The sequence below is a fragment of the Dreissena polymorpha genome, chromosome 8, assembly GCF_020536995.1.
Source record: "Dreissena polymorpha isolate Duluth1 chromosome 8, UMN_Dpol_1.0, whole genome shotgun sequence".
Classification (NCBI taxonomy): Eukaryota; Metazoa; Mollusca; class Bivalvia; order Myida; family Dreissenidae; genus Dreissena; species Dreissena polymorpha.
Window position 1 is genome coordinate 31,048,778 of NC_068362.1, and position 72,089 is coordinate 31,120,866.

Sequence of the window (72,089 nt, forward strand, 5' to 3'; positions counted from 1 at the left end):
TGCGCGAGAATCTTTAATAAGTATTAATTAAAATATAAATTGCTTGATGTTGCGGCTATTAACATCAACACAACAATACATGCGTGAATTGTTTGTGAAACGTTAAAAGTAAAAAGTCTAATCAAAGACATAGTATGAGCGACTGAACCGGCAAATTTTCGCCGATGATTACCACTTGATTACAGATATAAAAAAGCAAATACACGAAAGCATTTTAAACATTTTATTTGTAACAATCAATCTCAACTTCAAACAATCATTTAAACAACAAAAATGTGATAATCGCCTCACATTAATTCATTAAGTAATTTATTTATCCGACAACGGTTAAGCGGGTATTCTCTACGTCTTTGGCTTTTGGAATCGCAGACTCGCACCAGTTAGCAGCAGTGTAATGGCGGACAGTCACGTGACTGACAATATCGCGGCGGTCAATTTATCGATTATGGAACGGTCTATACAGCAGCGGCTCGACTAGAGCCAATCAAAAGACTTGTTGCAGTCTTCAAGCCTCATTTGGTTAAACTCAGCGTTCATCGCTACACTTCAGACTCACACCCAAGATGGTTCGTACTTAACGTGATTCGCGTATGTGTTAACGGATTCGTTTCAGCAATGCGTCTGAGTGGACGCACATATTTCAAAACTACGCGTCTATTTCGATATTTGTGCGTCATAGACGCGGGACGCACACAGGGCTCAACATTAACGGTTGTCCTATTGCCCCTGGCAAGTAAAAGTTTGGGCCGGGCTAGTTATTATGCCCCCCTTCAAAGAAGAGGGGGTATATTGCTTTGCTCATGTCGGTCGGTCGGTCCGTCCGTCCGTCCACCAGGTGGTTTCCGGATGATAACTCAAGAACGCTTGGGGCTAGGATCATGAAACTTCATAGGTACATTGATCATGACTCGCAGATGACCCCTATTGATTTTGAATTTACTAGGTCAAAGGTCAAGGTCACAGGTGAAGGTCACAGTAACTGCAAATAGGCATTTTAAGGATTTAGCATGGTTCAAACAAGGGAAACAACTACCGTTTATGCATGTCCTTTTTATTATAGCATTTGCCTCCCTTTAATTCATTTAAAATCTCATTTTACAGCAGAGATTCCAAATCTGACCTGTAAATGAGCCCCATATTTTCAGCCAGTGCTAGGTTACCTTTTCCCATTTGATCATTCTTAAGTATTGGCATTGTAATGCTGCTGCTACTGCTACTGCTACTTCTACTACTACTACTTCTTCTACTACTACTACTACTACTACTACTACTACTACTACTACTACTACTACTACTACTACTACTACTACTACTACAACTTCTACTACTACTACTATACTACTACTACTACTACTACTACTACTACTTCTACTACTACTACTACTACTACTACTACACTACTACTACTACTACTACTACTACTACTACTACTACTACTACTACTACTACTACTACAACTACTTCTACTACTACTACTACTACTACTACTACTACTTCTACTACTACTACTACTACTACTACTACTACTACTAACTTCTAACTACTAACTACTACTACTACTACTACTACTACTACTACTTATAGTACTAGTTACTACTACTAACTACTAACTACTACTACTACTACTACTACTACTACTACTACTACTACTACTACTACTACTACTACTACTTCTAGTACTACTACTACTACTACTACTACTACTACTACTACTACTACTACTACTACTACTACTACTACTACTACTAGTACTAGTACTACTACTAGTACTAGTACTAGTACTAGTACTACTACTAGTACTACTACTAGTACCACTACCACTACTACTACTACTACTACCACCACCACCACCACCACCACCACCACCACCACCACCACCACCACCACCACCACCACCACCACCACCACCACCACCACCACCACCACCACCACCGTTCACAGTGACAAAAAACGTATAGGGGGGCATGCATGTTTTACAAACAGCCCTTGTTTTATAATCTAGTTGTCCGACAGGGCAAGTCCAAAAAAGAACAAAGCATTTAATTTAGACTTTAATTAGACTTTAATTGCTGTAATTATTTTGTTAAATGTGCATAAATAAAAAGGTTTTGTGGTGTATCATTTTGATCTTCATTACAAAATATGAGGTAAACAGTTAATGTGATATTTCAAGTTTGGGCAAATGGCTTTACGTTAAGTGCAAGTAGATTTTCTAAGTACTTGCCCAGAAGGGCAAGTTTGTTTTTAGGTTAATGTTGAGCCCTGGCACATGTAGATTATTCCCTGTACCACAACAATAAATTTTATAGGTTAATGTTTGATCTGCTACTGTAATACAACCTATCAAAGTGTACCTCATACTTCGTATCAATCTTTTTTTTCTTTTGGTTCTTGGTTCAACTTCACAGTCTAAATTGGTATCAGGTTCCGTGGGAAAAATTCCACAAGGGTACATTACACTAAAACATTTTGTATCTCTCCGTGGTCCATTCAAAAGTAGTGCCTATTTCTAAAGATTTCCTTTTCTCTTCTTAAATAAAAGCCATTTAACAATGTGAGACATGTCTTTTGTGGTTCTTTTTAATAACCTGTATGTGTCTGGAGAGATTGTACGTATCCCTGATTTCTACTAAAAAAAGCACTCTCATCAGTTTTTTGACCATTTGAAATTTGTTTATGGACATGTAATTGACCTTGAAGGAAAAAATAAGGCTCCAGCCTACCCAGTCTGCTATGGCATTCCTATAACAAGTGTTACATGTAAATCAAATTAAAGATATTTGTCAATAACACTTCTTCTGAAGCATAACTTTATGCAACATTGATTGGTTTTCAAATAACTTGGCAGCATGTTAAGGCGGAGTGTGTGCATAAGAACCTTACTACAAAATGTAGGTCACAGTTCAAAGTCAACAGCCATATTAATATTATCAGTCTTTAGTTTTGTATGATGCATAACTTTACTTCAACCAACAATGAAAGACTATGAAATAATTCAGCAGATGTGATCAGCATTATGAGACAGAGTGTCACATGCAACAAAATAGGTTCCTATAGGCCTAAGGTGGAAGTCTCAATTTAAGTTCATAAGGCCTAATTCACACTTTTTCCAGAGCATATATATATCCAGCAGTGCTCCAGCTAGACCCAAATGGAAGGGTGCGCCGTTCTGAGGCCGCTCCCTGTCCATTCCTCGTAAAAAGTATTTTTATGCCCCCGAAGGTGGGCATATAGTGATCGCACTGTCCGTCTGTCTGTCAGTCTGTCTTTCCGTCACACTTTGTGTTTAGGTTTTGAAAAATACTCATTACTTCTATGTCGCTTCAGATATAGCAACTTGATATTTGGCATGCATGTGTATCTCATGGAGATGCACATTTTGAGTGGTGAAAGGTCAAGGTACTCCTTCAAGGTCAAAGGTCGAATATATGGCTTCAAATCGGCGCAGAAGGGGGAATTGTTAAATTTAATTTCATAATGACATAATTACATTTACATATTGTAATTTATTATTTTCTTGTAACACTGTTATTGATTTATTCATTATTGTAGTCATTATTCACAATGTTTAATAATTTGTTTAATAATAAAGGAAATAATATTTTATAACAAATATTATAACATGCAACAGGGAACATACCATATGATACAACCCCTTGCTCAAAAGTGCGCTTTTAAGAAGATGGTGCGCTCTCAAAAGTGCCCTTTTGACTAAATATCCCCCTTGCCTTTCAAATTCTACAATTCCTAGCTGGAGCACTGAATTCTCTCTGAGCCTTACGTTAATTAGTCCCCTCAGTCCATCTGAGCTTTCATAAGATGTCTGCTTATTGTCCCCTACCGGTGAAACGTAACTTTGAAGTAAATAAGTCCGCTCAGTCCATATGAGCTTTCTAAGATGTCTGCTTATTGTGTGATAGCCTTACATTTATTAGGCCGCTCAGTCCATGTGAGCTTTCATATGTCTGATTATTGTGTGATAGCCTTACCTTAATTAGTCCGCTCAGTCCATATGAGCTTTCATAAGATGTCTGCTTATTGTGTGATAGCCTTACGTTAATTAGTCTTCTCAATTCATCTGAGCTTTTATCAGATGTCTGCTTATTGTGTTATAGCCTTACATTAATTAGTCCGCTCAGTCCGTATGAGCTTTTATAAGATGTCTGCTTATTGTGTGATAGCCTTACGTTAATTATATGTCTACTCAATCCATCTGAGCTTTCATAAGATGTCTGCATATTGTGTTATAGTCTTACATAATTAGTCTGCTTACATTGTAATTCATCTTGGCTTTCATAAGATATCTGCTTATTGTGTTATAGCCTTACATTAATTAGTCCGCTCACTCCGCATGAGATGTCTGCAGACTGCTTATTGTGTGCTAGAATTACGTTAATTAGTCTACTCAATCCATCTGAGCTTTTATTAAACATGTCTGCTTATTGTGTGATAGCCTTACGTTAATTCGTCTGCTCAGTTCATCTTACATATACATGTAAAGTAAAAATGTATGCATATTGTGTAGCCTTGTGATAAATCAAATGTTATAAATACTAATCAACTAATCAAAACTTTTAGTTAGAATATTTTCTCTATGTTTAATAATGTGTTATTTATATTTTATAGGTGACACTGAAACAATGGCCTTCTCCTATGACGAAAGTCTACTCTCTTAAAGACAATTGAGTTGTTGCTAACAAAATGGCGAGTTTAGCTGGCGTGTTTAAGGAGAAGGAAAGGACAAACTGGCTAAAGGCATGGCTAGCATTAGATATTGCAAAGCTGGGTTTTGAGAACTTTGTAACAAGCGAGTCTCAGAATTTTCACGACCACATTTACGACCAAGTTAGATCTACTTGCACCAGCTGTACCACAAAAAATGTACGGAAAATTTTTTTCATATGTCCTATGCAGATTTGCAATAAAGTTCGTGAGAAAATTATCACGGAACATCGGTATAATAGTGGGTCTTGGAATAATACAGATGCGCAAAAGTGGCAAACAAACCGGGGGTATTGTGAAATAGCCAAGTTTTATATCCAAACAGATGGATATGCTGCCAAGACATCATTTCAAGAAATAGACTTCAACGGAGTCGTCAGTTATATGCTAAACTGCAAGCGCTTTGAAAGCTTGTTGTCTTTTCCAATAACAACGGGAAACCCCACAACTCACATGCCTGCGTGCCTCCTTTATAAGGTAAGAACTGCAGTGTCTCTGACACAAGCAATGTTTGTTACGTATTTTTACTGCATATGTTCAAATATAAGTATTTCCTATTAATTATACCCCCATTACCATTGGTAATGGGGGCTATGTACATGTAGGAGTCACTTTGTCAGTCGGTTATTCTGTCGGTCTGTCCCGAAAATTTTATTCTATTGTCACCAAACTTGGTCCGAACTTGTATCTAGATGATGTCTTGGTTAAGTTTTAATATGGGTCATGCAGGGTCAAACTAGGTCACTGGGTCACTTAGTGCGTTTTAAACCGAAACTTTGTCATTTATTGTTAGTTTTTAAAATGACGTGGTACATTTGTTCACCATCATGGTACGGTGTGTCATGCGAAAGAAGTATGTCGATATCTCCAAGATCAAGGTCACACTAGTCACTTAGAGTTCAAAGGTCAAATGCTTGTCCAGGCCATAACTTTGTCATTTATTGTGAGATTTTAAAATCATTTGGCAAATTTGTTCACCATCATTGAACAGTGTGTCATGCGAAAGAATTACGTCAATATCTCCAAGATCAAGGTCACATTTTGAGTTCAAAGGTAAAAAATGGCCATAAATGAGCTTGTCTGAGCCATAACTATAAGGTTCATTGTAAGATTTAAAAATTACTCAGTACATTTGTTCACAATCATTGGACCATGTGTCATGCGAAAGAATTAAGTTGATATCTCCAACGTCAAGGTCACACTTTGAGTTTGAAGGTCAGAAAACGCCATAAATGATCTTGTCCAGGCCATAACTATGTCATTCATTGTGAGATTTTAAAATTACTCTGTACATTTGTACACAATCATTGGACGGTGTGTTATGTGAAAGAAGTAACTATGTCATTCATTGTGAGATTTTAAAATTACTCTGTACATTAATTATATTCACAGTCATTGGACGGCGTGTCATGCGAAAGAATTCAAGAGTTCAAAAGTCAAAATGGCCATGAATGAGAATGGCATAATAATTCTTTAAAATCGCCATAAAGTACATTGAACACTACGCGACTAACGATTTTTGCCTAAATCACCAACACACGGTGATCACCGCAAATGCTATAAATAGAATCTCCGTGGTGATTCACCGTGACTTACTGCGTTCACGGTCAATCGGGGTGAAGTACGATTTTCCTACATTACATGTATAATCTTCACAGCGATGTAGCAATATGAGATTATTAGCATTGTTAGCAGATATAAGAGAGTATCCTTTTTTAAATGTCAACATGTATTTTTTTTGTCTTTTTAAATGCCGCGTATAAAACAAACAAAAACGTGTTCGCACATAGCTGTAGGATACCGCAAATGGGGGAGTGATAATTGCGTTTTTGATTATGCAATAAACTGTTTGATTAACAGTTACTTTGAAGCCAATGATTTCAATAGACGCAGAATCCTGCGTTTTGATGCGAGCAAATTAAAAATGACTCGTGTTTGACGCAACCCTTTTTTTCTGCCCTGCGTCATTATGACGCATAGAAAATTTGACCTGTGCGTCAGTCAGTTAACATCTCGAGTTCCATGGTAATAAATCCCGCTGTGCTCCTAATTGAAATTAATGTTTCAGTATTTGAAACTCGGTTTGTTCGAGGGAATACCCCGGGCATTGTTTATCTTATCTCATCTCTTCCAATACACATGTCACCGTCTAAATAGTGCGTGCGCACTAACTGGGTAATTAGCAGCAGTGATTACGTGATAATTGATTGACCATCCGATAATTGCAGGTTTTTTTGCAGACTTTGCAGACGGCACGGTTAAAGAAAGTCGGCAAAAGTAATTAAAGAAAAAACAAAATTGATCAAAGGTCTATTAATTACGTATAATCATTATGTCCAGCTAGTTTTGTCAGTTTGTTAATCCACCGATAATTACGAGTAACACCCATCTTATATAAATTGGAATCACAGTTCATTTTTTATGCTCCCCCCCAAAAAATTGGTGGGGAGCATATAGTCGCCGCTTCGTCTGTCCGTGCGTGTGTCCGTCCGTCTGTGCACAATTTTTGTCCGGACTATTTCTCAGCAACTAGTAACCAGAATTTAATGAAACTTTATGGAAAGCTTTACTACCAAGAGGAGATGTGCATATGATCAGCCAGTTCTGGTCGGATGATTTTTCACAGAGTTATGGCCCTTTGAAATTTTCCATTAACTGTACATATAGTGCAATTCTTGTCCTGGCTATTTTTCAGCAACTAATGACTGGAATTCAATGAAACTTTATGGGAAGCTTCACTACCAAGAGGAGATGTGCATATTATCAGCTGGTTCTGGTCGGATGATTTTTCTTAGAGTTATGGCCCTTTGAAATTTTCCATTGTACGTATAGTGCAATTCTTGTCCGAGCTATTTCTTAGCAACTTTTTACGGGAATTCAATGAAACTTTATGGGAAGCTTCACTACCAACAGGAGATGTGCATATTATCAGCCGGTTATGGTCGGATGATTTTTCCCAGAGTCATGGCCCTTTGAAATTTTCTATAAACTGTACATATATTGCAATTCTTGTCCGGGCTATTTCTCCCCAACTACTGACTGGAATACAATGAAGCTTAATGAACTACCTTGAGGAGATGCGCATGTTACATGTATTAGTGGGTTCTGGTTAGATGATTTATTTAGAGAGTTATGGCCCTTTGAAATTTAAAGTTGCTAAACCATCCATCGTATTATTTTGTCCAAAGTTATGCCCCTCAAGACGTTTCCTTTTATCTGAATATATAGTGCAATATTGTGACAAAAAAAAACTTAAATTTATTATTAATTTTTTTTTTTTAAAGATCATCTCACAAATGACCACCACACCCTCACACTATACCCCCCCCCCACCCCAACCCCCCAAAAATATTTTTTTTTTAAAAGGTTAAAAACACAAATATTTATTTTTATTATTAACCAGGTTTTCCGAAGGAAAAAACTGGTTATTAGATTGGCGAATGCGGGCGGGCTGGCTGGCTGGCGGGCGGAACATGCTTGTCCGGGCCATAACTATGTCGTTCATTGTCAGATTTTAAAATCATTTGGCACATTTGTTCACCACCATTGGACGGTGTGTCGCGCGAAATAATTACGTCGATATCTCCAAGGTCAAGGTCACACTTTGAGTTCAAAGGTCAAAAATGGCCATAAATGAGCTTGTCCGGGCCATAACTATTTTAAAATCATTTGGCACATTTGTTCACCATCATGGGACGGTGTGTCTCACGAAAGAATCACATCAATATCTCCAATGTCAAGGTCGCCACGACTAAAAATAGATTTATTTTGAAACAAACTTACAAAGGGGGTTAATTTTGTTTGTTCATTTCAAAAGTTCAGTTTGAGTAGTCTCCCTTTATCAATTTTTTTTCACAATGAAAACCTGGTTTTGTGACAATTTTTTCCCTTGTTTTATTTTTGAAATACCGTCCAACCATCGCACCCAAGAATCCCCTCCCCCCCCACCCCCTCTAAATTTTTTTCTTTTCTTTTAAGATCATCTCACAAATGACCACCACACCTTCACACTATTATACCCCCCCACCCCATCCCCTCCTCCCAATTTTTTTTTTAAACTGTTAAAAAACAAATATTTATTTTTATTATTTTATTTTTGAAATACCGTCCAACCATCACACCCAAGAATCCCCTCACCCCACCCCCCCCATTTTTTTTCTTTTTATTTCTTTTAAGATCATCTCACAAATGACCACCACACCCTCACACTATTATACCCCCCCCCCCTCCCCCCAACCTATTCCCCCCCCCCCCCCCCAAAATGTTGTTTTTTTGAAACGGTAAAAAAACACAAATATTTATTTTTATTATTTTATTTTTGAAATACCGTCCAACCATCGCACCCAAGAATCCCCTCCCCCCCCCACCCCCCCCCCCCTAAATTTTTTTTCTTTTAAGATCATCTCACAAACCCAAATTTATTTTTTTTGAAACGGTTAAAACACACAAATATTTATTTTTTATTATTTTATTTTTGAAATACCGTCAAACCATCGCACCCAAGAATCCCCTCTCCCCGCCCCATCCCCCCTTCCCCGTTTTTTTTTTGTTGCATTTTTCCGCATTTCTGGAAGATAATGTAATAAATGTCCACACACCCATAATACACCCCTCTTCACTCAACCTCTCCCTCCTTTTTGTTTTATATTGAGAGTCCCTTCACTTTTAAAAAGAAAATAGATGAGCGGTCTGCACCCGCAAGGCGATGCTCTTGTTTTTAGTAGTCACTGCAAATCACGGCGATTGCCCTATCGCAGTGTTTCGCGTTGATTCTACAGCTGATCTTTATCGCAAGATGATCACAGTGAAATCAAGGCGGAATCACCGCGAATCACCCGTAGAGTGTTATCGCGGCTAATCGCGGAGAAACACCGCGATTTGTCACGTTGGCCCAAACGCGGTTCTGTGAGATTTAGGCAAAAATCGTGGGTCGAGTAGTGTAGCTTCTCTTGTATTGTGAAGACAGCATGCAAAATATTCTGTGTGAATGCAGCATGTGGGGTTATATGTGACAAAGCTCTAGTTATACATAAATGTACATACAACAATGATGTGAATATGACAATGGTATTTTTTTCTTGAAATAGTCAAAGGATTTATGGGTATTAATAAAGTTAAATGTAAATTGTATTTAATATTATTTCAGAAACTAGTCTGTACCGTCCAAAATATTTCGGTTTCCTCTGTGCAAATTTGTTTATTCACTTACAAAAGCATGCAGCTTCTTAACAATTGATACATGTATTTTAAGAATTTGCGATTATTTTTCAAAGTGCAATATGTTATAAAATCTTATAACAGTTCTTAGTACTCTAGCAATATATTTACCCAAAATATAAGTTATTTATTTATGTTCATATGATCTACATGTAACACTTCAATTTCAAACAAGCATTAGATTTAAATTGTTTGATATGAATAGTGTACACATGTACATAACTTAGCTTATTTGGAGATTAATTAAAAAGTTTTCTTTTAATCACAAAGACTGAACATTTAGCAAAGCTTATTAATAAAGTGGAGGTTGAAACAGAAGTGTTTTTATTTGCATCACACACTTTATGATATACAATGTATAAACGCTAACACAATTGTTCCTGGGCATGTTTTTTCAATAGGCTTTAATGTCAGATTTAATAATATTGTAATGCATATTGGTCATGTGTTTGTCTACTAGGCTCGTGAAATCCATAAAGCTGTGCGTCACTCTGCTGATATGAAACTGTCTGATAGGGATCTCCAAGACTACTTCAAAACATTGAAAGAGCTGCTGAGGGATCCCGGCAAGATTTTAAGTCTGAGTCTAAGCCATGATAGCCATGCCCAAAATGCTGTAAAGAAATTAGAAAAGGTAGTATGTTAATGTTACATGTATGTCCTGTCAACTTGCACGTTCCCTTGCATAAAAAAGAAGATATTGGTTCAGACATTTTTCTCCATTTGGCTAATCATATGAAACAATAAAGCACCCTCCCCTTATCGTTTTGAGCTTCTATGGGCGTATCACGCTCATGGAGAGCTTTTGTGATCACTTTTTGTCCGTCATTCTCTACAGCATTGTCTTTTGTGCGTCGTCAGCATTTAAACTGTTAAGCCTAGTGGCCACATTGATTGGCCAATTTTGTGAAACCTTGTCAGAAAAGTTAGTAGAGCTGTAACGATTAGGTTCGATGCATCGAAAAAACGGTTCAACGCCGCTGATTCGATTTCGATACCAATACGGCCAATTTCGTTTGGATTCACTGCAATCCCGATAGATCCGCATTTTAAACCTTACTTTTCAAATCCGTCGTCTAAACGTTCTTGTCATTTTTAATACGTCTTGTGATTGGTCAATAGCCAATATTGCATCCTATGAATGAATGAATAACATGCTGAGCATTACATCAGCCGGTAAAATTGCTTCTTCAACCACAACGAAAGACGCGCCGTCAAAATTAAAATCAAAAGTATGGGAACATTTCAGGATTCGCAAAGGTTCTGATGCAAGGGCAACTTGCAAAATGTGTTTTGTGGACGTAAGTTCCCTGTATAGTTTGTTTACTAAACTGTGTGCATTCTGTTAAGAAGTCATCTGGAAGTTGTTTATATACTTGCATGTTGTTGTTTTTTTCTGTTAATCACATGTGATACATTGTGCATTTTATGTTATTTAAGAATAACTCAAAAGGAGGTTTTGTTGAATAAATTTGTTACTTTTAAAACAATGTTGTGTTTTTAAATGTTATTTAAAAAATTAAACACTTAATGTACAACATAATAAATTAATAACAAATACCAAACATATTAATTCATGCTTTGAACATACCAAACATGAAATAATTTGCAAAATAAGCAGCAAATATTTTTATTTGAATCGAATTGAAAATTATCGAATTGGACCATTTGGTATCGAAATGGAATCAAATCGCTTGATGGGTGAATCGTTACAGCTCTAATAGTTAGGGCAGGTTTGAAAAAAAGCTTTTGGGGGGGGGGTGTCAATCTTTCGCATGGTGTATAAATCAACACAAAACTTGCTCACAATATTCATTATCTTCATATCTCGGCTCGAAAGTAATTAAACGCTTCTGGACAACTTAGCTGGCAAGGGATGGGGCTGTTTTATTTCCTTGTTTTATAAAATATTATCACTGTCAAACATTGTTAACACTCTGGCAGTTATATTTTTTCCGAATCATCAGAAACAATGTTGCAGACATTCAATAAGTTCTAGTAATATATATGCAAATTAATAAAAGTTCAAGTCTATCGAAAAGTTTTGTTGCAGAGGGGACTACTTCTAATAATATTGTAGTAAATCTTGCAAACAATCTAAAGTCATGTTTTTTTCTCAACCATCATGAAACGTAAAACCTTCCCTGATAGATAGTTTTATAATATTTTTTATAGAGTTTGTACATGTAAATGGTCTCTAACAGCTGTCAACAATTGCTGTTGTGGTTTGGGCTGTTTTCTGTATATGACAAATTTGAAGTCCCATCAATTCACTGTTACTAATATCGTGAGATTACAGACATATTCGTGCGGTCTTAAAACTGCCTGATGTAAAATAATGGGAATTCAATGTTTCACTCAAAATCTTGGATTTGACGATAAACGTCTGATCTGATAAAACGCCAACGGCATACACAATTTATGCTGGTTGTTAGATGCAAAAAAGCATGTTCATCCCCACTACATTTGCATCTGTAAGTGCCTTTACACCGAGTGGGAGGCATTAAGCCTTACACTTATCCGTAAGTCTTTATATACGAACGAAAGTCTTGCATTTTTATGTCCTTCACCACTATAACGGGGGACATAATTATTGTTTTTGCCCTGTTGGTTGGTTGGTTGGTTTGTGTGTTTGTTTGTGCAAACTTTAACATTTGCAATAACTTTTGCAATATTGAAGATAGCAAATTCATATTTGGCATGCATGTGTATCTCATGGAGCTTTACAATTTGAGTTGTGAAAGGTCAAGGTCATCCTTCAAGGTCAAATATATGGGTCATAATCGCTTATTTAATGTACACTTTTGCAATATTGAAGATAGCAACTTGATACTTGGCATGCATGTGTATCTCATGGAGCCGCACATTTTGAGTGGTGAAAGGTCAAGGTCATCCTTTAAGGTCAAAGGTCAAATATTTCGGGACATAGTGTTTCACAAACACATCGCTTGTTTAATTTGAAATCCTTTTTAAATACTGCATGGATCTCGCTCAAACTTTCACAGATAAAGGTTCTTAATCTGTAAATGATCTGTAAGACAGGAATTTTAGATGCAACTAGCTTTGGCAAAATGTTGGCTCTTTGTCTGTGTTTAGCTACTCTGTGCATGAAGTGGTCAAGGTGAGATATTGTGATCACACTTGTGTCCGTTGAGATGTGCGGTGTGTGTACTCAACATTTAGCTCATTACTACTCAAAACGCCACATTTTTTTCCAATTTTGATGAAACTTTGACAGAGTTTTTTTTTTATCAAAATATAATTTGTCCAAAAAGTAGGTCACCAGGTCAATCGTACAAAAACGTTTGTTACCACTATAAAGGCCAAATATTTGACTAAATATAGATGGAATTATGTATGTTTATTTAGACAATGTCTAGGCAGAGTTCAAATATGGGTCAAGTACATCCACAAACTAGGCCTCTTGGTAAAATCTTACAAAAACCTATATACTGCTCTAAAGGCCATATTAATTGCTCAATCTTAATGAAACTTGGTTGTAACGTTTTTCTTGACAATATCGAGACGATTCAAAATCAGACTTAAATCATTATCATATATGAAGATTTACTAAGCATAACATTTACCTTGCATACTGCCTGATATGAATATTAATATATATATCGCGATCGTGTGGGATAATAAAGGTACAAAGCTTTGTGTGTTCAGGTTCTTCCTTTTACTTCAGATTCAAATATAAACAATGACGTATATAAACAACAACAAATATGGCGTGACGTCAGGGACGTAATACACTTAAGCGCGGCGCGGCAAATAACGTTACGTTACATTCACAACATTCTAGGGGCCGCGAAAAGTGACAATTATTAACAATCAGAGGAGAATATGTATCATTACTTATGATATCCTGAATCATTCGTTAAAATCTTAAGATTGCAGTAACACTAATTTGACCACAAGTATACATGTTGATTTGAAATGAATATCAAATGTTTATCACTCAATTTCTGAATAACAATTTCTTAACAACAATTTAATAAGTGTCTCTCATATTTTAATTACATGTACACTCAACTGTCTATTTCGGTATTTCAATCACAATTGCGCGTTAACCTTTAATACTTAATTGATCTCTATTCAACATCACTAACACAAAGCGTTGTGCGTACAGGTTCTTCCTTTTACTTCAGATTCAAATATAAACAATGACGTATATAAACAACAACAAATATGGCGTGACGTCAGGGACGTATCAACTTAAGCGCGGCGCGGCAAATAACGTTACGTTACATTCACAACAATATACATGTATGAAATATAAAGTACAAAAAGGACATTAAGTGTTATTAAAGATAAAGTAACCACTTCACAATGTTAAGTGCTTTAATATTATTTTCACTGCCAGTGTTATTTTGTGTATAACTATCAAGTTATTTTGATTGATATTATAAATTGCAAAGTAAAATTTGTACCAACAAAGCTCATTAAAAAATCAACAAGAATCGTGTTATTATACCCCACGAAACGTGATATTCTTAGTTGTCTTGAAATATATATAACCGTTACAATTTTCTTTTACAGTTGGAAAAAGACACCTTACTTTTGACTACATCGGAGATGATGTGTCTCCTGGAGGCTGTGGATGCAACTTTGAAGCAACACTTGAAAGTTACTGTCAACACATCAGTGAATGAGCTCAGAGAAAACACAGAATTGTGTATTGAGAAAATCAAAGACTATATGGTTACATGTAAGGAAGAGCTCGCAAAAGAGGCAGAATTGCATAAACAAGATTTTGATAAAAACGCAAAAAAAAGCATGAACTATTATAATGAAGTGACTGTCTTGGGCAAAAGAGACTTTGATGGGAACGCAGTCAAACGCACGCAAGCCTTTGATGACAACTCAGAAAAACGCAAGCAGGAGTATGATGAACACACAGTCACACGCACGCAAGCCTTTGAGGAGAACGCAGAAAAACGCACGCAGGAGTATGATGAACACACAGTCTCACGCAAGCAAGCCTTTGAGGAGAACGCAGAAAAACGCACGCAGGAGTATGATGAACACACAGTCTCACGCACGCAAGCCTTTGATGAGAACGCAGAAAAACGCACGCAGGAGTATGATGAACTCACAGTCTCACGGAAAAAAGACTTTGATGATAATGCAGACAAACGCACGCAGGATTTTGATGAGATCGCAGAAAAACGCTTGAGGGACATTAATGAGCAGCGTGGAAGAAATACTATTTTCATTGAAACTTCCTACAAACAGTCCAGTAAAGGTATAACTAAATTATAAGCATGCAATTATACAATTTGAAACAACTTTTTTAACATATATACTAACTTTTAGAACCACTGTGCTTCAAATAAATGGAATGCCCTTGATCATTTAGATCATATGCATTTAGATCAAATGCTGAGGTACAATCGACACAAGTATACAACATTTGGAATGGATACAAGTAAATAAACGAGAATACTTTTTGTAACACTAGTATGATTACAATGTCCATACATACCCTAAAACCAACATATTAATCCAGCTTAGCTTGTTATTAGAAAACTTACACGATTTAATGTCATTATACAATGGATATTACTTATGCATAAGCGATTCAAAAATCATCATGAACACTTGGTAATTAGCTGCGATTTCGATATTTAGTAGATTGCCACTAATTTCATTGGAAATTAAAATCACATACACTAGTGGTGTGAAGGTTATAAGTACAGACTGCAAGCAATTTTGGGATTCTTTATGTGTTTTTTCCCCATAAAACTTGTGTTATGTAACTTATTACAATCATTATTGGCAATGGGCTGTAAATGTTGCTGAAAATCGGCCAAAATTAAATTCTTTGTTTTGGGCAAGGTCTGAAAACATTTAGTAGGTTAGGCTCTGCGTTTGTTTTTTTCCTCCGCTATTAGTGAAACCAATCTTGAATGTTTATCCTGGTATGATTTCATGATTACCCTGATATTAAAAATCTATTACACAAAAGTTAAATAAGTTATTATACGCCCGTTTTTCAAAACGGGATGTATAATAGTTTCACCCTTAGCGGGCGTTGGCGGCGTCAACAGCAGTGTCCGCTCTCTTACTCAAATAGTTTTCATTGGATCTTCACCAAACTAGGTCAAAAGTTGTATGTAGACAAAATCTAGGTCAAGTTCGAATATGGGTTATGCCGGGTCAAAAACTAGGTCACGGGGTCACTTAGTGTATTTCAAGGATTAAGCATGGTGTCCGCTCTCTAATTGAAGTAGTTTTCATCCGATCTTCACCAAACTTGGTCAGAAGTTGTATCTAGACAATATCTAGGTCAGGTTGTAATATGGGTCATGCTGGGTCAAAAACTAGGTCACGGGGTCACTTTGTGCATCTCAAGGATTAAGCATGGTGTCCGCTCTCTAATTGAAGTACTTTTAATCCGATCTTCACCAAATTTGGCAAGAAGTTGTGTCTAAATGATATCTAGGTCAAGTTCAAATATGGGTCATTCCGGGTCAAAACCTAGGTCCCATGGTCCCTTCGTGCATTTCAAGCATTTCACATGGTGTCCGCTCTCTAATTGAATTATTAGTTTTCATCCAATCTTCACCAAATTTGGTCAGAAGTTGTGTCTAGATGATATCTTGGAAAACTTCAAATATGTGCTGCTTAATTTAAAAAAAATATATATCATTTTGCAACTCAAATGGTTAAGTTATCAAGTTGTTCAAAACCTTCAAACGGGCGTATCTTCTGACAGTTTGACACTCTTGTATTTCCTATGCTTTAAAGAATTTCAAGGAATTCTGAGAGTATTGTCAAAATAGTAGTGAATATCATTACTTTACCTGTTGACCCAGATTTTAACACATATAACCTAGATGTTAGCTTGTCTATTCAACAATAGGTAAGAGTCCTTCTACTCAGCCAAATGTAGGCGTCCGCCTAATGCTCAGATTATAGACTGTTATTGATTGTTCTGGTACTCTTTGGACGATTAGGAGATAGATTATCTGTACTGGTAAGTGATACTCTGTGGTCAGCTCAGGTCACGATTAGACTCCACATAACTGAGTAGTTCTCTGTACATATCTTTGCAGAAGGAAATGGTTTGAGGCTCATATAAATTATTTGTCAGTGATGTTTCAAAATAAATACTGATAACTACTCAGTTGATATGCAACAAGCCATTTTTAGCCCACCTGAGCACAACGTGCTCATGGTAAGCTTTTGTGATCGCCTTTTGTCCGTCATCTGTCGTCCATCGTCCATTATTTGTTCGATGTCAACATTTGCCTTATTAACACTCTAGAGGCCACATTTATTGTCCAATCTTCATAAAATTTGGTCAGAAGATTGGTCTCATTGAAATCTTGGATGAGTTTGAAAATGGTTATGTTTGCTTGAAAAACATGGCTGCCAAGGGGTGGGTCATTTTTATGTCCCCCACTATAGTAGTGGGGGACATATTGTTTTTGCCCTGTCTGTTGGTCTGTTGGTTGGTCTGTTGGTTGGTTGGTTTGCGCCAACTTTTACATTTTGCAATAACTTTTGCTATATTGAATATAGCAGCTTGATATTTGGCATGCATGTGTATCTCATGGAGCTGCACATTTTGAGTGGTGAAAGGTCAAGGTCATCCTTCAAGGTCAGAGGTCAAATATATGTGTCCCGAATCGCTTATTTTATGAATACTTTTGCAATATTGAAGATAGCAACTTGATATTTGGCATGCATGTGTATCTCATGGAGCTGCACATTTTGAGTGGTGAAAGGTCAAGGTCATCCTTCAAGGTCAGAGGTAAAATATATGTGGCCCAAATCGCTTATTTTATGAATACTTTTGCAATATTGAAGATAGCAACTTGATATTTGGCAAGCATGTGTATCTCATGGAGCTGCACATTTTGAGTGGTGAAAGGTTAAGGTGAAGGTCATCCTTCAAGGTCAAATATATGGGTCAAAATTGCTCATGTAATGTAACTTCTGCAATATTGAAGCAAGCAATTTTATATTTGAAATGCATGTGTATCTCATGGAGCTGCATTTTTTGAGTGGTGAAGGGTCAAGGTCAAGGTCGTCCTTCAAGGTCAAACATCATATAGGGGGACATTGTGTTTCACAAACGCATCTTGTTTTTTGTTGCATTTTGTGCATTTGGGTCAACGTTATTGTTCTGAAAAATAGAATCTTGTTTTCCTCTCAATACATTAAAAGAAGATAAAGGTATTGCGCTGGTATTTTGTGTGAATGTAGCTAAGATAAAGATCTTGCTTTTAAGGTTTAATTTAACAATTATTTTTTTAATAATTGAAAAACAATATCTTTGTCACATTTCTTGTTTTAATAAATAAGTGTAACACTTTAGGTTTACGTACATGTATACTAATAAACTACTGCAGATTAAATATGTTTATGTGATCATTTCATTGGATTACTTACAGGACATGTAGATTATACTATCCAAGCGTAGAACAGTAGAGTCTTCGGAAAGTACTTAATATCTAATATGTACTACTTCTCAACATACGCGGTAAATGATACAGAGAAATTAATATCTAATATGTACTACTTCTCAACATACGCTGTAAATAATACAGAGTAATTAATATCTAATATGTACTACTTCTCAACATACGCGGTAAATGATACAGAGAAATTAATATCTAATATGTACTACTTTTCAACATACGCGGTAAATGATACAGAGAAATTAATATCTAATATGTACTACTTCTCAACATACGCGGTAAATGATACAGAGTAATTAATATCTAATATGTACTACTTCTCAACATACGCGGTAAATAATACAGAGTAATTAATATCTAATATGTACTACTTCTCAACATACGCGGTAAATAATACAGAGTAATTAATATCTAATATGCACTACTTCTCAACATACGTGGTAAATGATACAGAGTAATTAATATCTAAGATGTACTACTTCTCAACATACGTTGTAAATAGTACAGAGTAATTAATATCTAATATGTACTACTTCTCAACATACGCGGTAAATGATACAGAGAAATTAATATCTAATGTGTACTACTTCTCAACATACGCTGTAAATAATACAGAGTAATTAATATCTAATATGTACTACTTCTCAACATACGCGGTAAATGATACAGAGAAATTAATATCTAATATGTACTACTTCTCAACATACGCGGTAAATGATACAGAGTAATTAATATCTAATATGTACTACTTCTCAACATACGCGGTAAATAATACAGAGTAATTAATATCTTATATGTACTACTTCTCAACATACGCGGTAAATGATACAGAGTAATTAATATCTAATATGTACTACTTCTCAACATACGCGGTAAATGATACAGAGTAATTAATATCTAATATGTACTACTTTTCAACATACGCGGTAAATGATACAGAGAAATTAATATCTAATATGTATTACTTCTCAACATACGCGGTAAATGATACATAGTAATTAATATCTAATATGTACTACTTCTCAACATACGTGGTAAATGATACACAGTAATTAATATCTAATATGTACTGCTTCTCAACATACGCGGTAAATGATACAGAGAAATTAATATCTAATATGTACTACTTCTCAACATACGCGGTAAATGATACACAGTAATTAATATCTAATATGTACTACTTCTCAACATACGCGGTAAATGATACAGAGTGATAAACATCTGATACGTAAAACATAATATAGCATAAAAAAATGTCTAGGAACAGGCCTTTTTGTGGCCTATCTACGGACTCAATCCCAACCCGATATTGCAAAGAAAATATCCCAATGTGATTTTTTCTCACTTTCCAAAAACAATATCATTTGTTTATATTTTTTAATAGAAACTCTGAAGTTCGTAAAGATTTTTTTAAATTTCATCTTACAAATTATATAAGTTTAAATTATATGGTTTTATTCTCCTAATTGAATTATTATAAAGAGTTAACTTATATTAAAATAGGTTTTTCCCAAATCATTAAACTTTTCGTGCGAAAAAAATTCCTAATCATGAAATTTCATATTACGCAAAATGGCCAGACAAAAACATAATACAATAGTAACGACTTTTGTGAAAATATTGTATAGCATAACTTCCATGACAACTTAGTATGCATTTTATCGCACACATGATGCGCATGTGTATGAACACTGACCCAAATCTCTGTTAAACTAAATCAAAACTATTGTTGTTGCTAAATACCTTTTTTGTTAAGGAATACCTGTTGTTGCCAGTGTGGTTCCGAACCCCAACTTATATATTGTATATATCTACATATTTATCTAAGGTGCATGTTTTATATCGCAACTACAATGGTATTAATCATGTCTAGATCACATTACACATTCCGATTATAAGGATGTGGCTAAACACACTTTATATTAATATACTGTATACAGGCCTGTGCACTGCGCAACATTAGAACAAAACAGATCTATAATAGTTAAACCAGCTTTTGTAAATGTAGTTGTATTTGTATGAGCATGTAAATAGACTGATGGTATTCACTGCGCACTTTACATAGCCCTAATGTAAGCTCACAGGAAAAGGTTTATAACTCTGTTCTTCAATTATGCATAATTATAAACACTTTCAACTGAGAAAATCACGATAAAGTATACAGTGCAAAACCTTTATATCAACGTATTGATGTGTACTTATTATATACAAAATTGTCGAAATTTTGTGCACACAAAGGTAACATTTAAAAAGTTACGTTCACATAATCTGTATAAATTAATATTAAAAAGTGATTACAGTTTTTTTCAAAGTTAGGGCTGCTATAGGGCCCCATTCCTAATGGTTTAGGTTTGCCTGCAAGATTTATATATCTTTGTTGATACTACTGTATACAAACCTGTGCACTGCCCAACATGGGGACATAACACAGCTTTAATGGTTAAACCAGCTTTTATTAAATTTATTAATATTTGTACAAAAATGTCTTACGTATTTAATAATGAATAATAAAATTATGAACAGTCTTCTGTTTTTTTTAATGTATACCAAATATGTTCCCATTTAATTATAACAGAAATGCTTGGAGATTTGACAAAGTATTACAGCAAATGCTTTAACTATTTAATAATGATTAATATAATTATGAACATTCTTACAAATAATGTATACCACATATGTTGCCATTCATGATTTCAGATATGCTTGGAAAGTTGTTGGAGCATTACAGCAAACGTTTCTGTCACGTAAATACCTTTCCATTGGATGACTATGTTCAGGAAAAGTTACGTGATATTTATATGCCACCGAATATACAACTTATGGATAAGGAAAGAGGGTTTTTCAAAAAAACTGGTAAACAGATTTCGACATACCAACATATTTTGTTATCAGATACCAAACCAAATCAACAGATATTTATTCAAGGGGAAACAGGGTCTGGGAAATCTACTTTTCTTGCGAAATTGGTCATGGACTGGTGTAAAATTACATCAGAACAATCATCCGTGACGATGCTGCCAATTGATGGCAAGACTTCCAGTGTCAACTCTAATACACAGATGAGAGACTCTAATGTTTTTGACGATTTAACGTGTCTGAATGGCTTTAAATTTGTCTTCCATGTACAATTAAGGGAATCGGTTGATCAGTTTGATATCGCGAAAATTATAAAAAAGCAGATAGTTGACAGTATATACTCTTCTGAAGAAGATCGCGGAAAGGCATACATACTACTAAATGAGATCATGAAACGTGAACGTTGCTTGGTATTACTTGATGGCCTAGATGAATGGATTGGTACTGGAGAACCTAGAGAGATTGGTACTCGTCACAACCTGCCAAAACTGGCCGACGTACACAGTCATTGTGTTTTGTTGATAACTACTCGACCTTGGAAGATGACAGGAGCGAAAATACTTGACTCGCAGATTGACAAACTGCTGCAACTTGATGGAGTCAAAAACGTGTTTGAGGCAAGCAGAAAAATCCTTGGGTGTAGGAAAGATTGTAAGAAGAGAAAAGATTTAGACAAAAAACAATCCGAATTTGAATTGTATGTACAGAAATATGGCTTGTTAGAGCCTTTGCACTTCCCAATGATGTTGTGTCTGATTGTACAATTGTGGGCAGAAGGAACTGAACTTAAGGGCTCTAAGTGTGAAATGTACAGCTTCTTGCTGGACAGTCTTTTTAAGAAGGCGACCAGTGAACCGAGTGAATTTCAAGAGCCAACTTATCGATGCTTAACAGAGACCCAATATATACAGCCCAATATTGAACACTTGAATAGACTTGCTGAAGCGGCATTTGATTTGTTGTTTTCAGATACACAAAATAAAGCTCTAGTATTTACAACGAAAGAATTGAAGAAATATAATTTAGGTGAACTAGACCAAAACAATGTTGCACTGAAATCCGGTATTTTATCAGCGAAACGTCAGGCACCTACATTAAGAGCACTCCCGTCATTTTCATTTATTCATAAGAGCATTCAGGAATTCCTGGCTGCGTATCATATTGCCCGTATTACCCATCTCAATCTCATTGATGATGTCGTTTCCGGATATCTTGACCGTCACGAGAATGCATATCTTGACGTGTCCCAGGTTTTCATCTTTCTGTGTGGACTAGACATCATGTCAGCGAATAAGCTTTCTGGCATGATGGATGAACGCAATAATGCTCGTGTAAAATCTAGCTTTAATGGAAGTAAGCTTTGTGAGATCATACTACAAGGATACAGAGAAGCCGTTGCCAATGAGCAAACTAACATTGCTCTGACACTAAGTCACATGTCCAACGTTGATACCATAGAATTTAAAAGCATGACAAACGTTGTCAGAGACCTTCACAGCGTCTGGAAAAATAACACACGCAATCTATTGTCATTGGATCTACTCATAGACATAAGCAACTGTAGTAGGCCTTCTGCGTTCAGAGGTGGTTCACCTGCAACAGCTGAGCCTACATCCCATATTGAGTTTGACATGTCATCCTGCCACAGGCTGGAATATTTATATCTAGACGGGGACGACATTTGGCTTAAAGGTAAATATAAAAGACATCTCATTTGTATATCCCGACTCTTCACTAAAGGAGACATACAGATTGTTAGCAAACGATATCTTCTAAACTATGGAAGGTAATATCCGCCAGTCCATTCATGCTGTTAAACTACATTCTCATGTTAACTACTGTCATATGCTTTCTGATGCATGGTCTTTGCATTTTGCCTAGTTACTATTGCTATGCAAACATTTCATCTAAATATCGCATGTTGATAAGTTTATAATTACTGTATATATATATCTTTACTTCGTGTGAGTTATTGACAACTGCAGTTGAACTTTTGGAATTTGTATTAATGCTTATTCTAACTGCGTTCTTTGTTTAATTATGTGCATTTGGCTATGTTGCTACACAATCTAACAAGCTGTTAATATTTTTGTGGATCAATTTTACTGCTTAAGTCGATTGCTACTGCGTTTTTGATTAAGAATTAGTCTTCGGTTTTGCATACACCGCCATTAAAAATAGTTCACAATCCGAAAGGAGAACCAGTATTAAAAACATAATTCCAGCGCTAATTGCATCGTAAATTACTATTGCCGGGAGATCACTCCTAACATCGAAATCAAAATCTCAGGTATCAACCGTGAAACATCGACTATTTCTGGAATCCTTCGTAAAAAGCGAAGATATAGTAAAAAACTAACACGTCGACATAACGCCTTTTGTTTTGCTTGGATTCCCACTATCGACACCTTTTTCCTGTTGTAAACGCTTTGAGAAAAATGATGCAACGCTTTGAGAAAAATGATGCCCAGGTAAGTTCTACTTTTTGTGATTTATTTGCGCTATGCCACATGTTTACATTTGAACAAGAGCATAAAGCGAATTTATCAGTCAAGTATTGTTTTTTTGTCACTTTAAGGTAGCGCACCCTTAATGCGCACATATCCAAATATAATCTAATTTATTATTTTATTAATCAGCATCATTTCATTGAACTACATACAAATTTGTAGGTAGGTTTTCCATGCTTTAAAAAAAATATACCGATTTTTTCAAAACCACCCCACGCTCGGCTTTTGTCCAGTTTATTTTCACCCCTGGGGTATATAAAAGTTCCATAATTTATTCAAATTTCCAAATATGGGCATGCAGTTGGTGTGTACAGATGCAATAAAGGTGTTTAAAGTTTAAAGAAGATGAAATAAGTATTCTTTTACAGACATTTATTTTTTACAATTTTTTTACTATGGAAGAGCGCCATAAAATGTAAGTGATTTCAGCCACGTAAAAGTTATGACGGTAAAAAACAAAGTGTTATAAAATTGAAAAAAGTATCATTTATGTTATTTTTTAAACTTAATTTTATAGAAACACTATATACAGCAACATTACCAAGAAATAGACATATTTACCGTTTTTGAAATAACAATAAAAATGCAACATGTATCATTCGTATTTTCAACAGTAAATTACCCAATTTAGCCAAAACGTTGTTATAATTTAAAAAATTGAAGGATGTGCCTAAAATTTTCAACATATTCAACAATAAACCTAGCTTATATGCTATATTAAATCAAATTACGTTAGAAAAGAAATAAAACGCGTCGCAAAAAGTATGTGATGTCGGCAGGATTCGAACCAGCGCGGGAAGATTCCAAAAGATTTCTAGTCCATCCCCTGAACCACTCAGCCGAGACAACTTCACATTAGTGCCTGCTTTAATTAGATATCCATAGGTAAACAGGCAAAAAAGCTCGTCGATCTTTGAAGAAATCGCGAAATCGTATATTTCAGATGATATTTGGAGCAAAGTCAATATGTATTGTGAAAATAATGTATTCTAAAGGAATTACGTAAACATATATCAAAATTCAAAGTTTGAAAAATAAATGCATCACTCGGAAATAACCGATCATTGAAGATAGGCAATGATCGTAAAATAATTCGCGAGAAATCATTAGGGCTGCGCTACCTTAACATGAACAAAGACTTTGAAGAGATGGGTAAATTAGTCTTGCGTTTGCGTAAGTGTAAATGTCATCAACAATCCGTATGTTTGTTGTGTTATTGCAGGTCCGGCTGTGTCCAATGTTGCTTGCCAATTTTCTAAACATGCGTTCAAGGCGATGCTGATCTTCTAAAATGTTACACCAAGGCCCTAGTGTCGTCCATCCAGCAATCATTCCAATGGTAGATTCAGGACACCCTTTACGACCAAGGTGAGTGCATAACTTGTGTGTTTGTTTTTCAAAGTTTATGAGGTTTTGTCATGACAATGCGGCATTGAGTTAGGATCACCTAAGTAAGCATTCAATATACCACTGCAATATCAGAACATCCGCATCCAGCTATTCTTGTGAAAACAATAATGTTAAAATTCATCTACAGACGAGCCCTTAATCATTTTACGAACGATTCCTCTACTATTAGTGCATCTGATTTTAAATTTTCTTGTAGTGTTTTTGTTTATTTTCCCTTTAATAGTATATTCTACCACATTTTAAACAAGTAATAAAAAATATATACCAGCTTGTTATCTTTGAGATTTTGATCACAAAAAAATGTCTAAAGGAGAAATTTACTTAAGAAGCTGTTGCAAAAATAGGTCTTAAGACATATCAGCGCGGTGCTTCAGATATGCCTCTGCCATCCGTACACTCTTATAAGAAGTCAAAATGTCCCCTTATGAGACCACGAAACCTAACGTGACTTTATGGCAGACAGGTAGGCAGATGCAGTTTTTCTGGTCGCATCTGTTGAAGTTAAATTCTAAGATCCATTCGCGCGACAAGGCTCTTAAACATTATTTTTCAACATTGTAGGACCTTGGTCTTGCTCAAAAAGCAGTGATGGCAGTGAAGTGACCGACACCATATGGGTCTCTTTCTCGTCAGATTTACCGCATCATGACTAATCACGGGTTTTGGTTTGAAAGAGTTCTCGGTTGCTTTTTAATTATTGGTCGATTAGAACAAGCAAAAGACATGATAAATAACACCATTATGTTCTATTATTATTACCTAAATGTATATACTAAAAATCATGTAAATACATGAATTAAAGTTTTTTAGAAACACACTGATGATTCAAGAAATTTAAAAAATGAGTTTAAAATGAATTTGTTTTATAGATATATACAAGAATTTGTACATCTGAGGTAATGATTTAAAAAAAAAACAACATCAACGTTTTCTTAGATATAACTTAAAATATAATTGTTGATATGTACCTGGTGGAATATGTGTATTGTTATAAAAAGCTTTTGTTCAGCCAGAAATGTATTAGATTAAATAATATTTTTATGTAATTTTCACACTGTATAAAGGGTGTTCCAGCAGATAACCAGTAATTAATAAGACTGCATATCACCGGATGTTACATCAGTATGAGTTTGTGTTTATTTTGTATGTACCAATATATGTTGAAGGAATCGAAGAGGTACTGTAATTTTCTATCTTGATGACTAAAAAATGTGCATTTTAAGAAAGAGCTTTACATGACAGTGCCTCGTCAACAGTCAACATTTTGATTTCATGATAGGTTGTGTTTTGAAATAGCATTTAAAATACTTATACCTTTTAAAAGATGCAAATGGGAATGTTGATCATGGTAGTTGGTGTTGAAATCAATATGATTTGGTATGAATAGAATAGTGTGAACTGTATGTGCTTCTTTAGTATGGTATTGTTTATAATAAATACCATTTAAATTTATCATATAGTGTGAATAGCCTTTTAAAGTTTACATGAAATGCCAATTGTGGTGTTGTTTTGGAAAGATGATTGCATCTTATTTTAAATTATGAATAAATCTTTTTTTATTTGAACAATTATGAGATTTTCAATAAATTGCAAACCACTATTGCTGCTCTTCATTGGATATATTTTTTTAATGGTGCATTGCTTAAACATTTGAGTCTGTCTCTGGGAAAATTGGACTCAAGGCATGTGCTCAAAATGTTTTCTCAGATAAGCCTGTACCATCAGCACAGGCTTATCAGGGACGACACTTTCGCCAGAGACTTTTTTACCGAGCAATTCCAATAAGGTAAAATTTCAATGCCAATTTGCCCTGATTAACACTTGACACACATGCATTAAGACCCATTTTCCCAGACCATGGCTCAAATATGTTGTTGCTGTGTGTCTTGTAATGACTGTGGATGAAGCCATCCAGGATGAAATAGAGTGTCATTATAATATAAATACTGAATAACATTTTTAGCTCATCTATTTTTGGAAAAAAAAATAATGAGCTATTGTCATCACCTTGGCGTCGGCGTTGGCGTTGGCGTCGGCGTCCGGTTAAGTTTTGCGTTTAGGTCCACTTTTCTCAGAAAGTATCGATGCTATTGCATTCAAACTTGGTACACTTACTTACAATCATGAGGGGACTGGGAAGGCAAAGTTAGATAACTCTGGCTTGCATTTTGACAGATTAATGTGCCCTTTTTATACTTACAAAATTGAAATTTTTGGTAAGTTTTGCGTTTAGGTCCACTTTTCTCAGAGAAAATCAATGCTATTGCATTCAAACTTGGTACACTTACTTACTATCATGAGGGGACTGGGCAGGCAAAGTTAGATAACTCTGGCGTGCATTTTGACAGAATTATGTGCCCTTTTTATACTTAGAAAATTGAAAATTATGGTTAAGTTTTGTGTTTAGGTCCATTTTATTCCTTAAGTATCAAAGCTATTGCTTTCATACTTGCAACACTTACTAACTATCATAAGGGGACTGTGCAGGCAAAGTAATGTAACTCGGACTGGCATTTTGACAGAATTATGTGCCTTTTTTATACTTAGAAAATTGAAAATTTGGTTAAGTTTTGTGTTTAGGTCCACTTTATTCCTACATTATCAAAGCTATTGCTTTCATACTTGCAACACTTATTAACTATCATAAGGGGACTGTGCAGGAAAAGTTATGTAACTCTGACTGGCATTTGGACGGAATTATGGGCCCTTTATACTTAGAAAATTGAAAATTTGGTTTTGTTTTTTGGTCCACTTTACCCCTAAAGTATCATAGATATTGCTTTCATACTTGGAACACTCGCAAACTATTATAAGGGTACAGTAAAAGGACAAGTTGCATAACTCTGGTTGTCATTTTTACGGAATTATGGCCCTTTTTTGACTTAGTAACTTTGAATATATGGTTAAATTTTGTGTTTCGATCCACTTTACTTCTTAAGTATCAAGGCTATTGCTTTCAAACTTCAAATACTTTCATGATATCATGAGGTTACTGCACCTGGCAAGTTGAATTTTACCTTGACCTTTGATTGACCTTGACTCTCAAGTTCAAATTACCAAATTTTGCTAAAATTGCCATAACTTCTTTATTTATGATTAGATTTGATTGATACTTTGACAAAACTACTCTTACCTGACATACCACAAAAGACTCCACCCAAACCATCCCGTGTGCCCCCCTCCTCCCTCCCCCCCCTTAAGATCATCTCACAAATGACCACCACACCCTCACACTTTACCCCCCCCCCAATTTTTTTTTAAACGGTTAAAAAACACAAATATTTATTTTTTGAACCCCCCTCCCCCCTCCCACCCCCCCTCCCGCGGCCTAATTTTTTTCTTTAAGATCATCTCACAAATTACCACCACACCCTCACACTATACCCCCCCCCCTATTTTTTTTTTAAGATCATCTCACAAATTACCACCACACCCTCACCCTCCCCCCCGATTTTATTTATTTTTCTCATTTTTGGAAGATAATGTAATAAATTCCACACCCCCACACTATACACCCCTCTTCACTCCACCCCTCCTGAGAGTCCCTTCACCTTTAAAAAGATAAAAAATAGATGAGCGGTCTGCACCCGCAAGGCGGTGCTCTTGTTTACAATTGTATTAGGAAATATATGTATTACATGGAATACTGGTTAAATTAATACAAGGATGAAACACACATTACATAAACATCATCTGAAAAAAAAATGATCACTCTGGTCCTGTTGCTAGTGTATCCCACACATACTGCTTATGACTAGACATATGCAACTTTAACATGATCATACAATTGTTTTCAAAACAATCTATACACTGGTGCAATATTAGTTAAAAACCTACATATACATGTGAGATTGCACTACTGTATAATTATATGTAAATACTTGGATGAACAATAAATAAACAGAATTATATTTGTTAATTACATATACTTCATCATGGTTTTATAATTTGTGTAAAATAAATGCATAAAATCACAAAGAAATTAAAACCCGTCATTTTGTTTTTTTACACATCTTAACTTCTTTCATGTTAAATAAGTAATATATATGGAAAACAGTTTGGTATCAAATTATATTGTTGCTAGTGTTTACCTTTTACTTATAAAAGACAAAGAATAAGTGTGGAAAAGCACATAACCTCATTAAATGTTTGAATTCAGGGTCCTGTCTTAACAAATATCTTTAATATGACACATTTTGGTTGTAACTGAGTATTCAGCTTACAATAAATAGGCATTTAGAATCTGTATGATTCTTAAATAAAGGGCATGTTAATATTGAAAGGAAATGAATAAAATTGACCATTGCTCTGGAAAAATGGGGTTTAATGCATGTTCCTGAAGTGTTGTCGCAGATTAACTTGTACGGTCCGCACATGCTTATCAGGGAAGACACTTTCTGGTTTTATGAGATTTTTTCGTTCAAAGAAAGTATTTTGAAAAAAAAAATCCAGTCTAGGCCGAAAATGTTGTCCCATATAAGCATGTGTGGAGCAAATAAGCTAATCTGGGACGACACTTCACACACATGCATAAAGCCAATTTCCCCAGAACACGGCTCAACTTGATTGAATACTTAACCGAGGCTGTTCACTGCGAACAAATTATAACTAATGTCTAAATGTCAGCACATCAATATAGAAAGGCAAGACATTTTTACTAAAAAATTAAACCATTGAAATCTAGCAAGAACATATCTGCTTACCAATCTACAAGATGTGTGAAAAAGATGCTTGTAAAATCATTGCAAGATAAGTAAAATAATGTGAAATAATTCAATTTCTCTAATATTATGTTGAGCTTAAGCATGCCAAATGCTCCAAGGGCAAACAACAAAATTGCTGCATGATTAAATAAACAGTTCAATTTGTTCCAACTAGCGGAATGTTTCTTATTAAGATTGACCTTATTTTTTTCTAAATTTTAATAAAATATCACTTTAGATATCGGATACAGAGTGGCCAAAATTCTAAGCAATTAAACACATAACACACTCTATTATCATTATCGAAACATTTAGACTGGTCCCTGAAGGGTTTTCTTAAGCTGCTTGTAGCTCCAGTTAATCTGATTTACCTTCGTGATGGTGTTTCTCCCTGATAACGTCTAACCCCTTCGACAGGAGGTCATTAGTTGTAACCAGGAACCTGCATTTACAGTAGGGAAGTGAATGCAACACATTTTTCTTTTTAAAGTTAAAATCATTTAATATTTAGCTTGATCTATGCAAGAGGTTAGGCCTCATTAAGAAACGTTAAGTTTATGCAATTGTATAACTGATAACTTATTATAGTTATTAACATTGGATTTAAGGGCAAAAAACAGTTTAATTCTATAACTAATACCAGCAATTACCGGTATAACCTGTGCAGTTTGAACTTGACTCAACTTGATACACATGTTAATTTGTATACAGTACTTATAAACGCCGTGTTGTGGAATCTGATTTTCTGTATTGCAGCGATGTCTTTGCCCAATTGAAAAAAGGACGGGTACACTTGGGAAATAATTTTTAATTCAAAAGTGCTTGAAATATCCTTAACTATGTAACTCATTCCATAAACCTTTTTAGAGTTAGTTGCTAAAAGCATTTTTCCTAATCATTAATTTTGTAGGTAGTTTCAAGAACACATTGAAAGTACAGGAAGGTCTTGTAAACAATAATTAGAAAGTATTCAATAATAAATGACTTCATTAAGTTTGCTCAGTAAAATAAGATGTATATGCATAAATATTATGAAACAATAGAAATCTTTACAGTAAAAAAAGAATTAGTGTGGTATAGACTGTAGTTCCAAAATATCTAGCACAGGCCTCTTTAGTGATGCCTACCTGATTACACCTGGATGTAATAGTCCAGTGCTGACACTGCCACAGTTCCTGTATTTGCATGTGCATGCCTGCTTCTTTTACTGTCGGGTGCAAAATTGCCTTTGCAGCACTTGTGCTACTGACAAAGGTTACTGGTGTAGGTGCAGGTACTGTGTACTCCTGTCACATGTGTTGACATTCAACAAATCTGCTGCCTGCCTTAAAAGAGCAGCTGCTCTTTGCTGTTGGCTCATATCTGCAAATGTATTCATGTACATTATTTTTTTATTTATAAAAACAAGTCACCATTTTGTAGTATAATCATAGATTCGATATATAATAACTGTTACGTAGTCATATATAACACTAACTGATCTAAGTTTATGTACATTTTTCACAGAAATATGATCTTATCTGCGTTGATCATCTAAGTACCATCTTTATGTGAAATCTTTCCCCCCCCCCCATTATACTACATGTACTAACATCTTGATAATGATGTGTTAGTTTGTATGTTTTTTTTGCCTGTGTTTTTAACTTACATTAAGGCAAAGATTGAAATGAAAAAGAGAAACCATTTAATTCCAGAAAACATAATTATTTTTGTTTGTAAATGAGGTAACTGTGCATACTTATTTTACATTGCTTTCCATTTTAATTAGCTCTTTGTATGAATTTCCATGCCGTTTTAGGGATCAACTAGTAAAAACAATATTACGAAGATATGCGACGAAAAAGAATGAAATTAATAGTAAATTCAAACAAGCCAACAGTTAGACGTTTTGATCATCGTAACCCACTTACGTTACAACAATACTGTGGGACGTGTTTACAAATGAAAACAAGATTACGTCCATTAACTTCAAATAGACCTTAATCACAAACCAAATGACAACTCTACGTTCGAAGCAGGGATTACAATCGTATGCAATTTACCTAATAAACAAGTACACTAAACAAGTAACCTTTACCTGAATAAGAACAGTGAAAAATACATTCGAAACGACGCGGAAGAGTAATTCATCTGGTAGATATATAATACAACACCGTTTTAAATATTAACCTTTTGCGAAAACAACCGCAAACGAACGACAACTCTGATTCTCCGTTGTGTATGCATTCAGTATTACTAATGCATTTGTCTTAACACTTTCAGTTCTGGAACCGAATTTTGAAGGCCTTTGCAAACAGTTGGGATCCAGATGAGATGCCACAGAACGTGGCGTCTCATCATGATCCAAACTGTTTGCTGTTCTGATAGTATTCTTTGAAAAAAAAATCGAAGAAAATACTAATTTTAGAAAGTCAGCAGACTTGTAACATTTCAGCAGACGACAAATTTCCCAGCATGCAAAAGGTTAATGCATTCGGCATTCGGTTTACGTCATGTGAGCTGCTGCCTGGTGCTTATTCATTTTGCTTAGTAGAACTTACAAAACATGCCATTTTCTAGCAATACTAACTATTAAAATGATAATATTTCAGCAACAAGAAGATAGCCACATGAACAATTTAACAGATTTAATTCATTTGTCATTTACTCGAGAGAATAGAATACATAATTAACATACATCGACTTAACATTAAAAAGAAGTATGCAAGCAATATTTCACTAACTGATAGAAACAAGCATAAAGACGTAAGGAAGACGCAGTTATTTTGTAACAAATAAAATAAAGCAAAAATCAAATGTAATCAAGCAGTATGCAATTGTCATTTAGCAGTATGCAATTGTCATTTAGCAATATGTTATTGTCATTTGGCAACATGAATGGACTGGCGGATATTATTTCTTTAGAATTCCCTAAACGCTCATTGAGTGACTTTCTTCGAACGTTTTCATAATCTTTTTGGTCGACTGCTGGGTGATAATCATTGCAAAAACATCTTCTCTGCAAGGAAGCGTCCCATAGATTTGATATTTGATATGAAACATTATAGAATGGTCCAATACACAGTTTAATGAAATATTGAGTGTGATTGTGTTCATTATGTTTTATACATACTTTAGTAATAAAATGACATTTAAAGAGAATTTTTGAATCAGCAAGACCAAATTGTGTTATATATGATCTGTAGCACTGTATCGTGCTCATCGGCACGCTTGTAAAGGTCATTTCACTGGGATTGACTAAATGAGCACCTAACTAATCGCATGGGTTACATATCTAATACGTGTTCGTTGTGTCCACTGCTTTCACAAATTAACTAAATCCTTACAGATTTGGAAACATTGCTAGTTTGCAACTTCTTTTTATATTTAATGACATTCAGTGCAATTGTTTACGTACTTTCAATTGTAATATATATTTTGCTGTAAAGAATTACAACGCGAATAATAAATAACTAAGTTTGATCTTAACCGTTATGCATTTAATCATCTTTACAGATTTTGGTATTAAACTATTGTTCAGATTATGCCTATTGAGTAAGAACTGGCCGTCTTCCGAAGGCATATGATTACCATATAACAAACACATGGACATATGGATCATATTGGCCCCTTTGGTTAATATAAGTCTGAGCTATAGACAACAAATATTTATTCGAGGTGAAAAAGCGAAGGTGTCATGTATTACTTCACTTCTGCTAGTTATTGCCTCCATGTATATGTTTTTATATATTAACGTATTATGATGAGGAGGAGGACGAGTATACAGTTTTTCCAGATTGGATATTCTGCACAGTTGTATTAAAAGGAGGACATCGCAACCTGAACTAATGTGAATAATGATGTTTTGATGGGTGAAAGATAGGATCACAGTTTTCATACAAGTTTAAACTAAACTCTTATTATATTCACAGGGCCCACAAAGTGTGTATTGCCATGATCAAAAGCTAGGTCCAGATCTACGGCCCCTGTACTTGTATGTCGAATTGCTCGCCTAATTTATAAAGACGTAATGGACATAGACATATAGACATTTTATACAATACGTGTTACCCGTAGACAATGTTATAACAAGTAAACTCCTTACATAGTCGGACAGATTTCTAGTTTGCAACATTGTTAATATTCAATGATATCCAGTGCAAATGCGAACGAAATTGCAACTATTATATATGTTCTGCGGTCAAGAAATACAAAGCGAATAATACATAACTAAGTTTGATCTTAACCATTATGAATGTAATTATATTTACAGATTCTGACAGTGCTGCTAGATCAGAACAGCCGCACTGGAGATCAAAACACCCGGTCTGGATTGTTCTAGACAGTGCAAATCCAGTACTGCCCTCTATTAAACACATTACATTGTGGGATATCAATTGTTCCTCCACTTGGCTGAACAGTTTGTTCAGTACGCTTCTGACACTGGACCATGAGGTGGAGTGTTCCCTGAACCAATGTCACATATCATCGCGTATAAAGGGCGTCTTCAATAGTTGGATAAATGCGTCAATAACGACGGACGTAAACAAATGTCTGAATCTCGGTATACTTGAGCCAGATGGTGTGTTGAACGCCCAGATTGTAGAGTTGTTTAAGTCAATACAGTTGGAAACCCTTAACATTAAACTGTCTGCATGGACTCGTATCGATCCCAATCTGTGGGATGCTCTGAACAGCCTTACTATGAATCGTGTGACACTGAGTGTAAATAGTGTATGGTATGGTCTGATAGTAAATAATTTCTCAATGTCGCAGGCTTTCCTATCATACAATACGGAAATTATTTGTATGTACCTGAATGCCCAGCCCAATCTGATAGAGGCTATGCATGGTCTGCCTATCAAAAGTCTGAGTCTGTATGGCAGTCGAGAAGGTTTGGACATTAATCACGTGGCATCGCTGCACAAGTTGCTATCTTCGCTCAAACAGCTGAAAAAGCTCAGTGTGCTGAAAAGCAACGACAGTCCCGGTCTTTGGGAGGCTCTACATGGTCTGAATATCAAGAGTTTGAAACTGAATGACACATATGTGCAACATTTATCGTTGTTTGCACAGTTTCTAGCTTCTCTAACACACCTTGAAACGTTAAATATAATAGTGAATTTTGGCAGTCATCTCGGTCTGTGGGATGCCCTCCACGGACTGAATATCAAGAGCCTGACTCTGAATGGTTCCATAGCAGATGCGATGCAAAAGTTGGCAATGAAACCATCGTCTCGGCTATTTCAATCGCTTACACAGCTGGAAACGCTTAGTATTGGATTGTGGAACGCGTCTGACGTTGAGGCTCCCGCTTTTTGTCAGGCCCTCCACGGGCTGAATATCAAGAGGCTGAGTCTGAATGGTTTCAGAAGTTGTAAGTTAGTAGGATTCAAGAGTTGGGATTTCTCGCAGCTATTTCAATCGCTTATACAGCTGGAAACGCTTAGTGTGAGAGTTTGTGCTTACTCGAATTTGTGGGATTATCTGCCGAAGGCTCTGCGTGGTCTGCATATCACGCGTCTGAGTTTAAGTGATATTCAGGAAGGTTTGCAGGTAAAAAATGCTGAGTTGTCACAGTCAATATCCTCGCTCACGCAGCTTAAAACGCTTACATTGCATGTATATGCTTATATCGACCTACAACTACCTCAGTCATTGAAGTATCTCAATTTCTACTGTACCAGAATATCTCCGCCAGAATTACGCGACCTAGTGAAGGCACTGTCTGCGTGTACTCAGGCAGTTGAGAGCAAGCTGGAATTCGGTTGTGCAGAATGCATATATAATGATAGATGGAGTATGTCAACTATATTTCCTCCTGAAGAATATATCCCCGTCCACCTAGAACTGACTGTACAGAGGAATATCACAGTGAAGCGATTCCGAATATTAGACCGGATACGTGCCGATAGATGGTGTGAGTCTGCTGATTCTGCCTGGTCGGTACGTGGCAATGTTGCTGTTGAGAATGATGATTATGATGATGGCACTGTTGATGATGACACTTATAAATCATTCGTTCGACATCTTAATCCAGGAATCAAATATCGAATTTCCATGCGAGTGCAGAGTCATGGAGCTTCAAACTCTTGAATACATATGTCCGTAAGACAATCAAAACATGAATGCATGCGTCTTCAAGACATGATTGTATCAAAAGATGCGTCTGTAAGACATGGTTATTCCAAACATGCATATTTATGTCTAGAACAGTTGTTGCACGTTTGAATTACGACTGTAGTATTTTTTCACTTAATGCTTGTGTGTGAGAAATACGCACAATATGTTCGATGTTCAGATTTTTCAATAAGTAATACATTAACACGAACTTTACGTAGACTTGATCAATAAAAACACAATAACTAAATAGCAGTTATACAATGTGTACTAAAATAACGACAGGTTCAGTCACATTGAGCTGAAAGCGTAATTTGCGCCATGTTTATCGCTGCTTCATAAATGTAACAAGTAGCATGCCAACAAACTCAAGGACACGTTACATAGACTTTATCAATCACAACACAATAACTAAATAGCATTTATACAATGTGTAATTCAATACATTACATGTTTCAAAAGAAAAAAATATTCAGATTTGATTTAGTGCTCATGTAAGCAAACGTTTCTAAATTTATACATTTTCAATTAGTACTTTGCAACATGTGTTGAATAAACTGTGATCAATTCCTTCAATGGAAATGAAACCGCGTGTCCTGTTATAATGTAGCATATTGAAATCAAAGCGCGTGTGGTGTTAGAATTCATCATATTCAGATCAAAGCGCGTTTCGCGTTATATTTCATTATATAATACTTTGTGACATGTTAGAATTCATCATATTGAAATCAAAGCGCGTGTCGCGTTATATTTCATTATATAATACTTTGTGAAATGTTAGAATTCATCATATTGAAATCAAAGCGCGTGTCGCGTTATATTTCATTATATAATACCGTGTGACATGTTAGAATTCATGATATTCAAATCAAAGCGCGTGTCGCGTTATCTTTCATTATATAATACTTTGTGACATGTTAGAATTCATGATATTCAAATCAAAGCGCGTGTCGCGTTATATTTCATTATATAATACTTTGTGACATGTTAGAATTCATCATATTCAAATCAAAGCGCGTGTCGCGTTATATTTTATTATATAATACTTTGTGACACGTTACAATTCATCATATTGAAATCAAACCGCGTGTCGTGTTAAAATTCATCATATAATACTTTGTGTGGTGTAGGAAATTATCATATACTTCTTTGTGACATGTAAGAATTCATCATATACTTTCTTGCTCCATGTTAGAATTCATCATATGCGTCTATGTGGCATGTTAGAATTCATCATATTGAAATCAAACGGCGTGTCGTGTTAGAATTCATCATATGCTACTTGGTGTCGTGTAGGAATACATCATATACTACTATGTGGCATGTTATTATTCATCATATACTACTTTGTGGCATGTTAGAATTCATCATATACTGCTTTGTGGCATGTTAGAATTCATCATATACTTCTTTGTTGCATGTTAGAATTCATCATATACTACTATGTGGCATGTTATAATTCATCATATACTTCTTTGTTGCATGTTAGAATTCATCAAATACTACTTTGTGGCATGTTAGAATTCATCATATACTTCTTTGTTGCATGTTAGAATTCATCATAAACTACTTTGTGGCATGTTAGAATTTGTCATATACTGCTTTGTGGCATGTTAGAATTCATCATATACTACTATGTGGCATGTTAAAATTCATCATATACTACTTTGTTTCATGTAATAATGCAACATATACTACTAGCATTCACCATATCCTACTTTGTCTCATGTTAGAATTCATCATGTACAACATTGTGTTATCGACTCATTGTGCACACTGCGTGTTATGTTTCAACTGTAAGTCTACATATTTCCATAGAAAAGTTATTTTTTGAAAGGGGCATATCGATGGGATATTCTCCTTATACAGGGATCTTTTAAAATGTTGCATGATCCCTCTTTTCTCGCATAAATGTATATACATGTATTTTCGATTTGTTTGGTAAAATCGTCAAATTGAACACATTAACTTGTTCAATATATTCTTCTCATTTAAAGTCAGAAATAAATGAGCACTTTTTTTAGATGTAAACTGCAGTGCAGTACCTGGATCGATAGTGTGCATGATGGTACTGCAATACATTACCTTAATCGATAGTGTGCATGTTGCTACTGCAATACATTACCTTAATCGATAGTGTGCATGTTGGTACATGTACTGCAATACATTACCTTACTTGATAGTGTACATGTTGGTACTGCAATACATTACCTTAATCGATAGTGTGCATGTTGGTACTGCAATCCATTACCTTAATCGATAGTGTGCATGTTGGGACTGCAATACAGTACCTTAATCGATAGTGTGCATGTTTGTTGCAATACATTACCTTAATCGATAGTGTGCATGTTGGTACTACAATACATTACCTTAATCGATAGTGTGCATGTTGGTACTGCAATAAAGTACCTTAATCGATAGTGTTCATGTTGGTACTGCAATACAGTACCTTAATCGATATTGTGCATGTTGGTACTGCAAAACATTACCTTAATATAACTTAATATAATGTGCATGTTGGTACTGCAATATATTACCTAAATCAATAGTGTGCATGTTTGTTGCAATACATTACCTTCATCGAAAGTGTGCAAGTTGGTACTGCAATACATTACCTTAATCGATAGTGTGCATGTTGGTACTGCAATTCATTACCTTAATCGATAGTGTGCATGCAGTCGGTACATTTCTTTCATGACAATTTTACTACTATCGCGTTTTTCTGTGAAATTAGATATTTTCCACGAGACAACTTGTTGATTTATAAAAATAAACATTTTGCAGTGGATGTAAAAAAACACCTTTAAGTACATCAACAATGTAATAAATACTTAGCTTAAAATAACCTTCTTTTTGAAATGAGCCGCGCTCTCTGAAAACTGGATTTAATGCATGCGAATTAAGTGTCGTCCTAGATTAGCCTGCGTAGTCAGCACAGCCTAACCGGTAACGACAAATTTCGCTTTACCTGGAATTTCAATTTTAAATTTAGAAGAGACTTCATTTATTCGAAACAATCCATAACAGCGACAAGATTCGTACCTTATTAGCCAGTGCGGACTTTACAGGCTTATCAGGGCTTATCTGGACAGACACTTTACGCGAATGCATTACGCCCCGTATTCCCACAGCGAGGCTCAAGTATGTGAGTCTTTGACAATAACCTTTACGATTTATCAATGAAATCCACTCGCCTTATGTTAAATGTTGTGAGTCTTTGACAAGAACCTTTAAGATTTATCAATGAATTCCAGTAGTCTTATGTTATATGTTGTGAGTCTTTGACAAGAATCTTTAAGATTTATCAATGAAATCCACTGGCCTTATGTTAAATGTTGTGAGTTTTTGATTAGAACCTTTAAGATTGATCAATGAAATTCACTCGCCTTATGTTAGATGTTGTGAGTCTTTGACAAGAACCTTAAAGATTTATCAATGAAATATGCTCACCTTATTTTAATGCGCCTTATTTTAATGTAGTGAGTCTTTGACAAGAACATTTAAGATGTATCAATGAAATTTACTCGCCTTATTAACCAGGTTTTCCGAAGGAAAAAACTGGTTATTAGATTGGCGAATGCGGGCGGGCTGGCTGGCTGGCGGGCTGGCTGGCTGGCGGGCTGGCGGGCTGGCGGAATAAGCTTGTCCGGGCCATAACTATGTCGTTCATTGTCAGATTTTAAAATCATTTGGCATATTTGTTCACCATCATTGGACGGTGTGTCGCGCGAAATAGTTATGTCGATATCTCCAAGGTCAAGGTCACACTTTGAGTTCAAAGGTCAAAAATGGCCATAAATGAGCTTGTCCGAGCCATAACTATGTTGTTCATCGTCAGATTTTAAAATCATTTGGCACATTTGTTCACCATCATTGGACGGTGTGTCGCGCGAAATAATTACGTCGATATCTCCAAGGTCAAGGTCACACTTTGAGTTCAAAGGTCAAAAATGGCCATAAATGAGCTTGTCCTGGCCATAACTATGTCATTCATTGTGAGATTTTAAAATCATTTGGCACATTTGTTCACCATCATGGGACGGTGTGTCCCACGAAAGAATGACGTCAATATCTCCAATGTCAAGGTCGCCACGACTAAAAATAGATTAAAAAAAAAATACTTACAAAGGGGGTTAATTTTTTTTGGTCATTTCAAAAGTTCAGTTTGAGTTTTCTCCCTTTTTCAGATTTTTTTTTTCACAATGAAAACCTGGTTTTGTGACAATTTTGTCCCTTGTTTTAAATGTTGTGAGTCGTTGACAAGAACATTTAAGATTTATCAATGAAATTCACTTGCCCTATGTTAAATGTTGTGAGTCGTTGACAAGAACATTTAAGATTTATCAATGAAATTCACTTGCCCTATGTTAAATTTCATATAATTTCAACAGCTTTGTTTCAGGTTCAGGTGAAGATTCTTATATTAATTATACTTTATTTTTGATATTGAATTATTGTGAGGCAATTATCAATTATCAGTATCGCTTGTGTGTTTTTATATAAAATTATGTTACGTGCATTTGGGAACTTATGAATTTGTATGATAATTTGGATACAATAAAATCAATTATAAAACTAGTCTAACGGATTTGTCGTTCTATCATATATATACTGATCATGATCATGCTTATTTTTATGACGCTATTTTCTGTTAATGATGCTGAAATGCTGATGTTGATGATGGCAATGATGATGATGATGATGATGTTTATGATGATGATGATGATAATGAATTATGATGATCATGGTGGTGGTGGTGGTGATATTGGTGGTGGTGATGATGATGATGATGATGATGAGGATGATGATGATGATGACGATGACGACGCGATGATGATGATGTTGCTGATGATGATGACGACGATGATGATGATGTTGTTGATGATGATGATGATGCATGAATTTACTCTCCAGATAACATATGTAGTAGCAACCGTTATGAAAACAACTAACAGTTAAATTAAGGAATATTATATATATAGTTTATGCATATATAAATGGAAAATGTACTCTGAATTAATGGTACGCAAACGACAAAAATAACGTGCTTGAAATGAAAAACCGAAGGATATGTAGCTTTGCATATAACAATACTTCATAGTATCGCACGGTACGATACACATGAGTCACAAGAAAATATTGTCTCTAATTTAAGATCTATATTATAGGGAAAATATATATATTAAAGGGACATGTTCACAGATTTTCAAAGTGGCATTAACAAATGTCTTAAAACAACAATTCACATATTCACAAAAGATATGGCAAATAATACTAAACTTGTTCTTCGAACATTCGGTCATTAAAGGGGCCTATTCACAGACTTAGGCATGTATTGAAGTTTGTCATTAAATGCTTTATATTGATAAATGTAAACATTGGACCTAAAATCTGCAGTAAAAAATGAATAAAATTAAAGGAAGGAACAAATTAACCCTCAAATGTGCTCAAACCACTCGTTCGAGCACTGACCACTGGAGAAAAAGTATATCGCTGAGACCACTCGGCCATCCGTGCTCATACAATGAGTGGTGAATTTAATACTATATATAAGCAATGTTCGTAGTATCACAGCATATAACGACAACAACACAACTCTCCAAATTATTCAATTGTTTCGCTTTGCGACGCTTTATAATATTCAGGTTTTTAAATCATCAAAAAATGCATAAAATGGATATTTTAGAGCATGGTCATTGCTCAGTATTACTGTTTCCTTACAAATATCATAACTACAACGAAAATTTGCGACTTATGTTGTCAATTTACCGAAAAGTGAAAAGACCCATTTAAATTATTCGCATGATGTAGTATTGATGTAGTATTTTTAACACAGTTGATGTGAAATTATAACATGTTTTCTGAATTTAAATTATCTAAATCAAACTGTATTCTCGTAAATGCACATGTATGTTAATAGGTAAATAGTTCTTAATGATATTTTAAATTTAATAAAAATACTATTAAGGGGTGTAACGCTTATAATAAATTATCACGAAACATTGATTGGTTACTTCCCTTGAATAATCGTCATGTACATGAACACTCCTTTATGTCATGGTTTCGTGACGTTTAACAATTGTAAACATATAGCATAATAGATTGATGTTGGAACAAAGTACTTGTATATGACGACACATGACAGTCATTCTTAACATAAGGTGACTTCATGGACGTATCATGTTAATAGCTTATATTCATTCATCAACAAAGTGTGTGCATCCGTTTATTACTTTATAATCATTTATTCATGATGTGTGGTATAGATGTACAACGTATCTCAAATTATAAAACAACATGCTTCACCGTTTTCAGTTTGTAATAAATTGTCACGAAATATTACTGGTTTACTTCGATTGAGTTACCGCCGTCTACATAAATAGTTCTTTATTAAATAATTTCGTGATGTTGTTACGTTATGCGCTTGAAGACCTAAAATAATAGATGGCAGTATCGCTTGATAAGTTTATTACAGCCTCTGGTGGTTTGACTCTTGATAGCTCATCCATAAATGTTTTGTGTAATTGGTTCCCGACGAGTGTAATATTAACAGCTCATCCATAAATGTTTTGTGCAATTGGTTCCCGACGAGTGTAATATTATCACCGGCCTCCTCAGCGCACGTAATTACATAATTACAGTCGGCAAACTAGTCTTGGCAATCATTTACCCCCTCCCCCGCCACACACAACTTTGTCCCTTCCTCCCGGCCCGTCAGCGACCACATCTACATACAATTTATCTAAAATACCTCGTTGCCTAATAAATAATATGTAAGTGCCAGGCGGGACGGTGAGCGCGATAAGTAACGAGTAAATAAACACAACGCTCCGTTAACGTATAGACCAAAGGGCGACGTAATCCTTTTAAAAAATACAGATTACCGACTGTGCACTCCACGCTGATACATTTTACAATAATGATAAATGACATTTAACATGGCTGCGAAATCAAAAATGCATAAATGTGTATAATTACCAAAATTGCCGGAAAAGGAAGCACATTGATTAGATCGACATTTGCAATGACGTCTTGAAAATAATAATTGTAATCATGTGTATCACTCAGCAAATGGTTTGAATGGGCTTTCATTTCAAATTATTGCTGCAAAAACAGTGATTCATAATGTCCCTGTCAGGATCTAATAAGTGTAATGTTTCACTAAACAATCAGCATATCGGTAGTAGAAATGTTCACATTCGAATGTTCAAATATAAAATCTGTGTTTATTGATTCTGTCTTAGTCTGTATTACTGTGTCGTTAAGCTTGCCAAGCTTTTCTAACCGCTAGGTCACGATATTAAGTTGTCGGAAGGATCTTCTTCCAGTCGAGATATTAATTATAGTCACCCCGGGACGCCTTGTTAGTTAAACATGGAAAGTGCTTTTTATGAACCAATATGTCTTGAAGGTTGCAGTCTCTTCTGAATGCTGCTAACGGGCGTTCAGGAAATACGTTTTTCATATGATCTGAAATCTGGAGTGTTGGCAGGTGTTTCCGGAGGATATGGCCGACATTTGGTAGCGCTCTGGAGAAAGTGATAACGAGTGGTACCCTGGAAGTACTTTTTGAAGGCACCTTCGTATGCAGCAGATTTTCTCGATTCTTGCTATCAACTTTCTTCAGCTCTGTCTCGACGAATCGGCAATTGTATCCTCGCTTCTGTAGTTGCTCTTTTATCTCATCTCTGTGTTTATTGTAGTCCGTCTCTTCCTAACATATTCATTTCAGCCTCACACCTAAGCCGTACGGAATGGCCTTCTCCGTAGACTCGGTATGCGACGAGTCCATGTGCAGGTAGAGGTGCCTATCTGTTGGTTTGGTATATAGGTCTGAAACCAACCTTTCTTTTCGAATAGACGTCATGGTGTCTAGAAATTCGAGCTGCTCTGTGGTGTAGCGGAGCTCTAGGTGTATTCGTGGATGGATTTCATTTGCAACCGCATGTAATGTCTTTAGTGCCTCCAAACCATGTGTCCACAAGCCCCAAACATCATCAACAAACCGGAAGTAAGCTATTGGATGTTTATTTGATTTTGAAAATAACTCTGTCTCCCAGGCTCCCATGTAGGTCGATGCGTTATTCATTCCTAAGTGCGATCCTGTAGCAGTTCCTTCATTTTGCATGTAGTGGTCTCCATTGAATGAAATGGTGTTGTTATTAGAACAGTGTCCATCATTGTGATCATGTCGTTGGTTGGTACTTCCGGTTGCACTCGCCGATTGAGAGCTTCAATTACTGCAGCACGGGCTTCTTCTCTTGGTACGCTGGGGTAAAGAGCCTTTACATCCAAACAAAATATGATGGTACCGTCTGGTAACGGCTGCTGTATCTGTGTTATTTTGTTTAGGAAGTCGGTTATGTATCTCACATACGACAGAAGTGACGTCACATAATCGCGCAATTCATTCTCCTCTATTTCCGCCATCTTCTCTGTCGGGTATTGCGGCCGTTTACAATAGTGCGGAGAGGCATCCCAGGTTTATGAAGTTTCGGGTTGCCCTGAAGCTTACCGGAAGTTTCACCGCCGTTGGTGAGATACCTTTTAAGGTCACTGTCGATCGACCCCTTCTTGTATAGGGTATCGGCCACTTTCTTCACTTTGTTTTCCACAATCCGTGTTTTATCATCCGTCACCGCGACGTATGTCTCACTGTCCGACATTTCACACTTCAGCTTCTTGACATAGTCTTCCCTGTCCATTATCACTATCCCCGACCCCTTGTCGGCAGGGCGAATTACTAAGTCATCGTCGTGGAGTACTTACAGACTTGTCAGCGTGGGAACGCCATATGCGCTTAAAAGAATATTTCTCTTCAGTTGACGCTTAACATAGAACCAGGGAAGATAAGCATCAATACAAAAAGAAGACCTCGACGTGGACTCCATAGGCTGGCCGCGACAAATGGCTGGACACATATATACAAGCGGTCAAAGACGACATCATTTGCGGATTAAAACGAAAATTCAAATATAATCTAAGAAAATCGGAAGAACAGGCAATCAAAGAATTACTCCACGACGATGACATAGTAATTCGCCCTGCCGACAAGGGGTCGGGGATAGTGATAATAGACAGGGAAGACTATGTCAAGAAGCTGAAGTGTGAAATGTCGGACAGTGAGACATACGTCGCGGTGACGGATGATAAAACATGGATTGTGGAAAACAAAGTGAAGAAAGTGACCGATACCCTATGCAAAAAGGGGTCGATCGACAGTGACCTTAAAAGGTATCTCACCAGCGGCGGTGGAACTTCCGGTAAGCTTCAGGGCAACCCGAAGTTTCATAAACCTGGGATGCCTCTCCGCACTATTGTAAACGGCCGCAATCACCCGACAGAGAAGATGGCGGAAATAGTGGAGAATGAATTGCGCGATCATATGACGTCACTCCCGTCGTATGTGAGAGACACATTCGACTTCCTAAACAAAATAACACAGATACAGCAGCCGTAACCAGACGGCACCATCATATTTTGTTTGGATGTAAAGGCTCTTTACCCCAGCGAACCAAGAGAAGAAGCCCGTGCTGCAGTAATTGAAGCTCTCAATCGGCGAGTGCAACCGGAAGTACCAACCAACGACATGATCACAATGATGGACACTGTTCTAATAACAACACCATTTCATTCAATGGAGACCACTACATGCAAAATGAAGGAACTGCTATAGGATCGCACTTAGAATTAGTATACGCATCGACCTACATGGGAGCCTGGGAGACAGAGTTATTTTCAAAATCAAATAAACATCCAAAAGCCTACTTCCGGTTTGTTGATGATGTTTGGGGCTTGTGGACACATGGTTTGGAGGCACTAAAGACATTCCATGCGGTTGCAAATGAAATCCATCCACGAATACAGCTAGAGCTCCGCTACACCACAGAGCAGCTCGAATTCCTAGACACCATGACGTCTATTCGAAAAGGAAGGCTGGTTTCAGACCTATATACCAAACCAACAGATCGGCACCTCTACCTGCACATGGACTCGTCGCATACCGAGTCTACGAAGAAGGCCATTCCCTACGGCTTAGGTGTGAGGCTGAAATGAATATGTTCGGAAGAGACGGACTACAAAAAACACACAGATGAGATAAAAGAGCAACTACAGAAGCGAGGATACAATGGCCGATTCGTCGAGACAGAGCTGAAGACAGTTGATAGCAAGAAGCGAGAAAATCTGCTGCATACGAAAGTGCTTTCAAAAAGTACTTCCAGGGTACCGCTCGTTATCACTTTCTCCAGAGTGCTACCAAATGTCGGCCATATCCTCCGGAAACACCTGCCAACACTCCACATTTTAGATCATATGAAAAAAGGTATTTCCTGAACACCCGTTAGCAGCATTAAGAAGAGACTGCAACTTTCAAGACATATTGGTTCATAAAAAGCACAACCGGATGTTTTTCCGAGTTCCCAACAGGAGCGGACCTTGTGGGGCACAGAGGTGCGCAATCTGTCCATACATGATGGAGGCTGAAAAGTTCAGCGACACCACCGGCAAAAGGTACAGTGTGCGGAACGAGGTCACCCGCAAATCCACCAATGTAGTCTACGCTGTACACTGCGAACGGTGTAAGACCTTCGTATACGTAGGAGAAACGGGAGATACCATGTACCAGCGACATTTTCTATAACCTGTCCCGGATACGGACTCGACACAACGACCCGGTAGCCGAGCACTTCTACACAAACGGCCACAGCGTCGCAGACTTCCGGGTCATGGGACTCGAAAAATAAATTGGAACCGACTAGTACCGGAAGACCATCAAACAACTTTGGAAGTGCAAACTGAGGACATTTAAATCATATGGACTAAACACAAAATACTAAAATTGGCGCGAAATGTAACGTGCGATAATATAACGTCACTTCCGCTAAAGATGATATGCTTATTCACAAATAAACGCCGCTGAAGAAGACCGAGAGGTCGAAAGCTACGTCAAATTTAATAAAAGCGTTTTATTTTATATAAACGGCTAAAAGCGACTTTATTATATATATATATATATATATATATATATATATATATATATATATATATATATATATATATATATATATATATATATATATATATATATAGCGTCAGAAACAATGTTGATTGCAAATCATCCAATGTTGTGTACGCGGTCAACTGTCGTCGCTGTCGCAGGTTCGTGTATGTGGGAGAGACCGGCGGAACTCTGTACCAGCGACATCTATTGAATCTGTCGCGTATTCCCACACAGCACAGTGACCCGGTAGCTGAACATTTCTACACCGACGGACATTCCATGGATGATTTCCAAATAATGGGACTCGAAAAACTCAGCGGGTCGGACGAGTACAGCAAAACCATGGAACAATTGTGGAAGTCAAAACTAAGGACATACCGACCATATGGCATCAACGTGCAAGAATAAAGGTTAATAAAAGGGCGCGTAAACAACGTTGACGCCGGAAAAGCATGACGTCATTTCCGTTCATAACAAAACATTTGAAAATAAATGATGGCCGCTGATGAAGACCGTGAGATCAAAAGCTTCGGCAAAACATAATACAGCGTTTTTGTTTAAATACAACAAGGCTAATAGAGACTTTGTTATATATATATATATATATATATATATATATATATATATATATATATATATATATATATATATATATATATATATATATATATATATATATATATATATATATATATATATATATATATATTTTATATATATCAGAAACAACTATTGGGATTTGATAGTACATGTATATTCACTATAATTGTTTGGATACAGCCATTAATTCCTTCAATATAATAATTAAGATTTAAAAAAAAATATATAATGCAAGGCTGCCAGGAATATTTGACTTAAAAGGTTTTAAATCTTAATAATAACTTTTCCTTAATTGGGAAATTTTCCTAAGAATTTTTTCCTGAAGAAAATAGTATATTATCAATTATTTTACTGACCATACGGTCCTATTGTGTATTAATGTTGGTGTGATTGAACATTCATTACAATGGATTTTCATTAAGACTTTATTTTTATCTTCCGATATCTCCTAAAAGGCAGTGACCGTTACGGAATGTGTTCTCTTTACTCTTCATAATTTATTGAGTGTTTTTTATTTCGTTTGTGTAATTTTAAGGGCTCTAAAACTCTCAATTTCAAATGGTAATTTATATAGACAATATATGTCTCTACTGGCCACGGATGCCTCCACATTTTATATTAATAATAGCTATACTAATAAAACTGCAACAAATTAGTCAAAATACTCGGTAGAACAAGTTTTCATTCTGGTTAATATGTTTGTAAACGCTCAATATTGTATCAGCAACATTTTTCAGTTACATATACTCGACGCATAAAAATCGACATGAGACGCTATATTATATGTGCCCCGAAACTTGAGTATAGACGCCAAAAACATCAAATTTGAGTGGATAGTTACAGAATTATGATCATTAATAGGTTTTTGGCGGCCATCTTGAAAAAATAATTTTCAGGAGGTCCGATTTCGGTATACTTTTGATATGTTATAAAGTACGTGCTACCCTACCATGATCAGTGAAAACACCTTTTGTAGCAATTTTTGGGGGTCAAAGTGTATCTTAACCTGACTAATTAGTATGTTCCGTTCCTTCTTGGTTCATTTTAGCTCAACGGAGCACTTTATAGATTGTGTATTGTCAGTGCCTGTCAGCCTTTATTCTCGTCGTCAGTTAATTATGAAAACACTTAACGGAAACCGATTTTTAAATGATATGTGTGTGTTTAAATGAAATACACTTGAGCGCGCTCTGGGCTAAGGGTTTTAAAATGCAAGCGTAAAGTGTCGCCCCAGATAAGCCTGTGCAGTCCATATAGGCTTTTCAGGCACAAAATGTTCCGCTTTTATATATTTTATCGTTTAAAGGAAGTCTCTTTTGTGCGGAAATCTAAATTAGGCGGACATGTTTTGTAATGAATAGAGTGTGCGGACTGCACAATATAATCTGGTACGACAATTTACGAAAATGCATTAAGCCCTTTTTTCCCAGAATGAGGCTCAATTACTTTGTTGCGCTACCAGCGTTTTTATCAGCAGTTTACCAAAATACTCCAAATTTGAATTGCCGGACAAGCATGGCTCATTAAGTTGCGCATTATTTAAATATTGTGTTCATTTGGAAACTGTTGTCAGCAACCACACTGATAACTTGGAAGTGAATGAGATGTCAATTGGGCAGGAACAGCGATTGTTAATTGGTTGCGACATGACATCTCCTGGTGAATGCAATTATAAGCAGTAAATATTCTTTGAGATGAAACAATTTTAAACATAGTATAAACTTAAGAAAGTAAATGACCGTTTCCGACAGAACATTATTCGCGTTAATAAATACGCAACATTACGCTAGTCAACTGTTCCATGTGTGTATATCAGTCGAGTGGCTTGTGTGATGATGTATCTCACAAGAGGCGAATGCTCGAGTGTGATACGACTAGCGCAAGCCACGAGACTGAAACAAACACTTGTAACAACTGACTTGCGTAATATTCCTTTTATTACATACAACTTTAAATGTTTTATGTTAAAAATGAGTTTAAGCGTTCGTAATTAACCAAGAATTATCTTATAATTTTCGGCATTTAAAATGACGTCATTAAAAGTAGTCCGACTGGTAGGGTTATACGGAATTGGAAAACTAGCGAGTAGCATAATACGGGAATTATTTATGTGCAGATGTATTTTACCGATTGATACAACTTGTATTTTTGGGAACACAAAGGAGGTATATAATAAAATATTTTATTAAGCATTTTATTGCGCAGGTGTTATTTACATGGTAGCAGTTATCGGTGATAAATTACTTATTGACTGGTAAATAGCTGTTGGAAACATTTTGTAATAAACTATCAACATTTTCACTTTTTTGGTTTCAAGAAAAAGTACAGTAAAATGAAACTTATAGTCAACGTCACAGAACCCATGATTGATGAAAATACGTCATTATTTTTACGTTATGACGTTTAACATTATTCTTGGAACTATCTAGTTAAACACATTTAATCTAATACAATGGAAGAAAAGTATTACAAAAAATAGAAGTTGTGATCATAGAAAATATTAAATATCTCATCGGGTATTCGTTGGAAATTTACTATGCGCGAGATTTCGCAATTGTTGTCGCCTCGTTATCGAGTGAATGCACCTGTTATGAGCTTAATATTTTGTAATGATTTAACGATCCATTTTTCAACACTGAGAACTGTTATAAATTCTGAATTAAGACGAAAAAAAGCAGCTCGCCACCTATTTTTAAATTATATTTAGCAGTTTTGCAACAGAATATTTCGCGTGCTATCGTCGTTGTCGTTCTCAAACCTCGTAGCTACAAAATGCCAACTTTTCAGGAGAGAGAAAAACCCGTCACATTTTTATAACGATGTTTTAGAAATTGAAATTGTGTACAAATACCAAACAAATGAAGCTGCAAAATTACGGTATAAGCCGTAGACGCGTAAGTCATACTGATAAGGTATACTGATATTCAGAAATGGTAGCTACGATATTTTGTCACCACAATTTTGTCATTTTCATGAGGTACGACAATTCGTCCTGATAGGAAACGAAATGACGTACCTTAAGGTGAAATGACGTCGCTACGACTTTTCGCTCTAAAAAAAGGCCAACAATCAAGCTACAACATTTTGTCACGTGGATTTTTCAAGGGCTCTGATTGGCGTATAGCTACGAGATATAGCAAAAAACACGCGCCAGACTCCATATATTCGGAAAAGACGAAAAAAAGGAGAAAACTTTGGAGCTACGAGGTTTGAGAACGACAGCGAAGCTATGTTAAGAAGGCTTGGTGATAAGCTAATTGCTATATACAAATCAAACTCTAATTCAAATATGTCCCACATTTTGTTCTTTCGGATACACATTAAATGCTTAATGAACCCAAACGACCAAATATGAAAATAAAATCCAAACCAATAATAGCGTTTGCCACTTTATGTCAGTGAGTCAACTTACGTAATTTTTTAACAAAATGATATTGTATAACTTGCGTGGTACATAATTATATAAATAAATAGAAATATTAGTTTTATACAGTCTGGTCCTAATCGCGGATATTAATTATAAATAGTATAACAGTCTGTCAGTGTGACGAAATTACGTGGGTCATCTTTATGTAATATGTGTACGAGTAATTTTGCGATGTGGTATCTTTCAAACGTTGGGTCTCCTAAAGTATCTCCCGCGGCCACGTGCCGCGTTGTTTCTGTTGATATGAGTCACATCCGGATATGGTACGGTCCGGTCCGTCCCCGACAGGTCGGTGTCATCGTCCTTTGAGTGCGTTGGTAACCAACGTCAGCCGCAGACAGGTCTTGCTATGCGCGGTTAAACATTGGCGAATGTCTCCTGACCCGATTATAAACTGGGAATACCGGTGCTAGTTGAGGTATTTTTCATAGCAAGTGTTGATGAAGATTTCTTAGCATGTGTAAATGAAGATTTTGTAGCATGTGTTGGTGAATTCGTCGTAGCATGTGTGAATGACGTTGTCGTTGCAGTTGTTGGTGGTGGTGCGGACATTGTTGATGTTTGTTCGGTCATTGTTGATGGTGGTGCGGTCATTGTTGACGGCGTTTATGACAACGATAATGTGGCCGGTGCTGTTTGTAACGGTTGAAGATAATACACTTCATCTTCCGTCTGGATGGGTAAATCATCGGGCGATTCCGGCTCCGAGGTCACGGTATCCGTTATCAAGCTATAGAACGCAGATGTTTCCAAGTCTTCCAGAGGCCGGTAGTGATATTTTTGTTCTTGCTGAGGCGGTGTCGACGCTGGAGCCGCCATTGAAGGTGACGTCATCGATTGGGGGCGGGATCCGCCTTGTTATGATCCCAGCAGCGGTGAATGACACTTACATCCGCCTTTGATATTCCCCACTGCATTTCACTGAGAGAACAACCAACGGCAACATAACCGATAAAACATCCGAATATGAGGCCGCATCCAAATAATACACTGATCCACAGGCAATGGCACCCAGTCCTTCCTATACAAGATATCGGCCGATCACGTGCCATCAACACAGATTAATCCAACCACACGACCGGCGGTGCGCAGCGGATTTTCGTTAAGTGCGGCCTTATCGCCATACACGGTTTGACAAACTCCACATAGACTTCCTGACTGGTGGCTCTGTATTGTGCACAATAAGATTGATCCATGTTTGTATCTGAGATAAACCCGGTCCCATATGCCCTAATTTTCTTTCGGGGGTCAATGACTTTTGTACCCAATGAATCCATGTTTATTCCAAAGGCCTGAGTACTCATACAAAAGCTCACTGAACTGAGTCCACACAATTCAGTACAAGTCACGTAGCGTTTATCTATACAATTCACTGTAAGCGTTTATCAATACAATTCAGAGTAAGCGTTTATTAATGCGATTCACTGTCATCGTTTACCAACACAATTCACTGTAAGCGTTTATCAACATAATTCACTGTAAGCGTTTATTAATGCAATTCACTGTAAGCGTTTATCAATACAATTCACGTTAAGCGTTTATCAATACAATTTACTGTAAGCGATTGTTGAAGGCTATTATTTATATGGGGTTGTTAACTCAGCCAGGTGTGTCGCCTATGGTTACCTTTTAACCGCTGGTCGACCCTGGTGTTGGGAGCTCGGGTTACAAATAGTACACTGACTTTAAAATGTTAACCAGTTTACATTTCAAAAGTGTCCGTTGACCCACAAACCTTTAATGGCGTTGCATTAAAAAAAGCAATTTGCAAGCTCTGCATAAATGGACGTTATACATTGTAATGTAATTTACACTGAGTTTTGTTTCGATACTTCTAAATTGGAGTCGTGAAAGTATGAGATCATTAAAATGCTCTTAAGGCTTGTCGAAAGCCTTGATCGTAGATTGTATAAATATTTAATATCATATTTCATATTTCACGATACTTTTCGCGCATATAGGCGATTAATAATTGGTAATTTGGTGTTGGAAACAGCTCGAAATAAACTATGAAAATGTTTATTTTGCAGAATAATTACTGTTCCAGAATGAGTACAGAACATTGTACATGAAACTAATGTAGTCGGACTCAGGCTGTAGGAAAATTCGTCATCATATTTACGACATTACCTTTATTCATCCGCGGAACTCTCTAGTAAAACACCTTAAGATATAATAAAATGATAGTAAAGCATTACAGAAAATAAAATAAGTTATTCTAGAAAATAAGTTATTTCTCATTGGCTATATGACTATACATAACTATGCTAATGATTTCCTAGTTGTGCGCGCCTAGTTAGCGCGCGTATGTACATGTTTGGAACCTGTTATGTTGTGATTATGCGACATTGCCACTTTAATAAAGAGTACATATGAAAATTATAAATAAAGAAGACCAAATCTGCTGACCACAAAAATATTGAAACTTTATTTTAAAATGTGTCAACATAAATGTTTCGCGTGCCATCATAGAAGTTTTGGTGAGTAGATAATGGGATACCATGAAATAGAACTAAACTTCCAATATTTCCACTTTGTTTTATTTCGATTACTCATACTGTTACAGTCTCCCTACTTGTATTTACATTTCTTTTTAAATATTTAATAAACATAACGAACACACATGAACAAAAATCAATCTTGATTTTTACGTATGTCTTTATGTGTCAATTAGTTTAATTTATTCTCATTTAACGAATGTCTTATTTATAATGTATAACTACATTGAACTTATAAAATAAAATACAAATGTTTTTTTGGATATGGATTAGTCATATGCGCGAAAATTAGTTGTTAATAGTGTAACAGTTCGCTAGTGTAACAGTTCGCTAGTGAAACATTTCGCTATTGTAACAGTTCGCTAGTGTAATAGTTCCCTAGTGTAACAGTTCGCTAGTGAAACAGTTATCTAGGGTAAAAGTTTGCTAGTGTAACATTTCACTAGTGTAACAGTTCGCTAATGTAACAGTTCGCTAGTGCAACAGTTCGCTAGCGTAACAGTTCGCTAGTGTAACATTTCGCTATTGTAACAGTTCGCTAGTGTATCAGTTTCCTAGTGTAACAATTCGATAGTGAAACAATTTTCTAGTGTAACAGTTCGCTATTGAAACAGTTCGCTAGTGTAACAATTCGCTAGTGTAACAGTTCGCTAGTGAAATAATTTTCTAGTGTTACAGTTCGCTAGTGTAACAGTTTGCTAGTGTAACAGTTCGCTAGTGTAACAGTTTGCTAGTGTTACAGTTCGCTAGTGTAACAGTTCACTAGTGTAACAGTTCGCTAGTGTAACAGTTCGCTAGCGTAACAGTTCGCTAGTGTAACATTTTGCTTGTGTAACAGTTCGCTAGTGTAACAGTTCGCTAGTGTTACTCTTCGCTAGTGTAACAGTTTGCTAGTGTAACAGTTCGCTAGTGTAACAGTTCGCTAGTGTAACATTTCGCTTGTGTAACAGTTCGCTAGTGTTACAGTTCGCTAGCGTAACAGTTCGCTAGTGTAACAATTTGCTAGTGTAACAGTTTGCTAGTGTAACAGTTTGCTAATGTTACAGTTTGCTAGTGTAACAGTTCGCTAGTGTAACAGTTTGCTAGTGTTACAGTTCGCTAGTGTAACAGTTCGCTAGTGTAACAGTTCGCTATTGTTAGCGGAACAGTTCGCTAGTGTAACAGTTTGCTAGTGTGAACAAATTGCGAAGGTTAATGTAATATGAGCCTTGCTCTGGAAAAAACAGGCTTAATGCATTTGCGTAAAGTGTCATTTAAAATTAGTCTGTACAGTCCAGACATTCTTATCAAGGACGAGACATTCCGTTTTTATTGTATTTGTCGTTATCAGGAAGTATTCTCTTAGTGAAAATCAAGTTATGGCGGAATGTTTCGTCCCTGAAAAGCCTATGTGGACCTCACAGGCGTTTCTGGGGCGACACTTTACGCACATGCTTTAAACCCCGTTTTCCCCAGAGCGTTTCTCGTAAACTAGGCATATTTCAAACGTATACATTTTACTCCTGATGTCAGATTGTTTGTTAATTTCGTCAATGGAACACTCAAGAAAATATATTATCTTTGATCACTCGTGAAATAACAAACGATCTTACACTGACATGAACAAATATCCTCTATATTTTTGCCCGGTAAACATGTACATTCAATATAATATTACGCATTTTTTGTATGACGATGTTTGCGTTTTTCTCCTAAAGTTTCCCCCACGGTCACATCCGGATGTGATAAGGTCATTTTGACGGCGGGAAGCCGGCATCAGAGTCCATTGAGTCGGCGGTAGTCAGACGTTTGTACGCGCTGTTAAACGTAGTATATGTCGATTTAGTTGTTGTACCATGCGTAAATGAAGATGTCGTAGGTTGTGTTGATGAAGTTGTCGTTTGTGGTGTTGATGGCGCTGTCGTTACATGTGTTTATGAAGTTATCGCAGCTTTTGTTGATGAAGTTGCCGTAGCATTGCTTGATTGTGGTGTGGTCATTGTTAACGGCGTTGTCGACAACGGTGTTGTTGCCAATGGTGATTGTAATGGTTGTTCGACATTTACGGTCTTTGTTGGTAAATCGTTGGACGATTGCAGCTACGATTACACGATTACACGGCATCCGTTATCAAAATAAAGAAAACAGATGTTTTCAAATTTTCCAGAGGCCGGAAGTAATATTTCTGTTCGTTCTCACGCGGCGTCGAGGCAGTGACAGCCTGTGTTGGTGACGTCATCGATTATGCGGTGGGGTCCGACTTGTTATAATCCCATGAGTGATGCATGTCACTAACATGCGACTTTGACATTCCCCACAGTATTTCAATGGCAGGATAGGCAATAAGGACATAACCGACAAAAGATCCGAATAGGAGGCCGGATCCGAATATCACACTGATCCACAAACGCGGGCATCCAGTCCGTCCTATAAGAGATCGCGGCTGATCACGTGGCGTCAACATCGATAAGGCGGATGGTGCGCCGCGGATATTCGTTGGCTGGGTCCTCATACACGGGTTGACAAACTCTACCTAGACTCCCTGACTGATTGCTCTGTATTGTGAGCAATCGATCCGATCCTTCACAATCTGTATTGTGATTGATTCATCGTCGGAACCTCGTCTGAGGTAGACCGAGTTCCATATATACAAACTTTTGTCTGGTGGCCCTTGACTGTTGTACCCTGTGAGTCCGTTTTGATTCCAACCCCATCCAAGTCTCCAATGCTCCTGTATTCCTCCATAGAAAGATGTCTCATACTACAGCTCAAGGCAACGAGTACATCCGGTTTACCAATCAGTCACTGCAAATGTTTATCAACACAATTCATTGTAAGGGTTATCAAAGCCATTCATCATAATAATTTACCCAAACAAAATTGTTTTAAAATAATATGTTCTACATTTTACAGCTATCCGTTGACCCAACAGCCTTGAATGTGAAAACTCAATTTGCATGGTTTGCATAAATGTACGTTCATAAATGTTGTGCAAATTGCCATCATTTTTGTTTTGCTTCTTCCAAAATTAGCTCATGGTAATATGAGAACTTTCAAAAAATGCAAAACACTTTCAATAAAAAACGTGTGATATTGATGACTTCCAAATGTTCACATTGATGAAAGCCTATACCGTAGAGTGTATGCATATTTAATAATTGAACATTTCAACGTTTTAAAAAGCATAGGAATATATCATGAAGTGTAACACTGCACTGCAGGAAAATACTGTATGGATTGCATACAGCGCTGGACTGCATGGACGATTTGAAGGCCTATACAATAAAGTGTAACGCTTAAAAGCAGGGAACTTTTGAAGGCCTATGAAATTGAGTTTTACGCTGGACTCCGGGGAAATTAAGTATATATGCATAGTTACCAAGGTGATATTCCACTGTTTAGCCTTCTTAAAATCTTCTATTAAGACCCCAAAATACGGGCTCTATACAGTAAGCGGACACGATAGTTCATCAATAAGGTATAGCTTCAATAAGCCATAGGCTGTCATGATAATTAACAAAACGAAACAAGCTTGTTATTCACGTTAGTTTATTAACTACCTGAACACAAAGAATGATATTATGTTGCCGCATGTGGTTGATAGTAGTGGGCACAACCGGCTTTGGTTTATTGAAAAATAACTATGTTGATAACATGTATTGCAGATAATTAGTGAATATGTGAACTAAAATCACAAAATATTCGATATAGCTAAGTGGATAATGTGATTGGCAGAAATATTCTACTATATGTATCCATATATGCCATCAAACATAGCATTTCTTAAAAAAATCCCTTCCACTTACATCAGGTCAACGTAAAATAGTATAACTACTGAAAATAACATCATCTTATTCGTTATTTTATTTTCTTATTGCATAATAATGATGCAGTTATTATCAGATAATGTGAAAATCAAAATAATGTTCGAATGCTCTGTTTTTATCAGCCAACTCTTTCTTTGCATGTTTGATAAATCTATCAAATTATATGAGCTCCGCTCTGGGAAACGGGGCTAAATGCAAGAAAATAACTACACGTCCCGCCTTAACTGTTTTTTTTTCGATTAAAAATGACGTCCTTTAAACGAAACATAAATAAACAGAGGAAAGAAGTCAACGCGAACTAAACAAGCTAATCTGGGACGCCACTTTACGCACATGCATTAAGCCCCGTTTACAAGAGCGGGGCTCATATGTCGTAAGAGTGTTTATATTGTCAAACATTATTGACGAATTTACGACCCTTCGAATGAATAACGTACCTAATACTATGTCATATACCCGATATATTTGAGTAACGTACAAATAACCTTAAGGGGTGTTACTGCAGTTTTGCTGATTTTTTTCAATCTAATAGATTTTGTTCAAAATTTATATTCAAGTACTATATACAAATACTAAATGAAAAATGAAATAAAAACATAGGGTCACCGGCCTTTTTTTTATTTTATTCACCATTATATAACATGCACTTTTTCATTAAAAATGATAAATCTCTAATTGCGTAAAAACGATTAATAACCTATGAAATTGGCAAAATGTAGATATTATATAAGCTAAGATACATCATATGCCATTTGATTGAACCACACACTACCAAAAAAATGGAGAACACAAGTTAAGTTTTTAGATGTTTAATTTTTATAATTTTTATGTCACCCAAATAAACGTCAATTTTTTTACTATTTTAACCACAAAAATAAAATTTAAAAAAGTTCTGTCAAACAACTTTCTGCGAAACTGCTCAAATACTTTCATCTACGTATTGTTATCATAAAACAAAAATAAAAAAAGGTGGTCACAGCACTTAAACAGAGATTTTTTTGTTTAACAAATCCTACCGTCAAAGTCTAATTTCATAAAATATAGCAATTTGGCTAAATCCAAGTACTGGTACATAGATTGCTAGAAATATGCAGAAACCTTAGACATTGTTTATAATCTTAACTGGGATATCAACAGCTTACCAAAAACAACAATAATAATATAATGTTAAATCACCAACAAAGCGGTATCAACTTGACCTTAATCATCAATAACTTACAAATACTTGTAATCAGATTTCGGCATGTTTTGAAGTTAGTGATAAATGCTTTTAATTGATAAATGTAAACAATAAAATCTAAAGAGCTCCAGTATTAAACAATAATTAAATTAAAGAAAGAAAAAAAAGTAAAAAAAAAAAGTTAGCCGAACCTGGGATCGAACCACCGACCTTTGTGTTATGAACACACTCTGTAATATGTGATGATTCTGATAACAAAAATATTGGGTTGTGATTATAGCGAAGCCGTGTTGCTATAAATATATCCTCGGTAAAATAAACTGCCGCAACACCCCTTAACCTAATGTTTTACGTCGAACAGCAAGCGATAGTCAACCACATTGATTTTAAGGAGACGAACATTTTAATTGCTGACATTGCTACAATACTGAAATTTACCTGATATATTTAGGCCATGTACATAACATAAGTATGCGTTATAAACTAAGTGGATTTTTCTTTCAAGCGGACGAAATGTATATGTCCATCCACTGTAACGCTCACTATATATTTAACGGTAGGTGGGGCTATAATATTGTCCAACAAAATGATACAGTTTTAAACAACGAACATGTTAATAACTTGACTTTAATTTGGAACGTTGGAGCGTTCTCACACACCCAAACAAACGCATGCGCACGCACACGCACGCCAGTCTCGTGATAGTGCAAGACTTAACAGGTTAATCATGAACAATACTTGTCGCACATGCACCAAGCCCAGGTTTCCCGGAAAGGTGTTCAATTAATATACTGCGAATCAAACGAGCAACAGCTGTGACATTTAACATACGTGTTTTGTTTTTAACATAAATATGCTTTGATTCAAATGTAAACAAAACTGTGCCATGTACAGTTGCTATTCAAAACTCGATGGATATCGCTTTTATCATTTGTGTTGGTTTTTCTTCAAGCAGGCAAATACCTTTGGTATCAATGTTAAAACACAGTTGTTTCAAATTGGACTTTGAAAAAAAATTCAATTTACTCACCCTATGTTAGTTCGTGCCAAAATAGCGAACACTGCTCCAATGGTATTACACTGCTCACAAGGTTTAGGGTTTCCAGGGGTGAGCTAGTGCAGTTATTAGTGTCAACGTTATAAGTTCATGAGCCACAACGATTGTGATAAGAGATCGACGGTCACGTGAATAATAATCATTAAATTTGAATGACCAGCGACGCTTTGCTGGTGCATCCGTAACTTCACGGAATAATATAAACGTACGTATAAATATTAAGTACTAAACATTTATATATATCGTATTTGCATTGTTTTTGTTAAATAAATACCATTTTGATTCAGTAACTATACCAGATTAATACATGAAAAGCGTTTCGTCTTGTTAGATTGCCTAAATTTATATTAGACGTTTTCTAATTTATAGTCGGCATCTGTACATAAAGGATTAAGAAATGAATATTTCGCAGAATGTTTGTTTGAATAATAGCAATACTCATGCCGGTTTTCTAATAAGAGCAAAACAGATCACTCATGTTATATTATTACACAACATGGATACCATATTATTGTGGTGATCTACAGTTAATTGGTAATAAAGAATTTTGGTTAGAAACGGATATTTTTTAAAGTTTTAGGACAAATAATCATGCATATGTTTATTTTTTTTAAGTTGAATAAACACTTTATCTGAAAAGGCCATTATTTTGTATTCAATTTATGTTTTCTTTGAGGAGTGATTAAAGTTTATTTTTCAAAATGTAAACATAATCATGGAAAGTACGCACCACTTTGGGAACGAAAGGAACGTAGCCAAAATATGCTTTAGTGAATGTTAATACTTGATGAGATAAATGTTTTGTTTATTTATGTGATATTTTAGAATATTTTGTCTACTTTGGATTGTACAGGATGTGCTTACCTGAATAACGGACAGGTAATGGCCCATGTTCTCAAGACAGGTTTTTATTTTCAAACTAAATATTGACTTAAGTGTAGTTGTATAATATTAAATAGTTATTGCCAAAATAGTTGCTAGCTGTGTAATTACAATATAACATTTTATCATTAAGATGTTTGAAACACTTCACCATATTTGAAGGTAATTATCAGATACTTTATTTAAAATATTAAAAAACTCAATTAGTCATCACTTTTTATATTTAAATTAACTATAATGAGTACCTCGAAACTGACGTTTAAATGTGTTATTAATTACTCACATAATGAATGATGTGTGTATTTTGATCTAAGAATGAAATTGTGTGCATGTATGACTATAGTAAGCTAGCTAAAGGTACGTATTGAAAACGTGTCATATTTGACTTGGAACCTTTAATTAATTTAAATAGTATATAAGTCTAATAAAGGGTTGCTTTGTGGATGATTGATATGTTTACCTTTATTTCCCTATAGTGTTCACAAAGTGATGTATGCAATATTGAACAGTCTTATGATGCCGAATCATGGATTATGTATCTAGTCATCCCATTTATCATCTTATATTTATTTCTTAGAGTAAATTAATTGCACACTATTCAAATCTTTTTAGAGCAAGATGGGTAGGCTCCGTTAAAACGCAAAAGGTAGCGAGAGCCAAGCTCTAGCTGAGTCAAAAGTAAACCAAACACAAACATTGCCACAGTCGTACTTAATAGGGTGTATAATTGCTTAACTGAAGTGTTGTATGAGTTGCAAATATAGAATAATATCAGTTAACCATACATTTTTGTTTCAGATTATGAACACAAACAGTTTGATTGCGCAACTCCCTATGTAAACCTTTTATTTATATTCAGGTTATGGGATACTTACTAACGTTCAATATGTTAGCTTGTCGAAGCTAATACTTATTTACTGCATGGTGAACATTTTAACTGAATTAAGGGATGTAATACAATGTGCAATAATAAATTATGATTGGTTTGTCTACTTTTTAAAAATGTATTTTCTTATTTAATATGCAATGCTTGTTCGTTCCTTCTGTGCTTTTGCAATTGACCATTTCAACTTCTATGTTGCATGTTGTTGAATGTTTAACATGTAATTCTGTGTTTCTGTGCAGCTCATTACCGTATCAACTTCTATGTTGCATGTTGTTGAATGTTTAACATGTAATTCTGTGTTTCTGTGTAGCTCTTTGACCATATCAACTTCTATGTTGCATGTTGTTGAATGTTTAACATGTAATTCTGTGTTTCTGTGTAGCTCATTACCATATCAACTTCTATGTTGCATGTTGTTGAATGTTTAACATGTAATTCTGTGTTTCTGTGTAGCTCATTGACCATATTAACTTCTATGTTGCATGTTGTTGAATGTTTAACATGTAATTATGTGTTTCTGTGTAGCTCATTACCATATCAACTTCTATATTGCATGTTGTTGAATGTTTAACATGTAATTCTGTGTTTCTGTGTAGCTCATTGACCATATTAACTTCTATGTTGCATGTTGTTGAATGTTTAACATGTAATTCTGTGTTTCTGTGTAGCTCATTACCATATCAACTTCTATGTTGCATGTTGTTGAATGTTTAACATGTAATTCTGTGTTTCTGTGTAGCTCATTACCATATCAACTTCTATGGTGCATGTTGTTGAATGTTTAACATGTAATTCTGTGTTTCTGTGTAGCTCATTGACCATATCAACTTCTATGTTGCATGTTGTTGAATGTTTAACATGTAATTCTGTGTTTCTGTGTAACTCATTGACCATATTAACTTCTATGTTGCATGTTGTTGAATGTTTAACATGTAATTCTGTGTTTCTGTGTAGCTCATTACCATATCAACTTCTATGTTGCATGTTGTTGAATGTTTAACATGTAATTCTGTGTTTCTGTGTAACTCATTGACCATATTAACTTCTATGTTGCATGTTGTTGAATGTTTAACATGCAATTCTGTGTTTCTGTGTAGCTCATTACCATATCAACTTCTATGTTGCATGTTGTTGAATGTTTAACATGTAATTCTGTGTTTCTGTGTAGCTCATTACCATATCAACTTCTATGTTGCATGTTGTTGAATGTTTAACATGTAATTCTGTGTTTCTGTGTAGCTCATTGACCATATCAACTTCTATGTTGCACGTTGTTGAATGTTTAACATGCAATTCTGTGTTTCTGTGTAGCTCATTGCTCTCAATTAAACATCAATGACGTCACACATCGCGTTCTGTTATCAAATTTAGTTATTCTCCAGTTCATTTATGTAACTTAGCATAAATGATTTGTATGACGATACTATATAAATATCCGACCACAATTAAAATGCTTATAAATTGTGTTTATGTCGATATAAATGGCTTAAGACAACCCCTGACACTTGACACTGGTTGTCCCATAAAGAAAAGGTTATACGCAATGGCAGAATACGTGTGAGATGTAACTCACACTGTAAACAAATACAATTTGAAGGAAATTTAAAACCGCAAACATGCTTCAACAAGCTTGCCATTTATCTAGCGAGGTATAATGGTTTATTTGGTGAATTAATGCTTTATACGTTAAACTGAGACCCAGAGTAAGTAGCTATACGTTTAAACCAATCGACAGTATAATTAATAAAAAAAAAATATTACTTTAAAGTTATTCACAGAAGAAATTCAGAAAATTAGTCAGTCAATCAATCATTCAATCAATCAATCAATCAGTAAAAGACATCTTAATTGATATTTGACATTAACCTTTAGTGTGTTAAATTAAAAGTTTGTAGTAGCGTTGGTAGAAGTACTAGTTGAAGTAGTGGACGTAGTGGTGGTGGTACTAGTAGTAGTAGTAGTAGTAGTAGTAGTTGTTGTTGTTGTTGTAGTAGTAGTAGTAGTAGTAGTAGTAGTAGTAGTAGTAGTAGTAGTAGTTGTAGTAGTTGTAGTAGAAGTAGAAGTAGTAGTAGTAGTAGTAGTAGTAGTAATAGTAGTAGTAGTAGTAGTAGTAGTAGTAGTAGTAGTAGTAGTAGTAGTAGTAGTAGTAGTAGTAGTAGTAGTTGCAGTAGTAGTAATAGTAGTAGTAGCAATATATTTATAAATATTAATCATCATCATTTTAATCATAATGATGATAATACTAATAATAGCACTCATTACATTGATACACAGTGTCGTCTTAACGCAGACCGGATGTATCAACTAAGTGGCCGACAATATACTTATCAGTGATAGATCAAATATGCAATATATACAAAACGTGAATTTTTATGATAGAAACAATTTTCCCTTGATTCGCACTCACATAATCAAGTGAGTGTGAACATTTAAGCATGTTAAGTTATAGAGATGAGCAACACCTGCATATCTGAATATTGCGGTATAAGTATTATTGTTGAACAATACGTTTGAAAATTGTTACTTTAAAATCGATGTTTGAGTGCAAAACTGGTGTATCTAGTGAAGATTTATATATTACATACCTTAGTTTCCTGCTAAATCCTTGGTAAATACAACTCAACAGAACAACAAGCTTAAACATTCAGTTCTAAGAAGTAACTTATTTTTGTTCGTTCATGAAAATTGTTTTAACTGGGCCTTTTCACAGATTTTGACATGTATTGAAGTTTGTCATTGAATGCTTTATATTGTTAAATGTACACATTGGATCTTAAAAGTTCAAATACAAAATCAAGAATGAAATTGAAGAAAGAAAAAAGTATCTCAACTGGGCTCGAACCACTAACCCCTGGAAAATATGTCTCTGGATTAGACCATTTGGTCATCAGTGCACATATATTGAGTGATGTATTTTATACTTTATATAAGCAATCCTTTTAGTATCACGAAATATAACGACAACAACAGAACTCTCCAAATTATTCAAGTATTTCGCGATGCAACGCTTTATAATTTTCAGGTTTTTGAATCGAGATTGTTTACTTACTGTTCAGCATGTGAACTATTTTGCAAGGAGTCTGAATACGATATAAGTATTATACATATTGTGTTTGCACAAGGTTAATTGTACAACACTTCAAAATACAACAATTAGTCAATAATTATCATAATACAAAGAATAACTTAAACATCAAGAATAATAAACAATAAATGTGAGTCGCGCTCTTGGAAAATCGAGCTTAATACATACGTGTAAAGTGTCGTCGCATAGTAGCCTGTGCAGTCCACACAGGCTTATCAGGGACGACACCTATGTGGAAAAATAGGTAAATACTGATCTAAACGCGCTTATTTCTGATTGAGTCATCTTTTAGATGAAGTAAATGCCAATAAATTATAGTTTATTCCTCAACGATTCGTCTTTTTTTCTTCCGAAATAAAAGCAAGATGCCTACCTCATATTTCCCTCTCTGTGGCTATTCATATCATATTGTCTATACAATATAGCTGATAACTGTATACAACATAACTGCTGACTCTATACAACATAGCTGATAACTATACACAACATAGCTGATAATTCTATATAACATAGCTGCTAAATCTATACAACATAGCTTATAAATCAATACAACATAGCATGTATCTATGTACAACATAGCTTATAACTATACACAACATAGCTGATTTATCTATCTTACATAGCTTAAAACTATATACAGCATAGCTGATAACTCTACACAACATAGCTTATAACTCTATGCAACGTAGCATGTATCTCTGTACTACATAGCTATTAACTATACACAACATAGCTGATTTATCTATCTTACATAGCTTAAAACTATATACAGCATAGCTGATAACTCTATACAACATAGCTGATAACTCTATTCAACATAGCTTATAATTTTAAACTATATAGATGACAATTATGCACTTCACAGCTGATTTTGTTATATAACAAAGCCAATAACTCTGAACAACATAGCTGATAACTATAACGAACATAGCTCATAAATCTATACAACATAGCTGATAACGCTATTTAACATAGCTAATGACTCTATATCACATAGCTGATAACTCTACACAACATAGCTGATAACTATACACATCATTGCCGATTACTCTATACAATATAGCTGATAACTCTACACAACATAGCTGATAACTCTACACAACATAGCTGATAACTCTATACAATATAGCTGATAACTCTACACAACATAGCTGCTAACTCTTTACAACATAGCTGATAACTATACACAACATAACTGATTACTCTATACAATATAGCTGATAACTCTACACAACATAGCTGCTAACTCTTTACAACATAGCTGATAACTATGCACAAAATAGATTATAACTCTATCTATCTTACATAGCTGATAACTCTACACAACATAGCTGATAACTCTACACAACATAGCTGATAACTCTACACAACATAGCTGATAACTATACACAACATTGCTGATTACTCTATACAATATAGCTGATAACTCTACACAACATAGCTGCTAACTCTTTACAACATAGCTGATAACTATACACAAAATAGATTATAACTCTATATAGCATAGCTGATAACGCTATACAACATAGCTGATAACTCTACACAACATAACTGATAATTCTAAACTAGGTAGATGGCAACTCTTCACTACAGTTTTCTTCTGCATCACTTCATAAGTTATAAGTCCAGTCAAAATAGCAGACATCAGTACACTGCGTAGCTAATAATTCCAGACAAAATAGTAGACATATGCGCACTACATAGCTAATAATTTCAGTCAAAATATCAGACATCTGTACATTACGTAGCTAATAATTACAGACAAAATAGATGACATCTGTACACTACATAGCTAATAATTCCATTAAAAATGGTAGACATCTGTACACAACATATCTAGTTATTCTAGAAAAAAATAGTAGAAATCTGTACACTACATCATAGCTTATAATTCCAGACAAAAGAGCAGATATATGTACACTATATTGTTAATAATTCCAGACAAAATAGTAGAAATTTGTACACTACAAATCTAATAATTCAGGTCAAAATAGTAGACATTTGTACACTATATTGCTTATAATTAAAGACAAAATAGTAGAAATATGTACACTACATAGCTAATAATTTAGGTCAAAACAGTAGACTTCTGTACACTACATAGCTACTAACTTAACGTTTCATGTATGACACTTATGCTTCGCCTATTTCCACATTATATTACATATCTGACAATTACATAACATATATACAGTTATACACTTCATATCTGACAACTACATAAAATATATACACTACATATCTGACAACTACATAGCGCGCATACAGTACATATCTGACAACTACATAACTACAATTTGCTATACATAGATCACAATACGTATTCATGATATATGAAACAATTACTCATAGCTTATTCTCTCGTATAACCATTTGTGTTCATGTAGCAACTATTGATTTAGACATTAGAATCAGATGTAAACTGTGTAGAACAAACAGATCTAAGGGAGAGAACTCAAAAGAAAGTCTGAAACAACGATGTACTGTCGTTGTATTACATACCGTTATACTATTATGACTTTTTTCCATCAATTTGACCTCTTCTGTCCGGTAAAAGTCTCATTTTAATTAGCTTCAAGCAATATATATATGTGTGTCTTGTTCTGAGAAAATTGGGCTGAATGCATGTGCGTAAAGTTTCGTCCCAGATTAGCCTGTGCAGTCCGCACAGGCTAATCAGGGACGACACTTTCCGCCTTTAAGGTATTTTTCGTTTAAAGAAGTCCCTTCTTACCGAAAATCTTGTTTAGGCGGAAAATGTAGTCCCTGATTAGCCTATGCGAACTGCACAGGCTAATCTGGGACGGCACTTTACGCATATGCATTATGCCCAGTTTTCTCAGAACGCGACTCATATGAACATCGCTCTTGGGAATCGGGTATTAATGCATGCAAAGTCCGCACAGGCTTATCAGGGGCGACACTTTCCGTTTTTGTGGATTTTTATTCTTTGAAGGAAAGTGTCTTGTAAACAAAAATCCATTCTAGGCGGTAAGAGCGGAACGAGTTGTCCCTGATCAGCCTGTGAGGACTGCACAGGCTAATAAGGAACGACATTTTACGCACATGCATTGAAGCCCCTTTTTACCAGAGCGCGGCTCATATGCCATTTTGTAGCGGTTACGAGAGCACCGTTTCACGCATTTGAGGTCTTTCCAATTAGTTCCATCTGGGAAAGCAATTACAAGGTATCATCCAACTGTTCACCGCTACGCATCGAATACATGCATGGATTAACTATTTGTTGTTTTATAATGTGCGCTCAATCGATATGAGTTCTTATCGGTCAGAACAAAGTGACTGCTTTATGTAACATCACTGCTGAGTACAGCAATACTTATTGTATGTGCACCCTTAATATAATATCTGCTCATATATATGACTTCACTAAATTTCGTTGAATTTTCATTCCTTATGTAAATAAACATTATATAGCCACCGGTCAGAAAAAACGGGCTCAATGAATGTGCCTAAAGCATCGTCCCAGGTTAGCATGTGCAATCCGCACAGGCTTATCAGGGAAAAACACTTGACGTCTCGTGGCCACGAGTTAGCTATGTCGTGGCCACGAGATAGAAAAAAGAGGAGTGCAAAACTAAATAAAAGAAGAATGCAATTAAAAAAGAGCGGTGCAGTAAATTAAGGAAGGGTGCATTAAACAAAAGAGGAGAGAATTTCGAGATCTCGAGATCCCAACTTAGCTTACTCGTGGCCACGAGTTAGTCAGCCAATACGCAAACATAATGATAACTCCCGAACGCTGTTTCCATTTCATGACGTCATTTTGCGTTGCAACGTCATTTCAGCAAAATTACAAAGTGCGATTGGTCAATAAACGAAAACTAAGCAAATGAAAACGCTTAAAAAGTATATTACACACGTGTAAGATAAAAATGTATGTAATGGTTATATTACATGGGAAACAGGTTATGGCATGTGATAAATGTAAGCTTCAAAACAATCTTTTACGACATAAACGATACAGTGGATTGTGTTTTCGGAGTAGCTCTATGATCGAATTTTATTTCACGGTTGGTCATAGAAAAAACAACAACATTACTTTGGGCGTAGTGTACGTTTTCTATAGCCATGAGTTAGATATATTTCACGGAAAAAATAACATAGATACCTGAATGGGTCTTATAAATTACGAAATAACCAACACAACTTTTCTACCAAATAATTGTGTATAATTAACATGTTGGTTTACAATTCTGTTAAGGAAGCTTCTTAAGTAAAAATAAAAATAAAAGAAGTCTCGATTTACATGCAAATGGTCTTCGGGTCACTTTTCGTCATTTGTATAGTATAGTAAGTGTTCATGTTATTGCAATACCAATAAAACGTAAACTGATTTTACCTACGGAACGTAAATAACACTGTTAATGAAACGTGTATTAGCATACCAATGGCACATATATCGCAATACCAAGGGCAAGTACATTACAATACCAATGACACGTATATCGCAATACCAAGGACATGTACATTACAATACCAATGACACTTATATCGCAATACCAAGGACATGTACATTACAATACCAATGGCACATATATCGCAATACCAAAGACATGTACATTACAATACCAATGGCACATATATCGCAATACCAAGGACATGTACATTACAATACCAATGACACGTATATCGCAATACCAAGGACATGTACATTACAATACCAATGACACGTATATCGCAATACCAAGGACATGTACATTACAATACCAATGACACGTATATCGCAATACCAAGGACATGTACATAACAATACCAATGGCACGTATATCGCAATACCAAGGACATGTACATTACAATACCAATGACACGTATATCGCAATACCAAAGACATGTACATTACAATACCAATGGCACGTATATCGCAATACCAAGTTACTTCCCGATATTAAAGAGCCTTGTTAACAAATGTTGGCATGTTTTTAAGTTTGCCATTACCGGTATATGCTTTCAATTGATAAATGTAATCATCGGAAATAATAATCTCCAAAATAACTCTAGAATCAAAATTAAATAAAAACTTGTTTATCCCCACCTGAACCTGGGCACGAAATACTGATCCTTGGAGTATAAGTCAAGCGCCGAATCCACTCGACCATCCATGCTATATCAATTGACAAGTATTTTAAACTTAATATAAGCAAACTATGCATGTTCACCAAATATAACGCTAACAGCAGAATTCCCCAAATTATTCAATCGGTTTGCGTTTGTTACGCTTTACAATTGTATCAGTTTCGAACCGTGAATTTTCGTATTCAAACATGTTTTTGCAATATGAGTCTTCGTTATTAGTGGTACTTAGCTCACAGATGTAAATTTGTAATTTACTTTTTGAATCCGCGACAAAAAGTGTGAAAATTCTCATTTTGACCAAGTGTGAACAATTCCGAATTGAGGAATTTTGTGTTAGCGAGCCCTTGACGAGTTTACTTACATATTTCTTGGACGAGTTTAACTCATCATGAAACGAAATGACAACGAGTGTCCGTTCTATGTATCATATGATTTCAAATTAGCAAAGGAAACTATTTTGTACCAAAACGTCATGATAAAACCGGCACATTCTTTACATTGTTTGAAATCATTTAAAGTTGCCATATTAATATCAGCAAGATAACTCTACGCGAATGATCACAGTAGACGATGAAAACGATAGGAAAGCTTTATTTAACATGTAGCATGTGATAAAAGGCTTTCCCTAACATATCCTGTGAACATACCATGTTACGTGTTTGACGTGTTAACTGAGTTTCATTTCATTATTTTTGCATAAACTTTTTGATGACATTGGTGATAATAAGTTTGTAATTACCTGTTTGTGCTCCTTTAAAGATGTATTTGTATTAAATTGTATTGCAGCATTTTCGACAAGTGTAATTATCAACAAATTCACACTCACGTTATAAAGGACTTCTTACGCCATTTTTATTTTTGAAATACTTTCAAATGCAAATACGTTTCGGATCACAATGCTAAATAAAGAATAAGAAGTTTTACATACATAGCAGAAATCGGTCTATGTGAATTGTTTTCTTTGCAATGCAATTTACCAGTCCGTATATCGATATATCAACGCTGCACTCGCACGTGGCTTATAACATAAGATGACCTTGAGATCGTGATTGATGCGAGCAAGGTCAGAGAATTACTCATATTATACACTCTATTGATATGCCAATCCTTGAATTACTCAACTCATTACGTGCTCATCTACTATAAAAAGAGTTATTTGTCCCGCGTGTTAGACACAATCCGAGTAAACAACCTTAATACAAATTGTGCTGTAAGAAATGGGCGGGATTAAGATAGGGATCGCACCGATGAAAATGCTCGTTGAAGCAATTGAGAAATTGAATTCAGCATCTCATGTTGACAAATGTTACACGTCGCCAACGATTATATTCCTTACCGAATCATCGTACGGCTCAATAGATTCTTAGCTCACTAAATGTGTGATAAAAGTTTTCAACAGAAAATATATATACCATAAAAGTTCAGCTAAAACATTATCCCTCAAAATCAAGTGCAGAGCGCAGTAAGCGTGTTTATCTACACCGTGACACAGTAATTACAGAAATGCAACTTAAATCTCGTAAACAATTATCAATCCTCACCCAGTATATCTAGCACTTTTTTTCTTCCATTGTTGAATACGTTTTTAAATGCTTCGTTGTATGTTAATGAAACTTGTATGATAATATTTATCTTAATAATATATAGGTCGAGTTTAAATCCGGGTCATATGCGGCACAAAACTAGGCCGCAAGGTGAACTATTACAAAACGTTGTTACCACTATAGGATCAACTATTATGACTGCATTTATGTTTCTCTTGATAACTTTCCGAAACAAGGTCATCGAGTCAAATTTTAGAAAAAACTTGTTGAAATCCTATAAGTCACATGTATGGCTCAACGATGATGAAACTTAATTAAACAGTTTTATCTTTACAATCGCGTGTATGGATTTATCTACATGAAACACAGATAATCAGGTCAAGTCTTCGACAATGTATGTACCTTAAACTCATTTAAGCGCTGCATTGACCTCTTGTAATTGTTTCCGTTATAGATAGATAAGACTTTAAATCTACTCCGGTACACATCAACTGGTGAAAATAATACTTTGTTTCAAACATCAGTTTTACCATCAGCTGTGCACTGGTACTATATCGGTGGCAATAACAAAAATAACGAAACGCAACATTTAAAGGGGCCTTTTCACAGATTTTGGCATTTGTTAACTTATTCATTAAATGCTTTATATTGATAAATGTAAACATTGGATCGTAAAAGCTCCAGTAAAAAATCAAGAATAAAATTAAAAAAAGGAAAAGAACATTGCCCGGAGCAGGTTTCGAACCAGTGACCCCTGGAGTCCTGCAAGAGTCCTGAAGTAAAAACGCTTTAGCCTACTGAGCTATTCCGCCGAGTACACATACTAGACGTATTTTATACCTTATATAAGCAATCTTCGTAGTTTCACAAAATTTAACGACAAAAACAGAACCCTCCAAATTATTCAATCGTTTCGCGTTGCAACGCTTTATAATTTTTAGGTTTTAAAATCGTCAAAAGATGCATATAATGGCTATATTAGACCTTGGTAAATGTTCAGTATTACTGTTTCCTCACAAATATCATAACTAAAACGAAAATTTGCGAATCTGAAACAACTTTTTTCAATTTTGTCAATT

General features: G+C 35.6%; 1 protein-coding gene across 1 annotated transcript; it reads left to right on the forward strand.

Moving 5' to 3' along the window:
- Positions 1 to 4,701: 4,701 nt before the first annotated feature.
- LOC127840426 (uncharacterized) lies at positions 4,702 to 35,925 on the forward strand. The gene is made up of 5 exons (XM_052368841.1): positions 4,702 to 4,845; positions 10,400 to 10,573; positions 14,482 to 15,187; positions 21,069 to 22,919; positions 34,103 to 35,925. Exons 1-5 carry the CDS (start codon positions 4,702 to 4,704, stop codon positions 35,923 to 35,925), a joined length of 4,698 nt encoding a protein of 1,565 aa, XP_052224801.1.
- Positions 35,926 to 72,089: the final 36,164 nt, after the last annotated feature.

What these genes read in the sequence shown, in the direction of transcription:
- LOC127840426 (XM_052368841.1), top strand. Translation starts at nt 4,702, where the DNA reads ATGGCGAGTTTAGCTGGCGTGTTTAAGGAGAAGGAAAGGACAAACTGG. An exon ending in CTGTAAAGAAATTAGAAAAG is followed by an intron (nt 10,574 to 14,481) that starts GTAGTATGTTAA and finishes TTTCTTTTACAG; the next exon opens with TTGGAAAAAGACACCTTACT. An exon ending in GGACGACATTTGGCTTAAAG is followed by an intron (nt 22,920 to 34,102) that starts GTAAATATAAAA and finishes TTATATTTACAG; the next exon opens with ATTCTGACAGTGCTGCTAGA.